Raw genomic sequence first — 63,828 nt, 5'->3', positions numbered from 1 at the left:
AAGAACACCACAGATCCTAAGATTTCACGTGAGACTGGGCACGAGACTGCTGAATACCACGAACAAACACAGGTGGAAACCAAAGAAACTGCAAAGAGTGACATTAAGATTGATGAGTGGTTCCAGGAATCTTCAAATACTAATGATCGAAACATCGAGGAAATGTTAGCGATTTACTATGAACAAAAATCAACGTTCAATAAAAGGATGTATGGAACAGAGGAGGGCTCACTTGTAAAAGATATCGACTTATTGGCTCAAAGTAAAGCAGAACAGCCGTCAGCAAGTTTGTCAGACCTTCTAGAAGAAAGGTAAGGATTTTTAATTGATTGTCACCTTAGACTGGAGTCGTTTATAATGCGTGTGATACAGTGTAATACAGTAGTATAGGTCCTATACGATAGTACAATTATTGTTGCGGGATTTAGTTTGGATAAACGATAAACTAAAATTGTTTCCTCCATTACTTTTTGCTTTATTTCTACTATGTCTGAATTAGTCGTCTAGCCTGCTAGACTATTGTCACCTTCGTTGTCAGTTTTCTATCATTCGTTTTGGAATCGTTTTGGTGGAAATTACGCTCACCGGGATGAGATTCCTCCATTGACTTTTCCAAGTGTTCCCGGGCTAACCGGCAGAAAATAGTGGAGGGTTGTTTCAAGATTTACTGAAAATTGTGTATGTCTGATTAAAGGCTCTGACGATAGTCAAAAAATTTGTTAAGGGATTTGAGAATTGTCTGTCTGCTTAAGAGACTAAGTAACTTTTTGAATTGCAAGTGGAAATCCTAATCCAGAAAGTGAGATCTAAGCCAAAACATTTTGCTTCAGTCATTAGCTCATCTTTAACAGACAAAGTGGTCAAAAGTGATCTCAAAAATAACATAGATTTAATTTTAACGAAATATTTCACATTTAGGTTTGTGATGTATAGAAATCGGATTACGGAGCTTGAGGATTGGATCGAGGGAATTGAACCAATCGTTATTAAGAAGGATGACTCACAAGGAGCCAAGGTGAGAACAGATAAAGAATGTAAACGTCAAAAGGCAATACCAATCAAAATTGGAGAGAAGGTTTATCTGAAAAAAGCTTTTCAAACCAAAAAGAAAGCTACTAAAAGTAAATCAACTAGCTCAAACTCTCAGCAGCACGACAACTGCCAGACTAATCCTGATGTAGAGGAGACTAGCCTGGAACCAGTAAAGAAGACAAAGCACAAACAAAAAACGCAAAGTCTCCAATCTAAGGTACGTCCAAACTCATCAACAAGTAGGCCTACCTCAGCGTCGGGAGTACCCAGAGAGAACAGCTTATCGCACAGCAGCAAATTCTTAATGAAGTCACACTGTTGTTTTGGTCCCGTCAAGTCAAGCTCCGTCTCATCTACTACACCAAATGAAAGTATCAATAAGAGCCTATCGGACGTCAAGTCTTCGGGATACGGAGGCAAATACGCTGCTCTACATAAAGACGATACAAAGCAAATTAGAGTCCGTGGCTCTAAGACTACGGAAGACGTCAGAAAAGACATTAAACTATTAAAAACTCTTTCGTTACCATGTCGTATTCCAATGCCTATCAAAAGCCAGTTGACATCACCTGGGCGTATCAGCTCTTCTGATAAAGTTTTTAAATGGCTTAGTGGTTGTAATACTGGAAGTAAGATTCCAGTGTTTGAGAGTCGTTTTAGACGAAACAATGCAAGTCAAGCCGGGATACACGGATTAGGATTACCTATTATGTCAGAGCAAGATGAGAGCTCATTGGTCAATCCGAACACTACACACCCTTTAAAAGTTGAAATCTCACCCTCACAAGATTCAGCATTTGAAGTGACCGACATATCTCAATCGGATCACGTGTCTGTTAAAAACAGCGAACAGTCTCTAGTGACAACCAAAAGTCCCTTACCTGGAGATATCGAAAAACACCAACTGGATGGTAAAGAGCGCCCTTTGTCAGCTATTAAACCCTCACGGATCAATGCCTTGATTACCCAAAATAGCGAAGAGACCTTGAATCGACATTTTGAATCTAAAAAGCCAACTAAAAAGTTATTGAAACCATCTCCTCTAGTTGTTGATTCGGCCAATCAAGAGGTTGTCCCAAAGAAGGATGTAAACAGTGAAGATTCAAGAGCTGATAGCCAGCTTTGCACTGTTGATGGTAATCAAAACATATCAGCCTCTGGGAAACACCTCTCAGTTGTACCAAAGAGAAAGAAAAAGACGAAACAGTCAACAAAGAGGGGAGAAGATCACCAGCTGAAAGCCACATCGTCAAACATGTCATTGAAAACTGAAAATACTTCTGTCCAGGAATCAAGTTCAACAGGAAAGAAAAAAGAAAAACGAAAAACCAGTTTGCATTATTTCAAATTTGAACTCACTGTCAGATCTTCAACAATGGGAGAACCACGGACAGGCGAGATTAGCCGTACGAAAGGCATGGATGAGTCACTCAATACCCTTACATCTTTTTCACTTCCTACACCAAAGACTCGGGCGTTTCTGAAATCTAATTGCATTAAACTCCACTCACGCAAGAAATTGATTGACTGTAAATTAGCCCCACAAAACTTAGAATTTACACCCAACGTCCCTTCACCGTGGTCTCTCCCTGAAGATCAAGAAAAAACAAAAAATGAAGCGACTTTTGGAATCGCACCAAAACCTCCGAGCCAAGAACGCACTACACGAACTCGGCATAAAACAGGTCAATCAAAAAGCATACCAACTTCCTCGGATGGTTCCCTTGAAGCCGAACAAGATCGCTTTACAACTGATTTCTCAACAAGGGAAACCAACAACGATGAAACTCTACACGAAGGTCTGCCAAGGTTATCCGAAGATAGGACCAGCTTGGTGAGCACAGATCGTCCAAAGATGATGACACAACAATGTAATCCCAACCAGCAGCAAGCTAATCATGAAGATCTTACTCACACGGTAAAATCACCAGGAATTAATACGATGCAAATAAACATACCAAGAGTTGATATACCACCTCTTGATTTTGGAGAATCTTTATCCCCGGAAAACAGCCCACGTCCACCATCAGCTTCACCTCGGGAATTTCCTATTTTCCACCCTGCGGAATGTGTCCGAAGGCCCCGCCCAACGTTCGTACCACCATTGAATCTTGATCGATTAGATGACGAGGAATCAAGTAGCAGCAGTGGTCGAAAGAAAGCAGCCTGTAGTACAAAGTCCAAAACTCCGTTTGTTGAAGGCGTATCTGAGACGGTTGCAAAACGTCGGAAAAAGAAGGAGCCCACAGACCAGACTACGATTTACCAACAAAACAATGACACCAGGAAACGAGAAACCATGAAACACGAGAATTTGCTTCAGGGTCTACAAAAGAAAACTTCTACAATTAAAATTGCAGATGCTGATAAAACCAATAGCTTAGATCATGAAGCCCAATCCAAAGCAGCCGAAGCTGCATGCTCCAGTACAAATAAGAAACAGTCAAAACTGTCAGCTGCAAGTAGATTTTTACCAAGTTTACCTCGACTAAGTTTAGGAAGCAAACGTAACAAATATTTAAAACGAGACGACGAACCGGATAGTGATACAAATGAACCAAAGCCGCCCTCAAAATCACGTGACGATAAAACCACGAAAAGACGTTCATTTCACCTTCGTCGAAAACAGTAACCATGCAATAAAAACATACGAGAATCGTAAAAATATATAAACGTACTAGAATATTTTCCAATTTTTAATATATAAATTTTAATTTCTGTTATATAATTTTTGATACTTTTTATGAAATATTTAAAAGAGAAACAAAAAAATCTTACCTTTGTATTAATTCTTAGTTTGCGATCTAATATCCCGACCATTTACGGGTGTTATTCCCTAAAAGACCTCGTAATTTTCGGTACAGCCTTCGGATGAATTTTCGCGTGATTTAGTTTTTCAAAATCCTGACCCACGAAAATCTATCTGATTTTAGTACACACTTTTTTTATAAGAATAACTTCTATAAGAATATCAGGGTGATATTTCAGAGTTAGAACAATAGGCCTATTGTTTAGAACAATAGAAAAATAAGAATAATGCTCGCCCTCAGCCAAAGCACACTATTCTTATAAAAAGACAGCGTGTATTAATTTTCGTTTAAATGTTATCGTTGTTTATCATCAGCACTCGTAAAAAAACATTATGACGTAGTCGGCTTTAATTTGAACCAAGTCGTGCTGCGTGCTTCCAATGCGACTTCTATTTCAATTTCAATTCCCTGCGGACCAACACCAATATCATACAGCACATATCCGGCCTCCTGTTCCGACACCAAAGCCTTGTTCCGTATACCGGTATAATACACCGGAACTCCCAGAGTGACGTTCCTTTTTTCAGCGGTTGGATTAAAAACCATTACTAAGGCTTTATCGTCTTCATTTTGCCAATTAACATGCATAAAAGCATCGATATTCTGCATATCCGGTCTCGTAATTCGAATTATATCACTCGTAACTAATGCTCGATATTTCTTGTAGAACGATACCCAATGTTGAACTAGCTCTTTCGTAGCATCACTATCATAGATACGGTTGCCACGGTAACAAGCTGCAACACCTGCACCTAAATACTGAGCAAAAGCGAAATTCAATTCTGCTAGATGTTGTTGAAGCGGTTCAAAAGCCGCTGCTTCTCCGCCGCCATGATAATCTTGGAGTGGCACAAACATCCAGCCAGCGGTTGGCGGTACTGAGTACACACGGTCAAAAACAGTTTGCCGACTGATACCAAGGTCCATCCAACGAGGTAGACTATATTGATTCTCATTGTAACCTAGTCCTGAAAAATGAAAAGAATGGGAACTTTACATCGTCCATAGGTTGGGTAGAATAAACGTCCCCATCCGGTTATTAATTTTCGGACCCCCCCGTTTATTAATTTTCTAGTTTTCTGTTTTTTATTCTTATTCTTTTATTCTTATTTTTATTTTTGAGTTTGCTGTGCAATTTTGTAGAGTCTGTAAAGCCCACCAACATGTTTCTTAGCAATATTTTTATTAATTGGTTTTTGACGCTTTAAAGTTCAAAATTCGATAAAAACATTTTTTTTTAAATTGATAAAAATTTTTTTTCAGCCAACCCCACCGCTTAGAGTACATATATGTAAGATTTTTGTGGTGCCATATTTTTGGAACAGAAAAGGAACTATGACTTTGTCTACCATCATAATATCCTTCCTCTCTAAGGAATGACAGAAAGACTCCTGCTAAGTAAAAGCTTTCTAAGGTACGATTCGTACCCTAATGACAAACATAACAAATGAATGCTGGCACATTGACTTCCAAGGCGTGTTATTGAGGACGATTCGTACCCTAATGACAAACATAACAAATGAATGCTGGTACATTGACTTCCAAGCCTGAAGGCCTAGACTCGAAACTCCTGGATGGGAAATGAAGCCACTTAATTTCCCATCCAGAACGCCTGCGCGTGGTTTTTACACAAACGCCGGATTGAAAGTAAAGTCTATCGCTAGATTTAAAAAAAAATGTCCTCAAAAACAAAGGAACCACTAGATAACAATCTGTCGTCATGATTGCGGCACGTTCTAGGCGCGTTCTGGATGGGAAATAAGTGGCTTCACTTTTTCTTGCCTGAGAAAGGTTAGAGATTCTACTCGAGCCTTTCGGGCTTTAAACTCAATGTGCTGGCAGCCCATTATTTAACAGTGAGGAAGTGCAAAAATAATTACCATTACGATTAGAACCACCATAGTAGTAAGAATCAGGCGAATTGATATAAAAACTTCGTCTTCGAAACTCATTATACATTTTTTCTTGAAGCATATTTTGCTTGTAAACAGAATCACCATATCCTTTGTGGTGCGCATGCGTAGTTGAATGACACGAACCACTAAAAAGTGAGAGAATGGGCTTGAAAACACAGTATATGGGGTTTAAGATTATAACATTTTAAAGGAATTTAATACCCACAACAATAGTCTCTTCGGACATAAAAAATACCCCTGGACAGCGCAATTCTCCGCATGACAAGAGAATTTTCGACCAGTTTTTGCAAACCGCCCCCCCCCCCCCCCAAAAAAAAAAGTCCTTTACATAAGTAGGGTACAGATGTTTCAGACAATATTTTCTCTCCGCGCTAACGAACACTCTTAAAGGGATAACCAGATAAAAAATGAAAATCAACCCAAAGATTCCTTCGACAGTCCTTAGCAAAACTTCTAAATTCTACTTGCTACTTGTTTTTCGAAGTCAAGATACCCGGGGGGGGGGGGGCTGGCACTCCAGGTAAGTGACCTACCGGACATGCAGCCCTTAAGGGTAGGCTTTTTGGACTTTGGAAAGTGCACTGTAGGGGTCGATTAGTGAGCAAGTGGGAAAAAATGCACTGTAAGGGTGTAAAATTTGGAAAAATACCAAATTCTGAGGTAAAATTTGAGGAATTTCAAAAGATTTTGCCCTGAAAAGGGTAGAAAAATTAGAAAAATTGCACTGTAAGGGTAGATTTTCAGCCAAATTTTTCCTGTACTGTAAGGGTCCGATTTTAGAGTTCTGGTTTTTGGCCGAACGTACGGTCATTTTCAAAATTGAGTGCCCCCCCCCCCCGGGTCAAGATATTTAGCTTTGTAATTCTTATTTCTTAGTTGTTCTGCTTAGAAATAATAGAATTTCAACTTGAGGTACGTGTGAGAAAATCTAAGATTTGAAATCGCCATATTTTATTCAGAATACGTTAATTCTTGCAAATATTTGGTGGTCTTCATCTGCGACATTTACTTTCGCGAGTTTGACAAAAAAATCTTTCGCGAGCATAGACTTTCGCGGAAGGGGTATATTTCTAGTAGAAAATTCAAGTTTCCGGTGCATGAAACCAGTGTTTTGATCGTTCAAATATACTCGAACCAGAACAGACGCTCTTTTGCATAATATCTGCACTAAATCTTACCCTTGTTATCATCAAAGAGGAGAGTTTAAGTAGATTTTCTTTTCAGATTTCTTTTCGCGAGCATAAACTTTTGCGAATTACACTCTCAAGAATTTTCAAAGATATTTACTTTCGCAAAAAGGGCTAAAATTTGCGAAAATCGCGAAAGTTTCTGCTCGCGAAAGTTTGTAAGCCTAAAGTAATCTTTGAGCTAAATTTCACTTCTTTTCGGGTTATCCCTTTAAATTCAACTCACCCTCCATAAGGGCCATCAGTCTCTACCATGGTCATATTGGTTTTAGTCATGAAATTCAACAACTTCCCGTATATTGTTTCATACCATTCAGAAGCTAAACATGCATTCCCTCCAGGGTTACCTAAGAGAAGAGCATCGATGTCTGGGAATGCGAAAGAGGACATTTGGTCATCAATAAGAACTAAGATGAGATGTTAGGGAGCGGTCATTAAGTATGGAACTTGGTAGGGTGGAAGATATTTGGGTAGGGTATGGAAATTTTACTCTTTTTTTTGGTAGGGTATGGAAAAAAGATTGTAAGTTTGGGTAGGGTATGAAATCTTTTGACAACCAATATCTCGTTGAAATACGACGAGTTGGAAAGACGTTTTCAGATAGTTTAAAAAACCTTGTTGTTCTTGTTTAACATTTCTCATAGAATATATTCATACTCTTTCATGGATTTGCACTAACTTTTAATAAAGGGAAATTTGAAAATGTTAACCCACTTTTTATGGAACGAGACAGATGATGTGAAATTTTTTGGATACAACAATTTTGTTCTTGTAGACACCACTTTTGCGTCGGTATTTCATGTACTCATAAACCTCGTTGGTAGGGTATAAAAGTTTTACCTCTTTTTTTGTCAGGGTAAGAAATTTTTTGCGAATTTTTGTCAGGGTATATAATTGAAAGTCCCCCTAAAAAATATCTTCCACCCAGGTATGTGCTATACTTAATGACCGCTCCCTTATATTGAAGTTCAGATTATAGTTGATTACCTAAAGTCGAGCAAAATAAAACATTAAACAAAAGAATATATCTCATTTTCATCGGTGAAAAAAATAATTTCAAAAGAATGCATATGTTTTTCCAAATAACTGAACGTTCTCGGGTTTTTCTCAGACAATAAATTATGTTGCCGACAAATTAAAATCTAAACTAACGAATGAATAAGAGCCAAACCTTGAGCATCAGTAGCACGCATTTCTTTCGGTAAATCACCACGATCCAAAACGATCAAATCGTAACCTCCAACCTAATACATAGATGCAGAAAAAACATTAATATCTATTTGATAGCAGGAGCAGAAAATATACCAACATTGGTCATGAATTTACAAGGAAATATAGAACGCCATGGTTAAAATTCTTAGTCTATAAGAATGCCAATGTAAAGATTCTGACATCATTGCTTCCTGGTAAAGTCGAACCCAGTCGCCTAGCGCTTTCAAGGTTGATAATAAACCGGGGTCCACTGAAAGCTTTTTCTAAAGATTGGATGGTGATTTTTTTTATCTGGATCTTAAGCTCTAGTTTAGACGGCCGACTTTCTGCCCTGCCTATTCTAATTGTTAGAGTAGGCAGAAAGTGGACACATAGTTGGCTGTTAAAATTTATGCTTGGAAAAGTTTGAATAAGTCAGAATAAGTCTCCCCCAATGAATATTGTGTAAATATCCCAGTCCCAGACAAACCTGAAGAGTCCTGATCCCTATAAATCATAGTATAGTTCATTGAGTTAATGTTTTCTAATTCATAATATACACCACTGCAATGTCTTCTGACATACATCACAGACCCAATAGGTGATTGGTTGTAAGTGACGTAAAATCAGAGATATGAATGAATAGAGATATCCTGAATAGTGAGCGTTAAGAAGCTTTCGAGAGAAAAAAAATACAAACCTACCTCCATTCCTTTACTGTTAGCGTACGCTACATCTTTACGAACACCATCCAAATAAGTTTCGTTCTCCTCCTCCATATAAAGGCCACTCCCAAAACTATAGATAATCATTTCAAACCCCACTTCAGCTAATTGGTCAACAGTCGCGCGAAACTGTTCACTTCTCGAGTCAGTCATGTGAAAAAAAATCGGATTCTCTTGAACATGAGGTGCCAAAAGCTTCAAAAGTCGATTCTTAGATAGCGATTTTCGTGTAGGATCTTCAGAGCAGTGTATAAGTTCGTTCACTTTAAATGATGTGTAACCGTCTTTCCCAACGCTTACCACTGGTACTGGCACACTATTAGAGACGTTAAGTAACGGCTGAAAAGAGCCAGCGACTTGGGCTTGAGCTGGATCTTGGAGCCAGGTTACTAAGCCACCGTAGGGTCGATTAAGATCAATATACAACCAATCATATGCATTATCAGCACCATCAGGTTTGAACGTGTATCCATCCCAGGTTGAAATTTTTGAGAATGGTTGATTGACAGCTAAAAGCTCAATCGAAACTAAAGTACACGTGACTTGGTCCCAGACCTTTTGGTCGGCTTGGACGGATACCCATTTGGACATTGCTGGTATACCATCATATATTTGGTAATGAATTGTGACAGTAATACCTAGAGTGGTGAAAACAACAAATGTTACAGCCAGCAATCATTCCTTGAAGGGAAACCCCTCACGCTCGCACTCGAAAATCTCGAAATTCTTCTCTAATTTGAAAAGAAATAGTATGTCTATTGAATATCGAATTTAAGAGAGTCTAACGCATTGCTGTATTGTTTTTTTTTAATAAGTTAAAGAATAAACCCATAGAAAAACATCTCCAAAGAAACACATATAAAGTATATCTTCTTCGTTTAGACTCTAAAATGCATACTACGATTTTGACTGTCAAAATTGAGGAAAATTGAGGAAAATAATCAGATAAGTCAACAGCTACTTTACCTTGATGTGTGGTAGGGGCGGACTGGGGCGCTTTGAAAATCACATCTACTCTAACGCCCTTGGGTGGCCAATGGATATTGGGCGGTGCACCCCTCAAAGGAGTGTAAGGAAAATCAACTTCGATCGGATGAGTCCTGTGGCCGGCATACTGGAAACTGGCAGGATCATGTCCAATCGTTTCGGAAAGTTCTGTTCGGTTCAAATAACCACGTGACATTTTTGTTATCACGTGACCAATATTATACATGACGTCATCGAGTTTGAGAACAGCTTCAGGACTTAAAGCTCGTAATAAAGACGTTGATTTCTCATGAGAGTAATAATCGATTGTTGTAAACCCAGGGCTTGTAGAAAAGGTTCTACTGATTAGCCCATTGGTCAATGTATAGCTACCATCTTCGTTTTTCAGCCAATCAGAAGGGGTAGTGATGTCATTGATAAGCCAGTCTTTTGTTCGGCAAAATACACATGGAATAAAGACCATAAGACATAAGAGTGGTAAAAGTCGCATAATTTTTCTATGAAAATCTAAACAAAAATAATTGAAAGAAAATCATAAGTTTGATAAGAGATGGCGAACAAACCTGAGTACAGGAACAGCCGAAAGAAACCGGGTTTTTTGCCACTTGCTCCAAATTAAAACAATTAAACTAATGGTAAATCCCTTGTGCTTTTGGCGTTTTTTATAAAAGGATTACGCAATGAATATTTTAAAAACCTCTTAGTTTTAATAACTATACTTTGATTTTGATGAAAGATTTCGATCAAACTGGCTAGATTAAAGCATCGAGCTACATTACAACCATTTATAACAACAACGTTCAGACAAGCTAAAAGCATGCATTGCTATTATTCCCGTGTGCAAAACTACTTACATAAACAAACAGTTTACAATTTCTAGTATCAAATTAACAGCAATGCTACAACTAGCTACAAAAACCTGTTACACCACGGTACATTTTGACGCTAAGTTTATTCAAAAATGGTAGAAAAAAGATAAAAATAGGACTTCAGAACCTTTTTTAAAAGGCGTCCAAAAATTAGCAATGAAAACATTACGTAATCATTCCAAAAAAATTACATAATCATTACAACCAATAATGATTGAAATTGATCGCAAAGAAATTGACGCGTTCAGGTTATTCTGACGCTAACATGTAATGCTTTTGGAGTCATTACCAAATATTTTCGCCGCTAAACATACCCAAACCTAAAAAACATACCTTTGATATCGCCTCACATAGACCTTAGATTCATTCTGCTTGAAGCATCAGAGACACTTTTGGGATGGATGAATTTGCGTCAGTTGTTTTGACTTTATTTCTAACGATTCTAAAATAAAATTCAGAAAATAATATAAGAAATCACCATTAGTGTTGTCAGACAATTTCACGACGCTTTTTCAAAAGAAAAACTTTTCTCTCGAGAGTTTTTGAATACAAAGAATGTTGGCAGTACAATTCAGCTACAGAGAACGAAAATTAATATCACGATATAAAATCCAAATAAAAATGGAAACGTAACAAAAGAAAATCCTATTCGGATAGAGTGGGCTTAACCTTAACGTTTAATGTGTACGTTAATGAAGAGTACTGAGGGTATTACAGTAGAAGTTTTAAAATTTTTCTGATTGAAATATAAATTATGTGAGAAATAACAATTTGAAATTAAGTTTGAAAACCATTTCGTTCCCTAAACAGTATAAATAACTACAAGAACAAAAATAACATTTTTCGACATGAAAAGTCCAAAATTAGATTCATCCAGATTCATCATATACAGTGTGTCCCAAAAAAAGCGGAAAAATCTTTTAATAAATAAAATCCTAATTATAATCATAATTTAAGCAAAATCTTATGACTTGTATACTCAATATTTCAATCCCAAAAACCTATGTTCATCTTGGGAATTGGATCTTTGGATTTATCAGAGGATTGTTATCTTATATCAATTATTCTAAGCCCAGTTTAGATATTGAGTTTTGAGGATTTTAATCCATATGAAAATTTGTCCGCTTTTTTTGGGACACTGTGAATTGCTGTTAGATGGAATCTGAGGTCTTTAAGAATGAGACTCAAGCCGATATTTCCGTATAAATTCAAATATCTTTGTAATACATCGAACCGATGGCGTTCTAAATCTAAGGTTGAAATTGAAGGGACTTTAAAAATATTATTAATCTAATCCTTAAAAATTTATTGCAAATTTATTTTGATATAATTTCCCCTCTCTGATAGCTCCAGAAAGCAGAATTCTACGTTTCCCCTCTCTTTCTTCATGCAACAATGCAGCGTCTTCAAAAATAGGCACCTAGGATTTCTGACACTAATTCACCGCCTTAGATTTAGAACGCCATGACCGAACCCCTTTTTAAATGTGAGAGCATTAGCATACAACTTCCAACAGTGCCAGACAGTTTCATGAAGTATAAAAAGAAGCATAACCCAAAAATAAACATTTCCTTGGATTTTTAAATAAAAAACAACAAGAAAATAGATTCAATGTTGTAGGAATATTTCGACGATCTTTATGTCATCATTTTCAACCACAATATCACAAACACGTGGTCGATCGAAATATTTCTACAACATCGACTCTATTTTCTTTATTTTCTTGTTATTTTTAGGTTATGCTTCTTCTTATACAGCATACAACTAACATGGAACATTCAAAGGTTTCAGTTAAATTGTCCCTAGGGACATGTTTTTTAATTGTTTCGTTTTTGGCATTTTCAAAGAAGCTAAATTTTGATTGGGGCAACTTGGAGGTCCGAAGTTTTCACAGGATGTTAGTAGTAATGATAGGACCCAAAAAAGTTCTTTTCCCAAAATTCTAGCTGTTGTAGGAGCCAGTTAGGAGCAAATTTTAGCATTTGTATGTGTTTCGGAAAATGATCTAAATCAGAGCTAAAAACCCAGGAAGTTGTCTATCTGACCAATGATTCTCGTAGAGGGATGGCAACTAAAGCAGCCTATTGTTAAAAGGCCCACATTTTCCTATTGTGGGGCCCTTTTTAGAGCACTTTTTTAGCACCTATTTCCCCATTGACAATAAGTGCCAAAACACCAAAGTAAAAGGCTTGATTGGGTATAAGACTTCCATAACTTCTTTTGAAATAGTTGAATAATCAAGTTATTAACACCAATATAACACTTGAGCTGTTAAAGGGCCCGTTTGGAGCTAAATTTAGCATCTTTCCACTAAAAATACTGTCTTAAGTCTCATGTTAAAACTCAGAGTTAAAACTCTACCCTTCCAACCTACTTTAGAGCACTTACAAATCGATTGTGGTTCAAAAACTTCCCGGTGGATTTCCCTTTTTTCTCAAATATTATGACCTTGATTGTAGTATGTTTCTAAACACCTAATTAAAAGGCTGGAGTGGGTGTAAAACCTTCATAACTTCCTTTGAAGTAGTTTAATAATCAAGTTATTAACACCAATAAAACATTTGAGCTGTTAAAGGGCCCGTTTGGAGCTAAATTTAGCATTTTCCACTGGAAATACTGCAATTTATTCTGCTTCTCTTACTAAAATTAACATTACACCTAGTCTAATTTTTGCTAAATTCAGCTCAATTCGAGACCTAGGAACATAAAATAACCTCATGAAGTTCTGTTCAATTGTGTATCAAACATTAATGATGACTTATTTGATGTTCAAAACCTTTTCAGGGTCCAGAATCGAGCAAATATTTAACATTTTCCGTTAAAATGCTAAAATACTGCTCGTTTTTGGTGGATGATCCAATCATCAAATAGCGCCTAAATGAGCTATGAAATAATTAACAATAACCTTCGGGTTTTCAATTTTTAGCCTTCAAGAACTCTAAGTCCAGTCAATGCTAAATTTTTGCTCATAAAAGGACCCTGGAATGCTTTATATCGGCCAAATTTGGTTTTTCTATCTTTTTGAATGCTTCAAGTATGCATAATATCAATATCATAGTTCTTTTGTGTTTATCTTAACTGTGCTGGTGGATTAAAAAAAAGCCACACCCAATGCTAAAAACATGCTCATAATGGGACCATACAACCATTTTTAGTGATTGCTTATGTTGGTATATTGATCTTATAAGGTATAAAAAGGCATGTGCAAAGTATTAGAGTCATAGCAGAAAAATTGAGAGAGATACAAGCCTCTAAATCCAAATGCTAAGTATTTGCTCCTACTAAAATGCTAAGTATTGGCTCAGATTTAAGCTTTAGAAAAAATTCTTTTAAATTTTTAAAGTTTATCTTTTCCACGCAACCATCATCAGGGCATAATTTCAGTTCATTCATTATATTGGAAATGAATGATGATTTCCCAAGACCCCTAAAAACGAAACAATTAAAAAACATGTCCCTAGCAACAAGTAAATAGTATGCTATTGGGTATTAAAAAATCATTGCTATAAATTGAAGATAAGAGAATGTGTTCTTTGGAATAAATAAAAAGCTATGTATTGAAAAAATTGAAACAAACTCTATATAGAATAAATTGTAAAAATTTAATGGAAAACAAAAAATGAAAACTATATTTTGAATTTTTTGAATAGAAAATGAAAGTGTTTCTCGTTTAAAAAAATTGAGTGCTGAACAACAAGCTCAATGTATCCAACAGGTACAATAATTAAATAAAAACCAACTTTAAACTGAAAGCATTAGTACCAGAAAGGCGTGTATGCTTCATAAGGATGAAATGAATGGAGACTTCCTTTTTCTCAACGCACTACTTCGTAGTTACTATCCTTAATACCCTGGACCAAGTTTCTCAATCCCAGCCAAGCAAAATCTTTGATCGGAGTTTTTTGAAAAGTGTTACCCTAATGGCGGCACTAGTCAATAGCGGTGTAAATGCATCGAGAGCTACTTTCTACTTTCCCTCAAAAACTTTTGATGATGTAGCGCCGTTAGACGTTAATTTTTAACACTGCAATGGCTTCTTTACGGGTACCAATTCAAAAAAAACTTCGATCAAAGATGGCGGATATAGCTTGGTCCAGGGATATATAATGGCCAGTGTTCGTAGCCGAATAACAACTAATAGCTATCGATCCAAGCTATCTTACCACACCACTGATTTCAGCCGATAACCGAATCAAAACCATATCAATGCTCAATATCATAACTTGAAACCACCTTGAGTATCAAGTGCGGCACCGGCACTAAAATCGTAACCGGCCGAAGAAGAGGCCGGTTGCACGGCATTGTCGATATCTAACTGGTCTTCACTGTCATGGAAATATTTTTCTATAATGTTAAAAGCTTTATCGTAAATCTCTTTATTCCTGTGTTGCTGTAAATACTCGATTTTATCCAGTCCTGAAAGAGATGGAAAATATATTCAATTAATAGAAACAGTTGAAAAGTTGACTTACTTAAAGCTTTTTTAAATAAGACTTATAGTTATAGAACTTTTCTTCAAAATTTGTTTCTTTTGAAAGGCTTAGTAGCTTTTTCTTTTCAAGACAGAAAGTTCATACAAGAAAAATTTGCCACCGCAAACTGCCATTTGAATCGAAACCCCACCCTCTCACATACAGCAACCAGGTTGCTGTTGAGCCAATTTCTTTTCAATATCTCGGATAGTAAAAACTTTATAGATAATCTAATCATGGCAAATGCTAGTCCTTGATTTTCCATTTTTTTTTAACAATCGATCGATGATCTATTAAATCGATTAAGACCGCCTGGCCTCGATAATTTTAAAATCTACAAATAAAATAACACTTGACTTACCAAAACACTCTTCGATTTGCAATGCGTAAGGGTTGACAATAGAGTTTTGTGCTTCCTTAACGATCTGTTCACCTATTCTTAAAATATTGTCTATAGCGGTCAATGAAACTATTATAATCTTTGGGTCATCAACAGAGAGTAGATCAGAAAGTGGTTTCAATGCATCTAAGGACGCCACGTATCTAGAAAAAAATGATGAAAAGGAAAAAGTCAAGACAAAGAATTCAAGAACTTTGATCAAAATTTATAAATATGAGCTATTCATGATATTTATCATGTATTGTTTTCTACAGAAACACTTGCCGGTTCACTCAATGAACAGTCGAGCTTTTCTATGGCTTAAATTTGCCACATCTTACTAGTGTTTCCATGAAAAAACATTATGTCATGAATATCATGAATTGGAGTTTTGCTTGGCTGTTCAGTCAGTGAACCGGCAAGCGATGTATAAGAATATAAAAATGATCTAATTATTCCAGAAAGAGTCCAAAATAGGGTTAGGGTTGGCTGATACATCATCGATACTTCGATCGGTTCAATTTTCGAGACTAAATCTCGCTGTAAATTCAAATCAACGTGAATTCTTTCAAAACACTGACTCGTGAATTTTAGGACATTTAATTTAAATCCCAAACAACACTAGACATAAACCATAGACACAATCGAGAAATGAAAATGCGCTGATAAATGATAAGGTCGTTTCGCTATCTGAGCATGTGAAATTAACCAGAAAAGATTGGATCCAATTATAATTGATCTACTACATTACAATTGATTCATACAATTGATTCTACTACATCTCGGTTATTTGTTAAACTTAGGTAAAATAGTCGCCCACCGTGGCTGGGCGAAGAAGAAAATTTTTCATTTTTTGAAACTTCTTAACTCCGTAAAACGCTAATTTATTGAAAAAAAGTCCGAAAAAAATTGAAGGGCCACTGTAAGTGTATTTCCAAATGACCTTGCGGTAATAGTTGAAAACGATCTTTTCTGGTCACCATCTGGCCCAATAAGATCGAACAAGTTAACTTTCCCTGAAACTTTGAAGAGAGAGGTTAAGAGATAGAGAAAATCAAGACGTTTATAAAGGTTATGTAGACTGCTGTTATCGACTAACGGATTCGTGCTCCTTATCGATACTTTACTATACTACCTGTGGTTATGTAGAGGTCTGCGATCCAGATTAAAGGTTGTGATGATAAAAGGTATTATTGTGAAAATGCAAACTACCTGATGTGTTGATTTGAACCGCCGGACGTGATATTAGCAACAACCCAAGCTGCTTCTTTCCTCGTCTTATAATCCGCGTTAGATAACGTGTTTAAAACGGATGGTACGATATTAGCATCTATTACTGCCTGTAAAGAAGAAAGGTTTTGCAAAAGTGAATTCCTCAAACAAAGCTCACGGTCATGATGGGGGGGGGGGGCTCGTTTGACGGGGTTCGTTTGACAACCCCATAACCTTTGATTGCCCAAAGTTGTTTCTATTATATCAAAAGGAAAGTGTAGCTCAATTTTTTTAATTTCCACAACCTTCCTAAATCCTCCTACTTTGTTTTAGGAAATGTTTCACGAAAGTCTTTAAGTTGAGCCTTTGAGTGTTTGATTTCTATAAAGGACTGAGCTATTTTTGTATTCTTTACTAGGAAGTAATATCAGGATCCAATTTAAAAACAAGTTCAATAAATTCAATAAATGATACACCTATACCAGACGCTTCAAGAGGAACTGGGTTCGAGCCTACAAGGGTCAAATATATGTATACGGGAGCATGGCATTGACATGACAACATCTAAACCTGGTAAATTCGAATCAATCTTATTTCATGAAGTTTTGGTACAAAGGTTGAGAGGTTTAAACAAGGTACGTTGATTGGTAATCCTTAGTGGTGCGACCGCCTATTTGAGGGGGGTAAGGGTTAATAGGTGAATTCAGACAATGACTTTTATTTTGGTTCCAGGGCGATCACAGAATGATACCTGTATTTGTTGTTTATTACCAGCCGTGATATTGGATAACGCCCAACAAGTTTCCTTTTGGATGTGTTCTTTGGGATAGTTCAGTAAGCTGATCAACGTCGGCAGCACATTGCAATTCAGTACAACCTAGAAAAATTTAATACGAAACCTTTCTGTTAAAAAACAAATTTTCTTCTTAGAAATTAAGCAAATAAAAAAGAAATAGTCTATGAGCGTTCAAGGTTGGAACATACAAATTTAACGAAAAAAATAACCAAACGTAAAAAATTCTGTCAGTTAAAAGATCCGTTGTCTGAACAAAACGACCACGGCTTTTTCCTCGACATGGTTCAATAGAGTGAAGAAAAAATCGCGCGCTGGGATAGGGATAGGGATAGGGATAAGGTAGTCTATACTAGACGTCATCCACGTTTTTTCTACGCAATTAACGTCTATTCCACTTTGCGACTGTTTCGAATGTTTCGAGCCAGGTTTTCGTTTTTTTTTGACGTCACTTTAGACTTTCGAAGCTCCTATAGTAGCAAAAAAATCAAATTTGCGTCAAATCACTTGAAAGGCTTCTATTTTTCGAAAATCATCAAAGTGGAACTCACCAAGAAACGAGATGAAAAATCCCGTTTTTTGGTGAGGTGCTCACTAAGGATAAGGGTAAGGGTAAGGAAAAAAATTCTTCGTTAAGCGATGTCACTTTTTTCCGACATCGTACATTACTGAGAAAAGTTTTTTCTCTATTGAATACGATTTTTCTAACCTGTGTTTGAAGATCATCACCAGTCACTATATTTCCAACAGCTCTTAATGCTGCTGATACCACTTTACTCCTTGGATGTCTAAAATGAAAAAATCACCGTAATGTATATTTATTCTTTGGTCTCCCATACATGTCGTTTTGTCGACGATTTGACACTTTTAAATAAAGTTATAATACCCTTTATTACAGAATTATGTAGTCATATTTTTTCAAAGGTGGCATAATAGCTATGTACTAGTTTTATTTCCTTCCGATAACAGTAGATTCTTATGTGACCTAGACTGTCATTGCATCACGCTTAAACATTATGACCATAAGCTTAACGCGCTTCCACTTAACACAACTCGGCCACCACTCCCCATTTAAAACCAATCAAAGGAAAAAAGTTTAATCTCTTTTCAAAAAAGGAAATAAAGTAAGGAAATCAACTATCTATCTAACAGAAATTAAGGTACACAAAAATTACTCTAAAAGTTCAACCAATCTTCGACAGACCCCAACATCAATGACAGCTTGAATCTTTTTATTAGGTCCATCTGACAAATAAGCAACAGCCCAACAAGTGTCTGTCAAGACGAATTTATCCTCGTGGAACAGCAATTTCGCCAGCGTTGGCAGTGAAGGCGATACCTGGCTGAACTCTGGTGGTGGACTTTTTCCTCTGCATAGATTGGACAGACACCAAACAGCATTCCGTAAAGTACTGATAGCAATATCTTGACTAAGAAGTCTAAATAATGGAATGAGAAAAAAATATTTGTCAAAAATTTTAAGCAGGAAATTTAGTGGAAAGCTAGTGAAAATTACCAGCATTGCACTATCAATTGTTAAGATTTTCAAAGCAAAGGTTTCTGTACAGTCGCTAATATATCTGAAAAAGCTTATTGAAATTCAGAAACAACACATGTTAAGCTAAAAGTTAAAAAAATTCAAACCAAAAAAGAAATCATATCACCAATTCAACGTGACAAGGAGAAAAGTAGCAAACTGATGAATCAGCACAGCAACAAAACAAACTCAAGAAAAAATGAAAAATTAAGAAAATGGCACTCTTAAATAAGCAGCCTATTACATGATCAAGAGCTTGTACAAATTTAATAATATTCCGCACGCTGTTATGTTAAAGCCATCAAGATAATTTTTGATAATTTTTGATTCGTATTTCTTAAGGACAGAAAATCTATTTTAGCACAAGAATAATTCGCAAAGGTTCGAATCAACTCACATTTTGAATGAAAGAACCTTTCGGACACAATAAAGCTTTGAAAACTGAATAGGGAACACTAGACGGTTCCCATCGTCATAAATGTAGAGTAAGATTACTGCAACCGCATGAAATAAATATCTTATTGGAAAAAAGTTTACTAAAGAAAGATATTAGTCGGAATAGCATCGAATGCAACGCCTTTTTAAAAGGCAAAAAATGTTCGTAAAAATCATTAAATTTAGTTTCAACCCCAAATCATGAATTAGGGTTTTAAAAATAACATAAGAAATACTTACTGTAACAAGGGTTCCATGATACCACATTCTAAGCAAAAGTTTCGACATTGTGGATTATCACCAGCTATATTGCCAAGAGCCCAAACAGCCTAAGAGATAATGACAGTTCCAAAATTTAAATTAAAGGCCGGGAAGGGTGAAAAAATCTTTACTCTTTTTGCACTTTCTTACTTGAAATCTTTAGCTTTTGACAGTAAATATTGGCTGTTTTTAATGGCTTTCATCCTGTTTCATCACATATAAATATGTCGGATCAGTGGGAAAACAAAATTTCCTAGTTTGTATTGTTCAAGCTATTATTCTTGACCAACTAGGTAATCAGGCTGTTCCAACGAATTGAGAGGATGCTGGGAGGGATTTTCATTCTAGAGGTATTATCATGGCTCCGAATGGGGTTCTAGGTCCCCCCAACAAATTTAGGTCCCCCCTACGATTTAGGTCCCCCCACTTTTCAGTAAGGTTCAGGTCCCAGTTGAAATATAAAGGTTCCGGTCCCTGCAAAAATTGCTTTCAAGGTTCAGGTCCCAGCAAAAAAAGCTGCTGTCATTTCTGGTAGTATTATTACTAGTTTTTTTACGTATCAACATGGGACGTCAACCAACTGAGGGAGAGAAGAAAGAATTCATGTACATCATAAAAATGCGGGGTTAAAAAAATTGGGGGTCCAAATTGAAAATTTAAATAAATGTTGCCCACCATGGTTGGGCAACGAGAAAATTTTGGAATTTTAACAGTAGAAATCTGCCATTTTACCCTACATTTTGATAGAATGTAAGAGATAATAAATTCAATAGAAAAATCCTTAACTTATTAACCAAAACAATAGTGAGGGGGTATTTTACAGTTTCCTAATTAGCCCCCCAGAACTTTAGTGTAGCCCTTCAGCTCCCCCCACTTTTTTAGGTCCCCCCTGAGTTTAAAAAATGAGACAGCTCCCACCCACTTTTAAGCCAATTTGAGATTTACACCCCCCCCAAATAAGTGGGGGGGGGGGGGCGGAGCCATGATTATTCTAACAAAATAAATAGTTTTAAAGACATTTTGAAGATGATAATTTTTTGGCCTAGCGGAAGGAACAGGTGTACCAAAATTGCGACCTTTACACATTTACCACATTACTTAAAAAGGGGCAAAAAACCATCACTTTCACAAAATTTGTTCTAAGTTCTGGCCTAAACTAGCCCTTCTCCCTTCTCACCAAATGGTTTAAAAAAAAGAAATTTTTCATATATACCTGTTCCCTGACATCTTCATGAGGTGATCGTAACAAATGGATGAAGATGGGTACTGCACCCGCTTCAACAATAACAGCTGTTTGTTCAGACGTACCCGATGCTACATTTGTCAGCGCCCATGCTGCTTCGAACTGAGAGAGAAGAACTACTTTTTTTTTAACAGTCAAGTAATTTGAGAATTAAGAGTTTTAACTGTCTTCCAATCAGTTTCACAGGATCCTTGGAATTAGTCTTCAAGTTCAGCCTAGCCCAAAGTTTGTATGAAAAAAGGCAAACATGATTATAATCAAACATTTCAACTGAAAAGCCAAATCACTTTTTAATTAGTTTAACGATTCATAACAAAGTATGCTCATCAGCCCGTTGAAGATGCATAGTTTTCATAAAGTTGTTTGAAAATTTTTCAGTTGTGAAATACAGATAAATACTACACACATCAACAAAGAAACTTCTGTCTTCAAAAAGAATAAGAACCTTATCAAAACAAAATCATACCTGTAGTATGTGGTTGTCAGTTCTTTGCAAAAGTTGAACAAGAATGGGAATTGCTCCTGCCTCGATGACTTCCATTATTGGTGGATTTGTATCTAAGTTGGGAAAAACAAAACAAAAAAATAATGCAGGATCTTTCTAATTACAGTAATTATTGTGATCTTATTATGATCTTAATCAGTTTTTAGATTTAGACTCTCTAACTGTAGAAACAACAAACTTAGTTCAACTTAGTTCAAGCATTGAGTCCACAATGGAGATGAAAGGAAGGATGATCTCGTCAATGCAGACTGATGGACCTTATCCCAGTATAGTTACTGATTCTAAGATACCCCTACCATGGCATTTATATCAGACACTGTTGACCCTGTGCGTGTGGCATGACAGAGAAATTACTTAAATACTCATGTATACAGTAAAACCTCTAATTACCGGACACTCTAAAAGGCGGACACCTCTGATTAGCGGACAATTTCATTTTCCCCGGCTGTTTCCTAGTCAAATCCTCATAAAAAAGTTTCTAAAAGGCGGACACTCAATTAGCGGACCCTCTGATTAGCGGACAAATTTTTTCGCATGAAATGGCCAAAACCCCTATTTTAGCTCTCCAATTAGCGGACATTGAATATCAAACGGGTCACAGATGTCCAAAATCGAAAAAATTTTTTAGATATTTTTATTTCAAGCACTTATTAGTCTTATATTATTCAAACTATTTCTACAAATTTCCAGTTTTCCCTTGACCCATTCAACGAATTGTATTTAAAATTTTGGTATTATATTTCTAGATTTTCTTTTATTTGTTTGAAACTAAATTGTTGCGTTTTAATAACCTTTCTCTTGTTCTTCTATGGCCTAGTGTCTGCAGATAAGTACTTTAGACCCCAATTTTGTATTTTCGACACCCTGGGATGGCCTAATTTCAAAATTGGAGCTCCGAGATCAAAAGTTTCTAAAAGGCGGACACTTCTAATTAGCGGACACTAACCCCTTTCCCCGATGGTGTCCGCTAATTAGAGGTTCCACTGTATAAAGAGTGAGTAAGTTAAGAGGACTCTTGCAAGTGCTTATTCATGTAAGTAACTTCACTACCCCATGTACAATGTCTTGCATACACCCTAATATCAGAATGTGGTAATAAATATCCCTCAAATACTTTGTTTCATTAAGAATTTCCTTTGAAATTCATTTCCATTTTGATTTGGTGCATTTTACTGATACATTTCATAACTGCTTATATAAATGTAATAAAAGATTTATTAACCCACAAGAACAATATTCAACTTCACTTTGCAGGCTTGAATATAATTCACCTTTAGTTAATAAATTGGTCAACCCAAGGTGAAAAACCGTGCAATTTCTTTTCATTATGTTATCCTTACCTTGAGACAGCAACTTTCTAAGCATGAATGTAGCTTGAACAGGATCATTTGACATCAACGAATTCAAAATGTTTGGTAACTCATTGAGGAGCTGAATCGAAAAATAGAATGGATGAATTAAAAAATAATTCAAATCATTTAAGGGGCTGGGATGATTCAATTCCAGTGAAAAATCCAACCATTTTTCTTGACTGTTAACAGCTGAACAACACAATTTTGAATTGCATTGGAAACTAGATATTGAGAAAAAAGTCTTAAAAAAATTGTACAATAGTGAACAAAAGTTTTTTTTAACTTGGCTGGACTTGAACACAAAATTCAATTCATAATAAGTAAAGCTGACACGGACTGAAGAAGACTGGGTACTTGGAATTTTGGCCAGCATTCATATGCGCCTACATTAAGTTGAACTTGCATAAGCGTACAGACTACGCTTATAACATGCAAGATATTTGAAAATTTCAACTGCCAGATTGCCTGGTAAACACTCTAATTGAATAATTAATCAAATAATTAACCTAGGAAACATTTCTTAACCTACAGAGACACCATCAAGCCCAGGACTTTCTTCCAAATCTGGTTGGACATTCCTTCGTTTTTGCAGCTGAAATGGAAAAAAATAAATCTAAGAACTATCTGATAAATGTAAATTATTACCAGGTCGACTTTAAAAAATGTTACGTCTGGTCAACTGGGTGACAAAGAAAAAAGTCATGCGGGCGGACGCCATGTTGAAAAAATAAGTAAACAAGTGATACTTTTATGGACCTACCTGGTTATGCATTTAACACATATAATTGATATCTACGTGAGCATGACCGTTAAACAATCATTCAGAACACAAATAGTGACGATCTATTAAAATTAGTCGTTTGTTTCTTATAAAAAAAACGTTTAGAGACCAAAATTTCATGCCCTTGAAATATTCTTTCATATTCAAGACTTCGTGAGCAAGAAATACATCTATCTCATCAATAAATTGAGTAATTTGCTTTGACTAAGAACATTGATGTATCCTTATTAATAGCGATTCTTATAGATAAACATGCGTTTTTTGAGCTAAAAAATTCTTTTTTTACAAAAATCTGCTTGGGCCATCTTTTACCTACTTTCATGCAAAAATTCAGAAATAAACAATGAACCAATATTTCACAAAGTTCAAAAACCCTTTTTAGCCGTTTTTTGGCCCAAATTTGCCCAAAAACATTTTTTTTCAAATATCAGTGTCCGTCACATTCAAGGGTTTATAGTTATGCATCTTTGTGTAAAAAATCATAAAGAATGAAAGAGCCAATCTCGAGAAAAGCTAATACCTAAGTAATTGATAATGTGCTTATAAAAAATATGGAATTTGGCCAGTTTTTCTATAAAAACACGCCAGGCAACCAAAATTGCATGTTTAAACACACATATTTTTCAAAAGTAAGCCCTCGTGAGCAAAAAAAACATCTATCTCATAAAAAAATTGAGTAATTTGAATAAGAACATTGATGTATGCTTATTAATAGTGATTCTTATAGATAAAGATGCGTTTTTTGAGCCAACAAAATTTTTTTGCAAAAATCTGCTTGAGCCATCTTTTACCTATGATGGTACCCTACTTTCATGCAAAAATTCAGAAAAAATTAATGATCCAATTTTTCACAAAGTACAAAAAACCCGTTTTTTAGCCGTTTTTTGGCCCAAATTTGCCCCAAAATTTTTTTATTCCAAAATCTGGCTCCGTCACATTTTGGCAACCACCATTTTACACCTTTATACCAAAAATCAAAAGATTCCTATGATTCAATCCTGATAAAAGTTGGTAACAGACGAACGGAGGGACGAACAAACATAGGTTAATTTATAGGACCTCCACCGGGGTAGGTCCAACAAGCCACATGCTGAATGGACCTACCTAACGATGAAAGTTAGATAGCAATAAGGAGAAAAATGAAAAAAATCAGTCAGAAAATATAGCATTGTGCGAAAATACATAACACATTAAATTCATTATTGATTGTTGATAGGGGGAGTCGGAAGGGGAGTAGGGAAAAAATCAGTTTTATTGACAATCGAATCATGCTTGATGGTGAGCATTGTTATCAATGTTTTTTTTGCGTGAAAAAACAAAGAAATGTAAGAAAAAAGTCCAATGAAAATGTGCAAAACCGGTTTTTCCTGGCATATTTCCGGCATTTTCGGCCGTCTTTCGAAAATTGGGCTCCGTCACATTTTAGGTATTGTCATTTTGCATCAGTGTGAAATCGAGAAATTCAAGAAATACTGTCTTTCCGGCGAAAATGAGAATTTTATGCGAAAAAGAACCAACAAACCAATAGACATAAAGTTTAAAAAGCCAAAAGCAGAAACACAATCACATAAACACAAACACCAAAAACCACTTAAAAACCCAACAAATATGTAATGCAATCTGGAGTCCCCCACTTGCGACAGGCGCAGCGGCTTTAAACATGTTTTAAGGACGTCCAACACTCAGCCTCCCCTAGATTCCATAACCCTGAACCGACCCGCAGTCCAAACAAACTGACAAACATAGAAAAATAAACAAAAACTTGCTCACAAATACAAAGAAACAAAAAAGGGGTTATTAAACAACAGACAAAACAAACAAGTTCAAAGAGACAAGAACAAGACAAACATCAAGTATAAAAAAACAAAAATTTTCAAAAAGTAGACCCAGAACCCGGTTCGACACGTAAAGTCTGAAATGCCGTGCAGATGTTCGCACGGGAAAGAACGAAAAAGAAAATCTAAAAATGAATAAGTTTATAATCAGTTATAATATTCAATACAGTATACTGTTTCTATCTTTCAAATAACACTTACAAAATAAGATTGCCACCTCATCTTTCCCACGCGAGAATGCAAGCTAATCATTTTTTGCGTGCTCAAGGGGAAAACAAAAGTGATCGATATTGTCTTTTGGGAGAACACAACAGTCATTTGAATAACTACCGTAACTTGATCTAAAGTCAACATCCCTCTTCTAATTTTGACACACTTCTTTAGAGGTAAGAATGATAGATAGGTTGGGATCACTGATAGACAAAAGATTTTTTCCTCTCTGATCGCTAAGCAAAAAAAAAAAGTTTTTATCAGCGATTCTGACCTTTCTATTATTCCTAGCTCTAAAGAAGGGTCTCAAAGTTAGAAGAGGGATGTTGACATTAGACTGTCAACTTAAAGTAATCCCTTTACTGTTTACAACACAGCAGTTACCTAGGGACAAGAACATTTATCCCATTTGTACTGGTTGAGAGAAAGTAATATAGTGGAGTAATTTAATAGGTATTCAATAGACCAGAATGCACCGTTGCATTCTCCAGACGATGTTAACCGAACTGAACCAAACGTTATCAAACCAATTTTTGTAATTGAACAATCGTATTTCATCGAACTAATCGAATGATAATTGTTCCATTACCGAACCAAATTGCATAGTAATTGAACTATACTGGAAATCACTGTTCAATTATAGTTTGATAACGATATATTGTTCGATTAAGTTCGTTTAGAGTTCAAATAGAGTTCTATTAGTTTGTAGGTCCTCAATAACGCTGTTTGTTTTACGGGGCGGGCGCCAACTACTTCTGCCCAACCCTGATGGTGCATTTGTAGCCGCCCCTGAGAACGAGTGGTGGTCGAGGTCTACGGATTGAAATCGAACACATCGAACAGTTATCAAACTCAATCGAACTTTACCGAGATTACTCGGTTCTATAACTGTTCGATTAGTTCGATTGCTCGATGGTTTGACTGACCTATAAACGACTATACTTTGAAGGAAGAACTTCAGAAAAAAACTCATTGACCAAAAGATGTATTTTGTAGTTGGGCTGATTGAGAATCCATCTCGTTAAGATGAAAAAATTTCAGCAATGTTTTTTTCAACGTTGAAAAACTCTTATTTTGATCTTACTTAAGGTAAAAAAGAGGTTGCGAGATTTGGGTTACTGGTTAGCAAGGCAAAATTCGCTAATAAGCTGGTAAATTTGTAATCCTGGAATATTGAAGTCCCCCTCCTAAACTGAAACTGACCGGTGTTTTTGTCCAGTGCCTAAAGTATTATTAAAATTATTCTGGACAAAACTTTTTGGTATTTTTGACCAGTGTGCAGTGAAGGTCATTCCCGTGGATTTTTAACATACGAGTTGCAAGTTAGTTCTCAAGTTGCGAGTTGCTATCAAATATGCGAGTTGCGAGTTGGTTTTTGCGAGTTGCAAGTTACAAGTTGCTATTTTAACCAAATAAAAGTGCGAGTTGCAACTTGAAAATTTCACGTTAAGAAATCAAAATCGCGAGTTGCAGATTAAAATCGCGAGTTGCAGATTAAAATTGCGAGTTGCAGATTAAAATTGCGAGTTGCAAATTAAAATTGCGAGTTGAAAAATCAAAAGTGCGAGTTTCATTTCAAATAAAAATTGCGAGTTGAAAAATCAAAAGTGCAAGTTGCAAATTAAAATGGCGAGTTGCAAATCAAAATCAAAATCGTTATTTCGTGTTTTAACTCAAGTTTTCTTCCTTCTTTTACATTCTAGAGTTATTTTTCGCTAGTTTTGTTATTTCGAAACTCAAAAAATATCAATAGATAGAAAAATAGATTACCAATTCAATACATGAATACATAGGGTATTTTACTAAGCTATAAATATCTATAACTTATAATATTTCTCTTTATGACAGTTATGACAGCTTGGTTGCCTCAAAGATTTGTCACTTTTCACTTAGGCGGCAATCACAAATATCTTTGTTTCGCGTCGCCCGACCAACTCCTGAAAATTGAGTAAAATTGAGTCGGAGAGTCAGTAAAATTTTTGTACTTTTTGTTTTGATGACGTTTCCTTTGCTCAAAAATTTTATTATTGCCGATTTCTAGCGCATTCGCAGAATTTTAACTTTGTTTATCATTACACGTGCCATTATGTGTCAAAGATCACAGTGTTTAAACTTCATAATCTGAAACCACGCAAAACATACACGCGAGTGGGCCTCCTGCCGCCTCAGTTAAAGCCCTTTTACCTTTTACCGCCTCACAGACCAATTTTAAGAAAACCCGAAAAATTTTCTACCGACCGACCGACCAACTCACTTTTTAGATCCAACGATGATGCGAAATGAAGATACTTGTGATTGGCGCCTTATATAAAATAATCTTGCTTGTGAAAATTGACGTTACGCACAAAAAAGCTTGCAGAGAATTTGATAGTGTCGGTGGAAGAAAAAATTCGAAAAAGAAATCCATTTTTTTACGAATCACCGCGGACGGGATATGTTTTCTACTCATTTTCTTTTGGGCATTTTTCATCTCCAAATTAAATAAAAACTCCATTTCCATGAATCACCATTTAGGAAAAGTCTACTGTGTGTGAAAACTGAAGCAAACAAAGCATTTCATTTCCCTATACATATATAGATACCTCTTTCAATTTATAATTTTACTTCATTCTCAAAGTTTTTTTAATACCGTAGGACGGGGTGAATCGGATACCCGGGGTGAATCGGATAATTTGTTTAATCGCCTCTCATACTTCACTGACGATGTCTTTTTCCATTCTCTTTCAGATCCCGTTCACTGATCAATCAAGCTATCGGAAAATATGGCTTCGAAGATTTGGAACATGTTCTTCGGAAATTGAAGAAGAAAACCTTCTGATTTTCGGACCCTTTTTTGAAATGCCGAATAAGAAATAATGAAGCGATCGTGATTGGAGATTCCTTTGGCATTGTGTTCTACGAAAGCCAGTTGTATACAATCTTTGGTTCACTAAACCAAAAACAATGTATATTCTTCGTATTTTCATTCTAAAGTTAGGGCGGAAAATTGTTCGCGTTAAAATGCGAATCGCCCATTTGCGCCCCAAGTTGAGGGCGTTGTTAAGTGATACGGAACCGAGAAATGGAAAGGAGTTAATTATTGAATAATTAAAAAATATCAACTGCCGTCATCATGTCATTTTTAATTACTGCCCCACTATCCCAAGAGGCTTGTTAGTGTTCAGAGTAGCTAGGAATAAATGTTCAAATGTTAATAGTCACTCATTGTTCATTGTTGTTCATGTGAATACAATGTCTTTTTTGTATAGTGATAATTTAAAAGTTTATGTGTTATATCATTTTCCAGAAGAAGATAGTGGGAAGGGTAAGGCTACAAACACTTTACAACAGGATAAGAACGTTTATTAAAGAAATGGACGCCTCAATCTCTCCTCCTACCTAGGAAATGCCTTTGACGAAAGGGATTTTTTCTAAAAGCTTGATAATGAGACAGGGTACAGTATGAATCAAGACATAATTTCCCGTTCGTTAATATGCTGTTCATTCTCTTGGAGGTCTCGCATTCCCTGGCTTAAATCATCTCTGACTCTGAGACAGGGGTGCAAATATTTCTGCAAGCGGAAGTTGGAAAAAGGGGCAAAAAAGTATGACACGTTGGAGCCCCTTCCTAGTGGTACAATTGGCAATAAATAATCGGCCCAGTGAGAAAATATGGCCCAGACATTTAAGAACCCAAGAAAGTTTTATTTTCTATATTCCTTACCGTTTTTTTATCCTTCATTTTCCCAAAGGGTATAAAAGTTCTCACCGGGCATTGAGAGAGACAATGTTATAAAGTACTTTCTTGCGCTAAGAAAAGAATAAAAAGTACATATTTCCAAATAAGAGCTTAAAAAGTTTGCTGCCAACTACGATATACTATGTATCTGAACATTGAATACCATATAGAATTAATACTGTCTCCTGTTTTTATGTTCATGGCGAGTCCACGCTGGTTATGAATTCTGTGCCACCGTAATACCCCTGTCTCAGTAACTCAGTGAAAATTTGAAATTGACCATCTCGGAGAAGTTATGAAACAAGTAAAACGTCACACACACCGGGTCTGTATTTGTAATCTCTTAATTCTCACTGGAGTACGGAAAAATTCACTTTTAAGCATTATTCCTAGAATTCATTAATAATTTTTTTTCGATTTTGACCGGGTTGACCTTGTTGTAGCAGAGGTGTCAAAATACCGACAGTTCTCCAAGGGCCATAACCTTAGATACAAATACTTTTGCATGCTTCGTTTTTGTATTTTTGGAATCTTCTTTAAATTCTGCGTCGATCGGTATACAATTTGTACGCACTTAAAGCAGAACCAAGGCCACCAGAGCCTCTGAAAGTCAAACTTTCGATGAAATTCGATGAGGTCAAAATTCTTAAAGTGGCTTGACAGTGAACGTGTTAGAGTTAGGTCATTCTTTGTAATTTTTTCACCGGTTTCCATCGAGACGGGATCTGTGACCGGGTCACTGATACAGGGGTTTAATTTCTCTACTCTTATTATCGGCTCAGTTATATCACACCCAGTATCGCTGCGAAACTGGAAAAAGTTAGATTTTCATGGGGCATTAGTAGAAGTCCAGTGGATACTTGAGACAGGGGTATTCTATGGACGCTCAACGTCAAAAGAACGTTCTTTTATAACGTCCGTAAAACAATGGGATATGTACAATGGGTTTTTTCGGGTGAATTTTCTATTAACCTAACCTAGCCTGTGAATGTGAAACAGAGGTGTGGGTATGCTAGTCTCTTCTGGGATTAAAAGAAATACGCACCTGCTGGGTACGATTTCTGCTTTTAAATTCAACGCTATCTATCGTAACTGCGGAATATAACGACCATATAACTAACGACCATGTGTTTGTTGACTCTATCGGTCGATGCTTCGAAGAAAATTTGATATTTTCGTAAGTTGTCCAGTTTCTCTAATGTTCTTCTTTTTTAACATTTGTTTACTTGTCCCTTTTAATTTTCTCTGGAACGAAACGCAAGCGTTAAATAAAAAAACAAACTAGGATTTAAGCTGATGTAGTCAGACCTTTCAGAGACGTTTAATTTTCTTACATTGCACTTTCTATCGTGCATTCAACCAACACTTTTCATAGCGCACACTAATCAAAATTTTATTATCAATGATACTAAACGTATTACCCAAATACATTTCCCTTAGGTATTACATTTTTATGACTCTCCATCTAATGAATAATTACTTTGTGAGAATTGCATGAATTCAAATTATAACTTCGGCAAAACGTAATTTTTGAAAAATGGTATTGCTCCACCACAAAATTCTCTATAATGTTTTGTTTATGTTCTGAATGGCGCCCCGTCAAATTCTATCCATTTCACCCCGAAACGAGTGACTCGATTTTCTTGTATTCGATTGAAGATTGTTCCTCGTAGAAGAAACTTTTGAAAATGAAATTTTCTAAACTCGCGAATTAGACCCCACTCGTCAAGTTCTGCGGTATAATTAGGTGGCAGGTCTTTCAGGAAGAGGCAATTTGCCCAAAACCTTCCAATTCTATCCGATTCACCCCGTCCTACGGTAATAAAATCACAATAATTTAAATATGATGTTCTTTTCAAAGCAAAAATCCCAAATGAAACTATTTATTATGTTATGATTGCAACATTTTCGAATATTTCGAATGCATAAAATAGACGCGTGCGAAAAAACAATCTGTAAAACTGCAAAATTCATGTAATTAAGAAAGCACAAAAACAAAATTTCATTTCAACTCTCTATTTTAATTTTTCTTTTGATTTTTCAACTCACGATTTTAATTTGCAACTAGCGATTTTAATTTTCAACTCACACTTTAGATTTTTCAACTCGCACTTTAGATTTTTCAACTCGCACTTTTAATTTTTTAACTCGCAATTTTAATCTGTAACTCGCGATTTTAATCTGCAACTTGCGATTTTGATGTCTTAACATGAAATTTTCAACTCGCAAATCGCACTTACTTTTATTTACTTAAAATAGCAACTCGTAACTCGTAACTACTCGTAACTTGCAACTCGCATATTTGATAGCAACTTGCAACTTGCAGGACCAACTCACAACTCGCAGGACCAACTCGCAACTTGCATATTATCAATTCACATCATTCCCACCTCTTTGCTCACATTCAAAATTTTGTGAAACTTGGCAACTATGCATTTTTTGAAATACACATGAATTTGTCCAAGCTGCCCGGGCAGCTTTTGAGGAATCGGTCTACTATAGATAAAAAAAAACATCTAACAGAATGTCCAATCTAAAATACAAAATTTATGGAAGTTAAATAATAAACAAACTGATTAAAAGTTCAAACCTGTTCTTCTCTTTTAGCTTTTCTGATTTGTACACCAGCTTCTTCTCTTCTCCTTCTAAGCTCTGAGTTATCAAGAGCTTTGTGCTTATACTGAGTTATCCTTGAAGACATTTTTAGAACCAGCTTTAGTGTTTATTGGCCATTTGAATTGGAGAAAAAAAATTTAGAATGCAGCCTGTCCCCTGCAGCAGAGTCATAAATTTTTTGAACTTGATGTTTGTTTCTCCACTGCGCGAGTGAGATTTAAGTTGCCGATCACAATACAGACTGAAACCCTTATTGTAGTATGTAGTGCTAGCTTAAATCGGTTTCGATTTCTCAAAGACACAAGAGACAGGGGGTTATTGCATGATTCTTTTTATCTCTGTTAGACAATAGGTAAAAAGTCAAAATTGAAAAAACAGAGTGAAAACGAAATTTCATAGTATTTTAAACCTAAACTTACTTTTTTAATTTTTCTGTAACACTTAACCACAAATTATGAACAATTAAAAGTTAAACTTTTAGGCCCTAATTAGAGTAATTATATTTTCCGGGAATTCGGTTGATTTCAAATCCAGTGAAATTTGTTTTGAAAATTCCACTGAAGTGAACACACGTAGCCTGGTAGCTTGAACAATATGGTATTAATTTTTTTTTTGACTTTTATCCTATCATTTCTGTCTTTATCAGGATTTTTCTTCTTGTGATTATTGTAATTTTACTAGTTGTTTATTCATTTTCATTAAAATGCTATATTTCTTAGTTCAATTTGGCTTTAATGAAGGGTGCTGCTGACTCCTTTCGTTTTTAGTTCGGGACGAGTACGAGTGAAAGTAGATTTTTTGTTATTCAATAGGAAAACATAAAAGACAAACCTCCAAAATGTGATCGGCTATTGCTCATTCCGACATTTTAAATTTTCCGGGGGTTTTGCTGTTTGGGATTGTTTAGGTCAGGGTTGCTAGTAACGGCTTGTCACTGTGCCGGGTGCATACTCGGCGCCTTGGGCCCCGCAGGGTTGCTTGTAACGGCTCGAATTTCAGTCAGGTTTAAAAAAGGGGTACTTTTACCCATATTGTAATAACATTACCCCCGTATTTTGCCAGTTTGGTATATATTGTTATGAATTGCGTGATTTTGCTGTGCGGCAATGGCTCAAGGGATAGAGCGCTGGCTTCCGGATCCGAAGGTCTTTCTTTGATGGTGGTTCGAATCCCACTCGGTGCGAAAATTAGACTGGTCGAAATTGATGGTCAAATGATTGACAGGTATGAACAGTGTAGACCTAAAGCTCTAAAACAGCATCTAATAACATGAAAACCAGAATATGATTCTTCAATGGGAATCAAAACTATAAAGTGCACTTACAAACATCAATTTGTCAGATCTAACAAAATTAATAACACACTGTCATCATTGACAATAAAACAAACGATTTTCTGTCAAGAGCCTTGTAAACATTCCAACAACTTCCATCGAAATGATCTATCACAGCTCATTTTAGCGCGGTCCGAGGATTGAGCCGAGAACTCTCGCATAGCGCCCGAGCTCCCGCGCGGCGCACGCCGCGGAGATGAAAAACTTCAATCTGTCAATCATTTTCTCAAGCGAAGTGTACGCGAAGTGATTCTAGCTTTACGATAGTGGGACCGCGGATCATCAATGGATAGTATTCAATTATCATTATCCCTTTATTTTCATTCCTAGAACTTTTGCAAAAAAAAGGAAAAATAGAAAAGTTGTATTTTTTACTGCCCTATTCACATACTGAATTTGAAAGATCTTCTATGTGGCGTTTTTTTGCAAACTTCGAAAAGCTGATTTTTGTCCCGCCTTTGCGGGATTTTGGCTCAAGTGCTTGAGTGCAGCATAGGGTTCAAAGTCCAAATATGCGTTTCCCGTAATTTTTGTATGAAGAGTTAGGTCTATACTGATGAAAACTCAGTCAGAAATGAGAAACTCAGAAACTCAGACAGTCAGAAAAGAGAAAGACGGGATCAGAGATAAGGATCACATTTCGGAGGTTTGTATCTTACGTTTTCCTATTCAATATCTGTATGGATGAAAATCATCTCTATTGGTCAGTTAGCCACACTAGCGTCCCGCCAAAATACGTATCAAAGATTAACGCTGCGAAAGCGCTATATCGTTTACTTGACTCTCAAGCAAAAAAATGCACCGCAAAACTTCTAAAGGGATTCATGAAAAAATAACCCGGCGCTTTTTAATGAAATTAACATTTTCAAAAACTTGAGAAATTGCCTAAAATTTGAGCCATAGATGAAAAAATTTGAGCCAAGCCAACCTTGAAAACTAATTTGAAGATCAACTTACCAAGAAAAAGATCTACGGGGGAGGCGGAACCCACCTAGATCCGCGCACTACCGGATAGGCTATCTCCCGGAAATTTTGCCGGACCTCAAACAATGACCCATTTACATGTGCGTAATTGTTTTTACTTTAGCGTATAAACAAGGCCTTAAAAATCGAAGCGCTGTCTCGGGAATTGAATGACAAATTTTGGTTGGTTGATTTTGGCTGCTGCACGTTTTATTTTGTTTCCAACTTTCAAGTTTTAATTAATATTGTCTTGCGAACTTGATTCAGGTAACTCTCATCCTTGTTGTTGAAATGTATCCTGTAGATGACTGATGTTTTTTTTTCTGAAAGCTAGATTTCCTAGTGTGACTAACTGTTGGTTAGGGTCAGGGTTGGTCAAAATAGTCAAAATAGGGTTGGGAGTAGCATTGGTAGGTAAATATAGGGCTCTAGGCCCTGGTAAGGACACCCCTCCTAGGCTAGGGGCTGGCAGTTAGTCACACTGCAGTCAGGAACAAGTGCAAATTAGGATAGCTGTCAACAATCTCTCCTACTTAGGAGAGTTGTATCCTAATTTGGAGATTTAGGTATCCTAAATAGGAGAGCAGACACTTTGACCTGAATTTTTTGGATGGAAAACTATGCAAACCTTTTCTTCATCGAAATTTGCACCACTGACCAAAATTTCAAGTAATTTCTCTGGTGCGTTCCTCAAAAATTAACATCCTTAATAATCTGCCGTACAGAGCCTAAAATTTTGCGAACACGAGCTAAAGATTTGTTTTTCTTTTTACGGAACGGCCCGCTACGGTCCGATTTTCGTGCAAAAAAAGCGTTCGCGTATGCTAATAAGCACATTTGAGTGGTGTTTCGGGCTATAGTTTTGCATTCCGCCAGCCAAACTCTATGAAGTTCAGTACACAATCTCATTTGCTTATTATTTACATCTTGGAAGTGGTAATTAGATGGCGCGGATGTCTCTGGTTGGTGAAAAATACAGTTTTTTTGGTTTTTAGTATCCTAATTAGGATGTTGATTGCTATTTTGGATACTTTTTTGTATCCAATTTAAGATACTCTCCTAAGTAGGAGAGATTGCCGAAGGTATCCTAATTTGCACTTGATCTTGACTGACTAGGAAATTAAGCTTTCAGAAAAAACAGCATTAGTCATCTACAGGATGTATTTGCAACAACAAGGATGAGAGTTACCAAAATCAAGTTCGCAAGACAATTAATTAAAACTTGAAAGTTTGAAACAAAATAAAACGTGCAGCAGCCAAAATCAACCAACCAAGATTTGTCATTCAATTCCCGAGACAGGGCTTAGATTCTTAAGGCCTTGCTTATACGCTAAAGTGAAAACAATTCCGCACATGTAAATGGGTCAGTGTTTGAGGTCCGGCAAAATTTCCGGGAAATAGCCTAACCGGCAGTGCGCGGATCTAGGTGGGTTCTGTCTCCCCCGTAGATCTTTTTCTTGGGAAGTTGATCTTCAAATTAGTTCTTAAGGTTGGCTTGGCTCAAATTCTTTCATCTATGGCTCAAATTTTAGGCAATTTTTCATAGTTTTTGAGGATGTCAATTTCATTAAAAAGCACTGGGTTATTTTTTCATGAATCCCTTTAGAAGTTTTGCGGCGCATTTTTTTGCTTGAGAGTCAAGTAAATGATATAGCGCTTTCGCAGCATTAATCTTTGATACACATTTTGGCGGGACACTAATGTGACTAACTGGCTGGGGCTAACATTTGGTATATCAATATATATGGGTCTGTCTACAGTCTACGCTATGCTATGAGTAGATTATGAATTTGAAGTTGTGCGGTGGCTTTGTGCTCTAGTGGTAGCGTACAGAGCTTGAGTTTCTGAACCAAAGATACTTTTCATGTGTGGTTTCGAATATTGACAAGTAATCCCTGAGAGAAGTTTTTATAGAAATCTGCAACAAAAACGAAAGTGGTCTCTTCTACTGATTGCTTCTCAGCGCTCCTTCGCAGCTGTTTATCAAATTTCCACCAATGAGATTGCCGCATTTCAAACAGCCCTTCTTTTTGGCACCCATGGCCTTTCAGTACCTTGCACAACGGGCGGCTGTACAATCCCACCCTTCGCATATTTGTTTCAATCCGTGATCCATGGCTTAGGTTTTTTCTCATCTTCAATTTACTGAAGAAAGCGGGAATTTGATGCGAGAGTTAGATTGTCAACAAAGTGCCGTAGAAAATCATTGAATAAAAGAAGAACTTAAAATCTTAAAATATTTTCATTTTGAAGAATAGGTGCAAAAAAGTGAAACATAGAAAAGTTTCATTTTTCATTGCATTAATCGAAATTGGGGATTTGGAAAATTTTCTATGTTTAGTTTTTTGCACAAACCCATGTAACTATGGGCAAGCACCCCGTTGCTAAGATGTTGGCTTGAAATTGAAAATGAAACCACTCAAAACAAAAGTAAAACCGGCCCGTACTTGAAATCCCGTAATCTTGATATACGAGTTTTAGTCTATACTGCCAGTATAGACCTAACTCTTAATACAAAAATTACAGGAAACAAATATTTGGACTTGATTTGTACCCTATCATGGCTTGCATCCCCCCCAGCCTGAGCGGGGGGAGCTACACCTAAAATTTGCCATATAAGAGGTGGGAGCAGCTTGTTTTTTCCAACAGGCCGGGGGAGCTCTATCTTGGGGGGGGGACCTGCATTAGTTTATGTAACTCTGGGGGCTAAACTTCCTAAATATTTTTCTTTACTGTTGGTTTTTAATTTCTCTAAACCTTTATGTTTTCATGTAAAGAGTGATTTGATCCTTAAAATGAAAAAACAAAGACATTCTATTGCATTCTCTAAAAGTTCACACACATGTAAATAGAGCTTTGTGAATGCCATAAAATTTTTCCCCTATACTGAGACCTAAAATTTTATCAGGCTGGGGGGACCTTGTTCTCAGGGGGGACCTAAATTTGGTGGGGGGGACCTAGAACCTCAGTCGGAGCCATGCCTATGCCGCACTTAAGGTAAAATCAGTTTTTTGGAGTTTGCAAAAAAAACGCCACGTAGAGAATCTTTCAAATTCAGTATGTGAATAGAGCAGTAAAAAATACAAAGTTCTAGGAATGATAATTGAATACTATATACTGATGATCCGTGGTACTATTGTAAAGTATGGTCACATTAAATTCAAAAGAAAACCGAGTTCTTTTTATTATTTTCGCTTCATGGTAAAAAGGTCTACTAAAAAATTCCTCACATGCAAAATGTTTTTTTGATTTGGGTATCTTCCCAAATATATGTTTTAACTTTAAACGTTCACTTCCACAATAATTTATGTAATTACACTTTCGGTCAGTCGGGTTCATCATATTCGCATGTTTTTAGTCACATGACTGAAGTGTCTACTAAAAGAATCCGGGGGTAAGTGACATAGTGTGCAGGGGGGTCAAGGTCCCACCTAAAATTTCAGGTCCCAGCACTTGAGAAACTCCCACCTGATAGTTGGCTTTCCAAGTCCCACCTAAAATAGGGATTTTATTTAATAAAAATTTTTTAATTACCAAATTTCGATGTGCTGACCTCCCCTTCAATTTTTACTTGTTCACGGATAGGAAATGTAAAGCAATTCAATTTAACAACAACAAACTGTGATATGAATTTAAGTTTTTAATGCAGGATTCAAAGACAAATATGTAAAAATCTAAAATTTGAAATAATTTTTCTTTCAAGATTTCCATAAGAGTCCCACCTAAAGATTTCTAGTCCCACCTCAACCTATTTCCCCCACCTGAAAGTCCAAAATTTCAGACTCCCACCTGGTTGTTTTGGACCCAAAAATCCAAAACCCCCCCCCTGCAGAGTGGGGGGGGGGTGCACACTATGTAAGTAATGAGATTATTCTTAAAGTAAAAAAGTATTTGCATTGAAAATCAATTATGTAATACATTATATTATATTTTCCTAATTAAAAAATACAAAAATTCAATTTGCATTTGCGAACAAAAGATAAAAAAAAAGATGAATTCAGTGAAAGGTTGTCCAGCCCAACCTTAATTGGTCGCCTAGCTCATCAGTTCGTCACAAACGTTGATATTCAAAAAACTTAACATCCTTACAAAAGTTGTCTTTTTGACTTTCGAAACATTTGTTTATGGCGCAATTTTTGCGTAACACAAACTTTCTCAGCCGTTTGTAATAATTATGCATAGCCAAATTTGTTTCTCTGTTGTTCTTACTGTCAAGTCAGGGTCGATGGTGACGTCACCTAAGAATAAAAAAGAAAGGATTTCATCAGCTTTAAGGCCGGTTTCCACTTGCGCGCGCTACGATCGCACTTTTGGGCTTCAATCCTTTTTGCTTGGAAAAAAGATTACGTCATAAAAATGTAGCGCGCGCTTGAAAAAAAAGTTGAACACATTTCAACTTTTTTCAACCATTACGTCAGTTCGCGCCAATGGAGTTGCTTCATTTTTCTTTTGACCAATAGCGTGGAAGCTTTTCTCGAAAAAGCGCGATCGAAGCGCGCGCAAGTGGAGACCGGCCTTTATGCATATAATTATTTGCAAGATATTCTATTCGCTACGCAATACTTCTTTTTTACTTGCGGGTAATTTTTCATCTTTGTTATTATTGAAATGAAGCACAACAAGGCACAACCAAAAATAAATGAAACTTCAGAAGGTTGAATATTTCCGGGGAGTAAACGACCTGATGGCTAGTTTCTAACTGCTTGAAGACTTTATCATCGGCAATTGAATGTTTCAATTCCATGGAGATGATAAGTTTCCTTTCCCGAGATATAAGAAAAAAAGTCTGTCTCTTTGTACATTTTGTTTCGCACATTGGTTAAAAAAGTAAGGGAAGAAAGAACAACTTTGTTTTGGAGAATGTCATTTTTCAAGGATAGAAGTTTGTCGTATAACTAATAATCTAATTTTCACCAATCTCAGATAGTTCTAGCCCGAACAACCATCTGAGATTGAAATCATTAGTTGATGTGTCCTTGATTGATTGATTGACTTCTTTAGGTTCATGTTAGAAAGATTTAACTGAAGGAGTATCCCCAAAGGTGAATTGAAGGTAGCATTGCGATACATCCTTGAAGGAAAACTTTTAGTTCCGATGTTGTTGGTATTAGGGTCATTTGGTCAGTTTGAAGTCCTACAATTAAATACATTATTTGAAGGTTTTAAAATCCAATGGTCAAATGTCTTCTTGTCGATGCAATCAGTGCCAATTTGTAGCTCTCTGGTAAGCCAATAACTTGGCGAATGTTCTTTCGAGTTGTCCAAAAGTCTATCAATATCTTTCTTGATGTCATAATTCAAAACAACCTAGGCTCGGCTTGGAGAATTGGAGCCGAAGTTAATGCTCGTCAATTGTAGATGGTGTCCTAACCGAACCGTTTGAATACAATAGTGGTGTAAAACAAGGGTGCAAGCTAGCGCCCACCTTGTATGGCATTTACGCTGCTGTACTTCTCTTGCTCGCTTACGCAACCATTAGTCATAAATTCAGCGTAAAAATCAGATTTAGTTATGACGGTGATCTCGTTTAATAGAATGCTTATAATAACATGGCTAAACGAATGGGGCTTTTGATCAATATAAAGAAAACCGAGACAATGTCCATTGGTTCAGATTGGTCCGGAAGAGGAATTTTTCATTGGCGGTACACCAATCAAAAGTGTGAAACATTTCAAATACCTTGGAAGCATTGTTACCAACGATTGTTCAATGAGCACAGAGCTCATCACACGTATACAAGCTTTGTCTTCTGCTTATGGCAGGCTTTGTGAATGTGTTTTCGACTTGCATGACCTTACAATATCAACAAAACTGAAAGTGTATGCTCAGCTTTTAACACATATTCTCACATATGGTTCTGAAAGCTGGACACTATATCGACACCACATCAATCAGCTTCCCACAGTCCAACAATGGCATTTGAGAAAGATTCTCCAAATAAAATGGAGTGACTTTGTAAGCAATGAAAAAGTACTAAGAAGAGCAGATGTTGACGATATAGAAATAACACTCATTAAAAATCGTTGGCTTGCTCATGTGTCAAGAATGACGACAATTTCCCGTTAAAGCTCTTATGTATGGTAAGCTTGACAAAGGCACTCGTTCTGTTGGTCTACCGAAACTACGATATAAAGATACGTGCAAAAGTGTTCTTAAATCTGGAAGAATCTTAGGCCAATGGCAGGATCTGGTTGTTGATCGTCAACTATGGAGACGAACCATTGTAAAAGTCTGTCAAAATGTGAATGCAAATCGAATTGCGATCTATGAAAGACGAAAAGAGCACCGAGCTCGAAAGAAAGTTATAAGTGGAAATTTAGGTTAAAATAAAATTTGTATTTCTAGTGTATTGCCCGTGTCAGGTATTATTATTATTGTTATTATAATTTTTATTTTATTTTATAGTAATATATTTTGCAGGTCTATTGACCTATTTGAAACAGAGCTTTTGATTTTACATTTTATAAAGTTTTTCCTCCCATTATTTTATCAAACGCTCTTTGAAGACTTGGAAGGATGATGCTTCAACAATATCTTCTTCTAGATCATTCCAAGGTAAAAAAGAGAGATGCTTTGGTAGCCTCTCATACCGTCATTAGCAAAGTTCCTTTGAAGCTCGTAATCATGCTGACGTCTTGGTCGTGTCCGAGGAGTAAATTTCTCTGATCTTATAGACTCGTCATTAATGTGGAGGTTCTTGAAAACTTCCACCATATCACCAACTTGCCGTCTGGTCTTTAGGCTAGGTAGATTGATGATTCGTAGCCGATCTTCATATGAGTAGTTTCTATAGCAACTAACTAGCCTTGTAGCTCTTCGTTGGACGCCCTCGATTGCATTGATATGTTTGATTAGCCTTGGAGACCATACAATATGTGCATATTCCAAATGGAAACATATCTGGTGAGAGAAATTCGAAGCTCCTGCTAATCAAGCCAACAATAAAGTTAGCTTTCTTGATTTTACTGAATATATGGGCTTCAAAGGTCAGGTCACTATCGATTATCACTCCTAGATCTTTTTCTTGGTCAACATGTTAGAACAGATCCTGCTATGGTATAGGGATGGGCATATTTGATGTTCCAAAATTTACCCAGTGTTAAAATATGACACTTGTTCGGATGAAATTCTAAAAGCCAGTCCTTTGACCATTTTTCCATGGCATCAATGTCTTCCTGTAGCCTGAGTGCATCTTCGTCGTTGTTTATTTCTTCCACCAGTTTTGTATCGTCAGCAAACAGGAGCATTTCTGCTTTTGTAGCCTCTGGTAAATCATTGATGTACAAAAGAAAAAGTAGTGGACTAAGTACACTTCCTTGTGGAACTCCACTCATAACATCTTCTCGACAATGTTCCGTTTACCTTTACATATTGATAACGGTCAATAAGAAAAGACTGCATCCAGTTGAGCTCCGATCCTCTGACTCCATAAGCATTCAGCTTTTTCAGCAGTCTGCGGTGTGGTACGGTGTCAAAGCCTTCGCGAAGTCAAAATAAATCACGTCAACTACTTTATTGTTTGAGATCGAATCCGCACATTTATCAAGGTATGTAAGTATTGTGTTACCGTTGATCTCTTTGGCATGAACCCGTGTTGTTTACTAGATAATAGTTTTTCACCTACCAGATGTTTCATGATTTGGTCCCCTCATTTCCATCAGTCTGCAAGCGTCTGCAATTATTATTATTCCTTCAAAATTACAGGAACTGAATTTTCTGTAAATAGAAAATAATATTTTCCTTTGAAAATACGGATGAATAGAAATATTTCAGGAAATTGCCTCTGAACAGGACAAATAGTAAATCACTAAGGGTCAGTGAATCTTACTATTATGTAGTAAAGACTGTGAAAATAAAAGCAGTCTTTCTTTTATAACATATTTTGAAATTGACATTAAATTTTTTAAAGTTTCAGACGGGGGATACGGTGCAGATTTAGCTCTGATCTTCCAGCTGAACAATCTTCGTTCATAACTTAACTTATTGCTACTATTTATGTTGCTTTTACAGACTTTTTATGATAATGAGAATAAGTGATAAGTAAATCTATAATTCAGCAATTTAAAAACATGGGAGATTTAGCAAAGAAATACAACCTGAAAAGTCCAGGTAAGGTTTTTCTTTTATTAATTCTGATATCACTCTGCTGTAGTGTTACTTAGTCAGTGATTAGAATCTAGTTAATTAACAATTAATCTCATATGTCTAATAAAAACACCATTAGATTTTTCTTCCATGGACTTTATTAGGACCCCTCGTTTATTAAATTTAAGATTTATCATCACAATAAAAGTCTCTTAATTTTCACTAGAAAGCTTGATCTATATTTGCCTTGTTTAAGAGTTTTCAGAAGTACAATATCCAACCCCCTGGCAACTAGATCAACACATCAACCCGTTTTATTATCTGAAAATCTTTATTCCAAACCCGCATTATAAATTAGAAACATGCTCAAGTATTATAAAGACCAATTTTTCCATCGTGTTACTAGTGTTAACTCGACCTTATTTAATTATGTTTAGCTGTGAAGCGGTTAATGAGAGAAGCTGCTGAACTTAGTGAACCTACTGACCAATACTTTGCTCAACCTCTGGATGTAAGTTAGATTTTATTGGCCTAGTTTTCAAATATATTGAGTCTTTCTGAAAAAATCCGTTCATAGTGGTGGAGTACATATTATTTTTCCAATGATATTTCAAGATTTTTCAAATATTTGGACTGACAAAAAATGTAAATATAAGAAGCTTTTGATTAAAACACCAATAAACTTATTATGAATCTAACCTCTAGATTCAGTTATTATAAATTTGAACAAATTTTAGCTAAAGGTTTTTTAAACAAAATAATATTTTCAAGGTATGCCAATATTTTTTGTTTCGAGCAAATTTAAAATTTCAGACCTTTGTTTTCACAGGATAATCTTTTTGAATGGCATTTCACTGTTAGAGGACCGCCCGATACAGAATTTGATGATGGGCGGTATCATGGTAGAATTACATTACCGCCCGAGTATCCAATGAAACCACCGAGCATCATCTTACTAACTGTAAGCATATAGTCCGGTCTCAAAGCCTTTATCTTTGTATAGTTTTGCGTTTAGTTTTGACCATGTGATTAACTAATGAACAGAATATAATTGATTTCCAAGGGAATGATATGCAAAATGATTTTCCACACTATTCCTTTATCATTGCGGTTATTTTGTTGTAGCCAAATGGGAGATTTGAGATTGGAAAGAAAATCTGTCTGAGTATGTCAGCGCATCATCCTGAAACATGGCAGCCATCTTGGAGTAGTAAGTTTTTTCATTAACTTGCATGGTTATTTTGGTTATTAAGTCTTTTCAAATTAACTGTCAATGAAATTACAAAAATAAATAACTTCTAGGATAGCATTCGAATAAGATTTTATGCTTGTTGAAAAGATAATCTCGATAGTGATTTTGGGCCATTCTATTAAATTTCCGTACACGGGGGTAGACGAACCTTTTCAAGTCAAAAAACATTTCTTGGAAATGTATGGATACCAACTAGAAAATGTCAAAATTTGCAAAGAAACCCTTGGAGAATTTCTTTTCATACCTTGAAGTGATGGTAAACAAACCAAAATCAGTCTTTTACCCCCTGGAAATTTTAAAATAATTTTTTATCCCCTGGAAAAATGAAAATAACACCCTTTTAGACCCCCTGGAAATTCTGCTTCAATCCCCTGGAAATGTTCGTCCATGCCCCTGTATGGGTATAAGATGGAATGGCTCATTACGATGTAAAAGATCATTTTCCCTTTGAAATTAATATTCCACTTCTTAATTACAGTTCGTACAGTATTACTCGCTTTGATTGGTTTCATGCCAACACCCGGCGGTGGAGCCATCGGCGCTCTAGATCATACGCCAGAGGAACGGAAAGTCATGGCTAAAAGGTATGATGATTCTTAATTTTTTATATTTTGTCTTTTTATACATTATTGCAGGTTTTTCCTTCAAAATTGAAAATAATTTCATAGGCGGTTTTAAACCATGTCAAACTTATCAGTTGAAGAGATTTGTAATTGTAATTTCATTGTCTTTTAACGAGCGTTGCGCCCCTTCGTATGTTTCCGACGTACTTGCTCTATTGTCTTAAATCCGCCAGCGAGTTTGGCGGTTTTGATCCTTCAAAATCTGTCAAAGGTAGCTAAATCGATAAAATACTAAACTTTACAGTAAATCGAACATTCAGTAAAGACACAAAAACTATTTTCATCGGGTGTAGGATTGATTTTCAAAAGAATTTAACTAACTCGTACATATTTTAGATCGAAAACCTGGACTTGCGAGGCTTGTGGGAGCAATAACGAAGCATCACTTTTAGAAAGTAAGAAAGTGTAGGATTGATTTTCAAAAAGATTTGACTAACTCGTACATATTTTAGATCGAAAACCTGGACTTGCGAGGCTTGTGGGAGCAATAACGAAGCATCACTTTTAGAAAGTAAGATTTTCATTTTTCCGATTCGTCACAAATTGCCCTTTTTAATACTGATAATGATAACCTTAGAGAACTAATTTTCGCGGAACTTGTTTTCGCGGTGCGAAGATACTAAATTAGTGCATTTTGTGGAACTAATTATCGTGTTTGACACCCACTTTTTGCCGAAATTCTTTCATATTCCTAGGGGTTTTTGAGAATTTTTAGTATAATTATATGGTTGATTACATTTAGCTTAGATTTGTAAAGGACGAGCGGGGCGATAAATCCGTAATAGCTCCGCTTTTTTGTAATCGCCCTGATGTAAACAAAAATTTCTAACAAAATATCGTACGAAATTTTTAAGCCAATCAAAATAAGAGTGTCAGTCGAATGTTTTTTTATAGTTTCGAATGTTTATATAAGTTTCGAAAAGAATAGCGATTAAGCGTTCTTCAATTCTTTTTTTGACCATATAATTAACGCGGAATAACATGGTATTCTCGGGTGATTTTGGATTAATAACCCCTCGTTTCATTGAAAACACTTCAAAATAGCCCTCACTACGTTCGTGCTATTTTGAAATGCTTTCAATGAACCTCGGGGTTATTAATCCCAAATCACCCTCTCAACCATGTTATTACTAGTACAAATTACATTTCGCAGAAATAATTTTCGTGGTAGACACAATAAAACGCGAAAATTAGTTCTGCGAAAATTAGTTCCCTTGATTTCTGCATGGTCGGGGTACACAAAAAATTACTATGAGAAAAACATTGGCTTTACAAGATACATATACTGTAAGAAATCAAATACAAGAAGTAACCACTCAACTGTTCCTTTAAATTGGACAAATTTTTCGTGAAATTAAATTTTACATTTTCACGGATCTTTTAAAGGTTTTAGTTTTATGTCTTATATCAGGCCGGTGTCTCCTATTATTATATTGTGTTCCATTTGGTGCTAAATAAACAAACAATAATTTTTCTTTTCCTCTTTCTGACCAATTTTGCTCCACATCCATGTCAATGAGGCCCCCAGCGGTAACTCTGATCACGATATCACGCAAATCTTTGCCTCCAATGACGATCAATCAAATCAGCAAAAAATTGAATAATCACGCATCCCTTTGAAAAAGTCTAAATCACGTATAACGGCTCAAAAACTTTCGAAATCACGAACACGTTTTGATCCCTGACCACGCAATCACGAAAAAAAAATTTCCAAATCACGTAATCACGCTACAAAAAAGTCCCTATCACGTTATCACGCAAACCGCTGGGGGGGGGGGGGTGGCTCGTCAATTCTATGTCAAAAAGCTTGTAAACGATATCACTCTTATCTAAAAACAAAATCTTTAAAAGGGCGTTCTATTTACGAAAACTACACTCTTTTTCTTTCTTTTTTCTTCAGGAGATCCAACGAAAGAAAAGGAAGAAACTGAAGAAGTAAAAGAACTTGCTTCTCAAATCAATTTCAAGGTAACAGAAAAAATTTCCATACACGTGTTTTTTATATAAGAATATTCATATGGACTTGAAAGAAAGAGATAGATGAACATACAGATGAACAGAACATGTCCTAAAGTCTGTCTCGAAATAATTTGAAGCTGGAGACAAAAATGGCTGTAACTTTTGATAGAGTTCGAATCAAGTTGCGATTAAGTGCTTGTTAAAATGATATTCGTGAGTGGAATATTATCAAGTAAAAAAATTGAGAAAAAAAAGGAAAATGAAAATGAAAAATGAAGAAGAAAAAAATCAACTTTTTGTAGAAATGTGGTATAATTACCATTTTCACAGGAGTGACTCTTCAATCTTAGATCATCATCAATGTGAAAAATTTTTTCACAAATATTCATTCAATCAAAAGATATCAAACAAAGTTTATTGCTGGTTGATCGACAAAAGGCTGTTTTTTTTGTCGTTTTTTACCAGTTTTTACTATTTTATAGAGTCAACCAGCAATAAACTTTCTTTGATATCTTTTGATTGAATGAATATTTTTGAAAAAATCACTCCTGTGAAAATGGTAATTATACCACATTTCTACAAAAAGTTGATTTTTTTCTTCTTCATTTTTCATTTTCATTTTCCTTTTTTTTCTCAATTTTTTTACTTGATAATATTCCACTCACGAATATCATTTTAACAAGCACTTAATCGCAACTTGATTCGAACTCTATCAAAAGTTACAGCCATTTTTGTCTCCAGCTGCAAATTATTTCGAGACAGACTTTAGGTAGCGTCATCTCTTCCTTCGTATCGAGCGTAAAACTCATACTCTTCGGGATATGCGCACTGCCAATCAATTGTCTTTTAAACATTCTTTTTATTGTAAATCTCTATTGATAAACTTCTTTTGTTTGAAACTTCTATTGTTTAATTTATTAATATGCGAATTCCCGGTGGGGGTCAATAGTGGCCGCCCATAACAGTGCCTATAGACCAAGAGTAAGGCCAAGAAGGCTGGAGCTGTTGGATAAGTTGGAGTTTTTACAAGCTCTTACTTGATTTGGTTGGTCGTTAAGCTATCATAAAACAATTTTGTTGCTTTTTCTAAAGATCGCGTCATCTCTATTACTTTAAATGACCAATTAGTGAAGTATCTTATAAAAATTTCAGCTCATCCCGAGCTGTCTATTGTGTAGGCTAAACAGGCCCTATCCATGACAGCATTCACTATCCAAGGATAGCGAAATTACTACGCTCATTTGGCCCTTCCAGCTCGAGTTGCTGGACGCTGTATCGTAACTATACTACCGGGTGTCTCTGAAAAAACTTCTCCCTGTTTGATTCAAGATTGCGAAAAAGTGAAAAAATATATTAGCTTGATTTTTTCGAAATCGTTTAGAGGAGGGTTTAACTTAAATTTTGGTATATCAAACTTTAAAATTGCTTCATTAGACCAAAAGTTATGACAAAAAGAGTAAAAAAGCTTTTTTCAAAAAGAGCGAAAAAAGACGAAAAAACAGGGTATCAAATCTTTTGTTAGAGAAAAAGACACTCAAACTTTCTCTTCTCCACTCAAATAGACTCGCTAAGCTTTGGAAACTTTTGGAAACATTTTGATAAAAGTTTGTTGCTTGTTTAAACTTCTTGCTCATTAATGAATCCAAAAGGAGCTCTTAATTGGCAATAAAAATCATTAAAAACGAATAATAAAACAAAAAAGATGTACAAAAGTAAAACTTTACTGTCAATAAAGTACAGTGTTTTCTTGTCTAATTTAATACCCTGTTTTTTCGTCTTTTTTCGCTCTTTTTGAAAACAATTTTTTTACTCTTTTTGTCATAACTTTTGATCTAATGAAGCAATTTTAAAGTTTGATATACCAAAATTTAGGTTAAACCCTCCTCTAAACGATTTCGAAAAAATCAAGCTAATATATTTTTTCACTTCTTCTCAATTTTGAATCAAACAGGGGGAAGTTTTTTCAGAGACACCCGGTAGAACGACTCGAAAGTACAGCGTATCCTCAGTATAGAAACCACACCACAAAGCCAGGCATATCACAGCACCGTGTGTGAATCATTATTTACTTGTAAAATGTTATTTATCTCATAATAATTCTCAAAACTTTCACAAAAATGCCATGATGCTCCTTGAAGTATGCATTACATGTTGAATTTAGGTTGAATTTGGATCCTACTACCGTTGAGAAGAATATTTTAAGATGGTTTTCCCTCAAAAAGTTTAGAATATTGGGAGATTACACGTTTTTTTTTTTAGAAACTAGTTTTACCAAGCAGTCTCAATGTTTCCTAAGAAATCGGCCTTTTTAGCCTTAAATGTTTCTAACATGTTTCTGAGCCTCATGTTTCTTAAAAGTGTGTTTCTTAAAAAAAGAAAAACGTGTATATATTATAATTATTCCAAATTTGTGTTTCTTAGGGGGAAGATAAAAGTAAACAGTCAGCCGCAACACCAACTCAATCTCAAACAACGACAACGACGTCACAATCTGCCATAAATAACTCACAACAACAAGCAGCTGCTGCACAGATGTCTCAAATGTATGCTAACTACAACCAATTCTATGGTATGCAACAACAACAACAAAACCCTATGTTTGCCAACCAACAATTCCAACAACCGTCTCAGCAACAAACACCGTCTTCTCAACCCACAACGACCGAAACTACAACAACTCAATCGTCAGCTCAACCGAATACAGGCTCTACTGAAACAACGACAAACGAAAATACTGATACGACGAACTTACGACAACGCCGACAAGGTGCCGACAGTAGCCGCTCTTCTTCTCCGGCAACGACGCCGACACCAACACATAATCAAACACAAGGACAATCAAAGTTAGAAACTGTTTCGTTTTATATGTTATGGATTGTATTAGTACCACTGGTACTCTTGATATTGAGACGTTTAGGAATGGAGAATTCGGGTATGGGAAAACATTAATAAAAAAAAAGGAGATGAACGGTTATTCCAGAAAATAATATTACCTCCTTTGCTGAAAAGGATATATTTTTTGATGGTTAAACCCTCTGTGTTTTCGTCGAAATTTCAGAGGTATCTCTTAGTTTCTTCAAAATTTTAGAGATTTTTCTTAGACATGTAACGAAATCCGCCTAGATTTTAAAGGATTTTCGGCTACCTCTCCCTCATGGACGGAAAAAACAATCTCCTCAACATGCAAGGGGAAGAACAATTTTTTGCTAAGAGGTTTTGATTGTGATAATTGCCAATATTTAACAGCGTTTCATTCTTAAAAAATGATTTGTCTGAGATATTAAAAACGAATGATAAGATGTCAAGAAGATGAAAATACCTTAAAAGGGGGTCTGACACTTGAAGGGCTAACATTCTTTCGTATTTTTTTGTACGTTGTACGAAAAAATACGATTCATAGTAGACAAAAGACTTGGCTATGGAAGCTGCTCGGAAAGCTAATATATTTTTTAACAGTATTTTCGTGGGCGTTCTTTGAAGTCTTAAGTTTATAAGGAATACTTTAGGCGTACAAACTCTCGCGAGCAGAAACTTTCGCGATTTTCACGTATTTTGGCCCTTTTGCGAAAGCAAATGTCTTTAAAAATTCTAGGAAGGGCCATTTGCGAAAGTTTATACTCGCGAAAAATTCTTGACAAAATAGAAAATCTTTAAAACTTCAAGCTTTGAATAAAATGTAACTTTTATGGCACTTTTTAGCCTTAAAGACTAATAAGTCAAAGGAAAAATGTTTTCAAGCCAATCCAAGAAGTATTTGTCCCTCTAAGCCATTTTGTCATGTGAAAATTCTCAATTTTACGTCTTGATTCGCGAAAGTTTATGCTCGCGAAAGTTTGTACGCCTAAAGTATAACGCCGTTACTATGTGAATAAATAATACGCTGCAATTCTTTTGGGTAATGGGCTCTTCCAGAAGATGTCCGTACATGGGGTGGATGATAAAGTGTCCGGGGGTAGTGAAAAATCTACAAAATTTGTCTTGTCCGGGGGGTAAACTTGCTCTGTTTGGCGGTAATTTTGCTCTGTTTGAGGGTAAATTTGATTGTCCATGGGGTCAACTGATGCTTCTCCGAGGGGTTAGACCTGCTGTTCGGGGGTATAATTTCTATTGACCTTATCAGAGTTTTTGATTTTTCTAAAAATGCGATGCATTGTGGGATTGTTTTGAGTGTATTACAATAGAATTCCCTTGAGGAATTCCTAAGAGATTTCTATTGTAATACACTCGAAACAACCCCACAATGCATCGCTTTTTTAGAAAAATCAAAAACTCCGATAAGATTTATTCTAAAGGAGACTTGGGGCGAAAATAACAAATTGTAGTGTTTCCGGAATGCCGGTGAGGGAAAAAGCTCTCATGTGGCCGGCCGGTAATGAATTATTTTTTGCTATTTTTGATAACTTATGATCATTGAAAAATAACTTTAAAGATAACTTTTATGTACAAATAGTATGAATTAAGCCCTGAATACCAATGTATCAACTATGCTAACGAACAAAACTTGATTTACAAGCGGGAATATCTAACCAAACGACATTTGATAGCTTGAACGGTCAAATTGATTTTCTATATAATGGACCATGAACCCATAGTCTGTGGCCGGGTCAGAATTTTTTTTTTCACCCGGCTGGTTTCCGGAAACACTACATTTTTTTTTATTTTCGACTGACAATTCAATTTTTCTAAATACCCTGGGTCTCAGTAAAGCCCAAATGAAGTTCGAGTGATTTTAACATGATCTTTAAGCAGATTCCAATCTCCGTGCATGGCACATGTCACTCTAAAGACCATGGCTCCGTAAGAAAATTTACCTAGTATCTTTTTCATTCAGATTTGGGTTGAATATGAAATGAGTTTTTGAGCGCACTGATTGGCTAAATATCCCTTTGTATTTGCCATATCCCTTTGTATTTGCCATATCCATTTAAAACACTAAAAAATTTTGATTGTGATAATTGCCAATATTTAACAGCGTTTCATTCTTAAAAAATGATTTGTCTGAGATATTAAAAACGAATGATAAGATGTCAAGAAGATGAAAATACCTTAAAAGGGGGTCTGACACTTGAAGGGCTAACATTCTTTCGTATTTTTTTGTACGTTGTACGAAAAAATACGATTCATAGTAGACAAAAGACTTGGCTATGGAAGCTGCTCGGAAAGCTAATATATTTTTTAACAGTATTTTCGTGGGCGTTCTTTGAAGTCTTAAGTTTATAAGGAATACTTTAGGCGTACAAACTCTCGCGAGCAGAAACTTTCGCGATTTTCACGTATTTTGGCCCTTTTTGCGAAAGCAAATGTCTTTAAAAATTCTAGGAAGGGCCATTTGCGAAAGTTTATACTCGCGAAAAATTCTTGACAAAATAGAAAATCTTTAAAACTTCAAGCTTTGAATAAAATGTAACTTTTATGGCACTTTTTAGCCTTAAAGACTAATAAGTCAAAGGAAAAATGTTTCAAGCCAATCCAAGAAGTATTTGTCCCTCTAAGCCATTTTGTCATGTGAAAATTCTCAATTTTACGTCTTGATTCGCGAAAGTTTATGCTCGCGAAAGTTTGTACGCCTAAAGTATAACGCCGTTACTATGTGAATAAATAATACGCTGCAATTCTTTTGGGTAATGGGCTCTTCCAGAAGATGTCCGTACATGGGGTGGATGATAAAGTGTCCGGGGGTAGTGAAAAATCTACAAAATTTGTCTTGTCCGGGGGGTAAACTTGCTCTGTTTGGCGGTAATTTTGCTCTGTTTGAGGGTAAATTTGATTGTCCATGGGGTCAACTGATGCTTCTCCGAGGGGTTAGACCTGCTGTTCGGGGGGGGGGGTCAGAAGTCACAACATCCGGGGGGGGGGTAAATTTTCAAAAAATGCTATATCCTCCAACCCCCCCACCATATTAAAAATTTTTCTGGAAAGCCCAATAGTAAGAAACTTGGGTAATAGTTTCTTCAGCGAATTATTTTTCTGGTAAGGCTATCTATGTAATGTATAGTAACTTTTTTATTGGTAATTATTAGTTTGTTATTTAGTATTATTTGTACACAATTTCTATGACCAATATATCCTATACAATCAATTTTCTTTTTCATGCCTAAATCAAATCAAATACCGTAAGTTGGTCTAATGTCGACATCCCTCATCCAATTTCGACACCCTTCTTTAGAGTTTGGAAAACTAAGAAGGTCGGGATTACTGATTGAAACTATGTTTCTTTGCTTACGGTCTAAGAGAAAAAAAAATATTATTCCTCTCCAAAGAAGGGTTTTCGGAGATGGATGAGGGGTGTCGATATAAGACCAACTTACGATTTTTAATCAAAATATATTGGAATTTTAGTCTCAAAGCCCCGCTCGGCTTCTGGGTCCCAACTCCGGCCGTTCATGATTCCGGAGGTTTGCGGTACTGTGGATTATACCGTTTGAAAAACCATGAATTTTTAATAAAAATAATCTAGTTTTAGCTGGTCTCCGTATGGTGACATTTATTTTGTCATAATGTTTGAATTAGTTGGTATGGTTACACCTCTTATGAATTCCTTGTGATTTATTGAATTTAGCTTTATTTCATTATTTATGAAATTCAAGAGGTAGTAATTTTCTCACAAAATGGGCCAGCGAAAATTTGTAAATAATTTTGTGAAGAAAAATCAGATTATAAACGACACTATGAGATATTTATGTATCAATTTGTTTTTTTGTATAGTGTACATTGGTACATTAATATTGTCAGTACTTGGAAGTAACTCCCCATTTACACCTGCTGTTAGATATCATGGTCCACACCAAAATGCATCGTTGAACTATAGTTATATCAATATCAAATACTTGAAAAACCAGAAATTAAACGTCGTACCATTCGCTGTTTTCAATCTACTAAACCGTACTTCCTGTGTTAAAGAATGCGTTAAAACCCATGGTGTTTGTAAAAGTTTGAACGTCAAAAAGATAAATGGTGGATTTAATTGCGAAATCCTGGATACTGATAAATATAGTGAAGTGGATGGAGCACTGATCGCTGATTCGGAGACGACACATTACGTCATAGCCGTAAGTTGAATACAGAGTATCTGATTATGTCACTAATTATAGTCCGTTCACGATCATCTGGATAATGAATATTTGTTGTTTTTGATAGTTAAAAGCAAAGTTTTTATTTAAAAGCGATCATAATTGTATAATTGTACAACGTGTACTTAGCTCAAGGCTAAAAACTGTAATATAAACATTGCACTACTATAAAACCCAATTTGGGCTCAGGGTTGAGTTGCTAAGGACTTTCCGAATTTTAGCCCAAAAAATTACTTATGGATTTTAAGCCAAAAATGTCTAGAAACTTCAAAAAATCTTGTCCAAATGATCTCTAATTATGTACTCGAACCATCGGTACGTCGGTCAAATAATGCCTAAAAATGCTTCTTAACTATTAATTATTTTTCCATAGAACCAATGCTTTAAAAATCCATGTGATGGAGGGTGCAGTAGATGCAAACCAATCTACCATAACAACTCTTTCCACTGCGGTAAGTTATTTTCCATTTTCCATCAACCTTTAAAATTTGTGATTTCAAACATTTACTTAGGCCCCTCCACTTAGGACCGCAGATTTATAAAGCCCGAATGGCTAGACAGAGTAACTTGGCTGAAAAGTGTGGCGTGGTCGATAGGAAATTCTACCTAGGTCACGTGACTTTACAACAGAAAATCAACATCGCATGATTTTTGCATGATTTTTGCACTATTCACTTTTTTGCTTGGCTAACCCTTAGGAAACTGTGCGTAGGGCTCTTAAACTGTTGATCGTCCAGGCTATCTCTACATCTGACTTACAGCTGCTGCAGACATGATTTGTTTTCTTTTCAAAATCACTTTCAGGTTCTAATGTGAAATAAACAGAGGGCTTCCGAATGTACTCTTAGGTTCCAAATAAACGCCCCCCCCCGCTTGTTAATCTTTCGAGAATTTTCCAATTCCCCCGGACCTTATCAGGACCCCCCGTTTATAAATTCTTAGGAATATTTTCAACTGTCAAAGAGAAGGCCCCTTATTTCGCTCTAAAAAGCTTGATTTTAGCTTATACTTACCTTATTTTTTCCAACCCCCCAGCAATTAGCCCCCCCGTTTATTTGGAACCAGTATGCGGTTGTATTTTGCTTTTTTTTTCTAGAACAAATTTATTGCTCCTGTAAAGAAGTAACATCAAAACGCCTTCCATCCGGTTACTACAATTTAAAATTTGGAAATATTTCCGCCAAAGGATTCTGTGATACTCAAACTGACGGAGGTATAATTTCTATTGACCTTATCAGAGTTTTTGATTTTTCTAAAAAAGCGATGCATTGTGGGATTGTTTTGAGTGTATTACAATAGAATTCCCTTGAGGAATTCCTAAGAGATTTCTATTGTAATACACTCGAAACAATCCCACAATGCATCGCTTTTTTAGAAAAATCAAAAACTCCGATAAGGTTTATTCTAAAGGAGACTTGGGGCGAAAATAACAAATTGTAGTGTTTCCGGAATGCCGGTGAGGGAAAAAGCTCTCATGTGGCCGGCCGGTAATGAATTATTTTTTGCTATTTTTGATAACTTATGATCATTGAAAAAGAACTTTAAAGATAACTTTTTATGTACAAATAGTATGAATTAAGCCCTGAATACCAATGTATCAACTATGCTAACGAACAAAACTTGATTTACAAGCGGGAATATCTAACCAAACGACATTTGATAGCTTGAACGGTCAAATTGATTTTCTATATAATGGACCATGAACCCATAGTCTGTGGCCGGGACAGAATTTTTTTTTCACCCGGCTGGTTTCCGGAAACACTACATTTTTTTTTATTTTCGACTGACAATTCAATTTTTCTGAATACCTCAGGGTCTCAGTAAAGCCCCAATGAAGTTCGAGTGATTTTAACATGATCTCTAAGCAGATTCTAATCTCCGCGCATGGCACATGTCACTCTAAAGGCCATGGCTCCGTAAGAAAATTTACCTAGTATCTTTTTCATTCAGATTTGGGTTGAATATGAAATGAGTTTTTGAGCGCACTGATTGGCTAAATATCCCTTTGTATTTGCCATATCCCTTTAAAACAGAGCGTGGTATGCGCAGAATGGAAGATTTGTTTTTAGATTAATTTTAACCGAGCTTTATTGAGCTTTCCCCAATCTTTTGAATTGAGCTATTTCAAATTATTCTCGAAACCTAATTGAACTACCGGGTGACCCGGAAAAAACTATAAGATTTCGTTGGCTTATATTCATCTCATAAATGAACCCTCTCCCCTATTGTTCAGTAATCCAATGATCTTATTTTAACATCCCGCCAATAAACTTTTTAAAACAAATTTAATGAAATTTAAAGATCTCTCATATAAAACTTAAATACAAATCAAGCTAACCAAGTTTCTAAAACTCAAAAGCAAACGGGGATTTTACTCTCACACGGGAATTTTATACATGACGAGCATCCCCTATATGAAAACATCAGAGGGGATGCTAGACGATGTTATCGTTCGTTACAGTGATAGTAAAGGCGGGAAAATATGGCGGTATGGCGTTTCGGCGGTACGGAAAAAAATTCGGCGGGAGAGTTTCGAAGAAACTGAAAATTTACCGACTGTTAACTCTTTTCGGCAAAAAAAAAAATCGTTTGCGAGTTTTCTTCGGTTTTGGGCTTATTTCTTAGATAGTGATTTGTCTTAGATTATAGCATAGTCTAACTCAACCTTTGTTATCTAGGAAACTGGCTGATGATTGGTAACTACAGTATCTTTGAAGATGATGTATCGACCAATATTACATACGGTAATGTTGATCAATTTGCACAGCTCCAAACCGGAGACTTTCTCCTCGACAAAACACATTTGGCTGAAATCAATGCTTACCAACCGATAAATGAAATTTGGTTTTACTGCTATCGACCAATCCACGGCCGTACAGTCAGTCTCGTGACCTCTCTTCTACCAATTGGGATCGAGTATCGGGATAGTCTCGTTATGATGAACTCGTGGATAAATAATGCCTATGGAACTGATTTTCCTACAGCGTTTAGAGCTCTATCAGAAGATAATTCGAAGTTATCAGTTGAGGCAACAAAATCGAAAGGAGATTTATATAACCATGCATTTTATCTTCCCTTTATGTATCACTTTGTTATAACAAGACAGCGAAACAATTGCGACGACTACGTTAACATGAAAATAGGAAACTGGAGGTTATACATTCGATAAAAAGAACGTTGACAGGATCAAAACCCCTGGGGAAGTATCAAAGACCAAGGTAAAGTCTTAGAAAAGCTCAAAAACCTTTTTAAGAATTCTTTTGTTTAATTTGATTGGGTTAACGGTTAAATCGAACGGTTAATTCGAAAATGTTGAGAAAAAAAAGAGACACGGGCATAATAAAAGTATGTCCTCACAGTCACAAATAGAATCTCAGGGAAAGCAGGGCGAAGCAAAGCTAAGATTCTCAGATAAATCTTATCGGCATTTATTATTGTTTTTTGGTTATTTTTGCTCTTTTGTAAGATTAATATCCCTGTGCCACAGACCCACTGGGACCCCATCCCCACCTGGAAAATTTGGCTAAAGTTTCGTACCCGGCGGAAAAATTACCCTTCAATTTCAGCCCAATTGGAAAATTTCATTTCATTTCATCCCCATTTGCAAGGAAAAAAATTCAACTCCAAAATCATCCCACTGAATTGTTCGACTTAGAAACAATAGAATTTCTACCCCTATTGAGATCATTTTGATAGACATTCTCATCCCAAAGGTGAAGAATTCTCACAGGGGTGTGAGGCAGGGGTGTATCTCTATATAAATGTGTCTATTAACTTTATATTTTGCCTTATTTTTAATCATTTGTAAAATGTTTGAAGAATTTCTAAATTCTAAAATATAACTTTACTAATCTCGTAACACTAGACATAATCCATTGAGCTATATTCAGCCAGCACGAACCTCTAAAAAGGTACTGTGTCACCCCCCTGTGTCATATCACCCACCTCTATAAGTAAAAAAAGAATTATTTTTAAAACATATTTTCTTTGTTAAATGAAACGGTAATTAAAATTCAATTATTTACAAATCACAATAATGTCACAATGAAACACAAAATAAAATATTTTTTGAATGTACTAATAGGGGAATATTAGACTAGAGTCAAGCTCAACAGGGTCTTCTTTCCCCGCTGATTTTGCCAAGCCCGTTCCCTTGGCTATGGTTTCGCTAGACGTCCAAAATTCACGAACATCGAAATTTCCTTTCTCAAAGGGTCGCGATTTTCGAGGTTCGAAATTCCTGAGTTAGAAAAACCGAGTTAGAAAACCGAGTTAGCAAAAAAAATTATTAGTTATGGCGTCATCAAACGAAAACTTTGACGTAACATCCAAAATTTCTTGCTCGATTTTTGATTTCCCTAACTCAATTTTTTTTTTGTCAAAATAAGCTAACTCGATTTTTTTTGTCAAATAAGAATTTTCGAGTTAGCCAAGTTATACAAAAAAGTGTTGTGTATCTACGAAAACTAAACAAAAGCACACTGTTTTTATGTAACACGTTGTGGTTTATTTTGCATAGCTGCACTTATTGCTCCCGAAGGGAGCCTATGTTGCTTCACGAGGCTGGGGATCGAGCTGGCGAAAAATTGTTCAAGAAAAAACGGGACGATGTAACCTAGTGACCGCATCTATAAAAGATTGCCGTGTGGTGAGCTTTTAAGCTAGCTCGACCGCGCGAACAGATATTTTGCGTTTTTGGCGCTCCACAAAGTCATAGCTTGGAATACAACAACACCGCGTGAACAGAAATTTAGCGTCTTTAGCGCTCCAAAGTCATAGCTTGGAATACAACAAAAGGTCGTGGCTTCTTCGTAAAGACGAAAGACAGATCTGGACTTATTTCGTACTTTCCAGTCTCTTGTTCGTAGTTTTTCTGACTTTCTGGTTCTGTGTGAGTTATTTACTATGTTTTCTAACTTACTGATTGACTTACCGACAGATCGCCACCGGTGGGATTCGAACCCACTAAATGCAAAGTTCCGATGTTTTGAAGCCCAATGCCTTATCCACTGCGCCACGGATTCATGCCGAAAGAGCGTTTCTGACGGCTATTTATATTGTACAAACTACAGACCAGACTGTATTAAGAGAAAATCACAAAAGAGTGCTTTTTTCGAGCTCCAACCCTAACCCTAACTGATAATAACCAAATTCCTAGCCAATCTAATACGTAACCACACCCAAACCACACCCATACCCAACCCTACCAGGTCGCCTGCAGGTCCTGACACTATTCCCGCATGCCGGATCCGAAAAATAGGTACATGTCTTTCGCTATTACGAAGAAGCCTTCACCACAACAAAAAGCAATGAAGCAACTTGGGACCAGTTGGTTTCAGAAAGTAGAAGGTATAATCCCACAGACTGTCCTGCAACTTTGATAGTAAGTATAATACTATTTTATCAAAAGTAATGTTTCAGATAGGATGTTTGATTGAAAATTATTTTACAGAATTTCTTTTTGCTTTGTATCTTTGTTGTTGGTGTATATTATATTCAGGCATCATCAGTTAGACATTAGACTAATGATTAGATACTTGTTACTTTTGGGTAATTATTATCAGAAATTGGAAAAAACTTTGCATACCACCATTAACGAACCTTCTGTTTATCTCCAGGCGATGTCAATTGAGGGATGGTGAAATTGACGCCCATGTGTGATCGCCCAATTGTTTAAGTGCGTCTCGCAGACCACGCGAACCACGCGTTCAGTCCGGGGTAAGTCTCAAAAAGTAATGTTAAAATCCTCGGACACGCAACAAGAAAATCCCTGGAGTCCGGGGAATCGGCAGGGTCGTTCGAACATAATTCACCAGAATCTTTTAGTTTCGTTACTGTTCGATTTGGTTGCGGTAATCTAACACCTATTATCGTTTGATAATGTTAGATTGGTGTTTGAGAGAAACTTTACATTGCCTCCAAACTGCTGACTGCAGACCTTTCTTGGTCTGCACTTTGTCCAAGCTAAAATGTAAATTAAATGTTTTTGACTTTTGAATTTTTACAATTTTATTACCAGAAAGCTCATACTATTTGGAGGCGATACCAGTTTCCCTCAGTGATTACTCTTTTTCACGGTAATCAAACAGTCTGATTGACATCACCTGGATATTTATTACAAATTATCTATTGACAGTTTCTTCTTCTCTATCTGTCTATTCCTATTTCAGCTTTATGGTTTTGCCTTCCAGCCTTCGTTCATTCACGACAAATACCATATTAACCATTAAAGTAGTTTTACACGTTGGATGTACCGTCAACTGCTTTAAAGCCAGATTGACATTATATGTTTTTACGAGCTCTGAATCGCTGCTTCAAATACGCTGAGTTTGCACAAAGATAGCAGTTGTTCAACCAATCATCAAACTTCATTTTAACATAACATTTTAATGACAAGAGAGTTCTGACTTCAAAATGTTGAACAAGAATTGGTATGAATTGTCTGCGTTTTTAATGGAGCTGTGCAATGTTTGTGCAATGGGACACCAAAACAGCAACCATTTTAACCGAACCTCCACAGAATCATCTTTTTTGTACTGTCCAAGAAACATGGATCTGTTTGTTGTTGAAGAGGATGTGACGATAGAGAGAAAAAGCTGACCCGAAAGCAGTATGCCCCATGTTATCTCAAGTAATCCCATTTTAGAGCAGTTGACAGTACACAAACTTGACATTAACACTCCTTTTGTTGGAGAAATTCCTGAAGGATATTTCATGTTGTGTTCCTGTTGTTTGGTTGTATTTTGAATCATTTTGGTTTTGGAATGCTTCTGTATCCACTGTATTCTTTACAAAACAATATTACATTACGATATAGACAACAACTTAGCTGAAAATTATATCTTTGTCAAAATATAGTCTTGGAAATTATAAATTCATGTTTTGATATGTTTGTTATTTCTATTTTTGTTATTGTTGTTTCAAAGAAAATGTATTTGAGAAGAAAGTCATTCTAAATATTTCCTGAAGATTATTCAAAGTCCCTGCCTATAAAACATGAAAAGCTTTGTAATTCAAGCTTTATAATGTATCTATTAAAGGGGGCATGTTTAGTGCAAGCTATGGCTGAGAAAAATTGAATGCTTTGCAATATCACTGTATTTCTGACAAAAATAAACACGGCATTTCGCCTTTTCTGAATTTCAATCAATCACTGTCAAATGCCTGTCATCGGGAGCATCATAGCGAAAGCTACTTGCTAGTTTACTATAATATTATACAGAATCAACACAGACCCGTCTAATTTTTGTAGACACACTTCAGGATCTTACTTTTGAATTTTAGCATGCTATATTTCAGGATTCCAGTGTCATAGAAATAAACACTATAACTTTACTTTAAGCAAAAAATGAGATTGGACCGTTCTATTGATTTTTTTCGTCCCTTTCTCTCTTGCTTTGAAAAAAAGTACAGCGTCTTTCTTTTGTATTAATTTTGGACGAAATCTCCCTTTTTGGGGAAAATTCCACTTATAAAAAGACACTCCCCTGTTGGAAACATTTTTTCCCGTCATCTTTATTGGAACAAATTCACCATATTCAGAAGTACGGAACTGTGCAGCTATGCAAAATCCGGGGGGGGGGTACTTAGGCAAAAATGGATGATGGTAATGTGCGGACGGTAAGGGTCGGATTTTTACCTTTCAAAGTCTCTCTAAGGGTCGGAAAAATCAGAAAGTTTTAAATTAGTCTCTCTAAGGGTCGGAAAATTCAGGATTTTTAGGGAATTTTTTGATTTCCAGAGAAAATATTGCAATAAAGTCTCTCTAAGGGTATGACTTTTTTCAAAAATCGAAAAAAGTCTCTCTAAGCAGGCCAGTATCGCACAAATTTCTACTAAATAGGGAGATATGTAAATTAACTAAAATCTACACAATGATGTAGAAATTCGAGAGCTCTAATATCTACTACAATGCGTAGAAATAGTAATCAAGTATTAATCTACTCATTCTGTAGATTTTTAATTTGTGGATAACCTGCGAGCGTTTCTCACAACTACCCGCCTAGAAACCGCCTAGCCTTTCATTAAGGAAAAAAGTAATTTTATAGGTTATCATAGCACAAGCTAGCTGGATTAGGAGAGAGTTATATCGGATCACCCAAAGTTACCTTCATTTTTTTATTTTTCATTTTTTTATTTTTTTATCCACGGATCGCTGATAGTCACCTTTCCGGGGGTTTTGTTGTTTGGAATTGATTAACTAACAGTTAGGTAGGGTCAGGGTTGCTAGTAACGGCTTGTCACTGTGCCGGGTGCATACTCGGCGCCTTGGGCCCCGCAGGGTTGCTAGTAACGGCTCGAATTTCAGTCAGGTTTAAAAAAGGGGTACTTTTTCCTAGCTGGAGGGAAAGGCTGAAGCAACATGCTGGAACTGAACTTTGTTTCATAGTTACGAAACGATAATATGGATGATGATAGATAAGATAACTGTTTGTTGTGCAGAGTTATCAAAGATAGCCATAAATGTCTATAATTATTGGGAAAGTGATAGAATAGCCACCTGATTAAGCTTTTGCTGTTGGGGCTGTCATTCAAACATGGTTTCCTTATTGTTCTCTGATCTGTTTCAGTCTTACCTTTTCCTTTTGGGTTGGGGTTTTGAATTCAGACAGCCAGAGACTTTGACAGCTCTGACTTATGTTATGTTAAATTAGTTTGTAAATTTTTTTCATGAAATTTAAAAATCATTCCTCCTGGATGGAGTGTGCGATCGAACATGCAAGTGTCTCTCTCTTGGATATAATATAAAATAAAGACAAAGGTAAGACTGAGAAAAATAAGAAACATTGTTTGAACACTACCATAGGGTGATACATTTTTTGCAACACCGGTACTGCCATACTTTTCACTCTTGTCTTATCTTTCCTTTGACTTTGTTTAATATATAAAATGGTCAACATAAATTGAGAGTTCTTAATGGTATCTTTTATTTTGTCAAAACATACCGTAACTTGGTCTAATGTCGACACCCTTCCTCTAATTCCGACACCCTTTTTATCAGCTAAATTTTATAGAAAAGTTGAAACTGTTTTTCTTCTTTGCTTAGTGGTCAGAAGAGCAGGAATAATCATTTTTCAACCTTTTCTCGATCAGTGATTCAAGCTTTCATATTATTCCTTTCTCTAAAGAAGGGTGTCAGAATAAGACGTGGACGAGGGATGTCCTAAATCCGACAGCCCTGCCTAATTCCGATGGGGTCTTTCAAAGATACAAACTAAAATGAAAACAAACCTTTTGCTGCAACGCAACGAAGATACCAAAGTGTCAACTAAACTGAGAGATTTAATACTGTACATTGTCATTGAACCCATTAAATCAAATAACATTTGTTAACATTTTGAACACAAACAACGAATTCGGAATAAAACCGTGAGAGGTCCTACTGTTGTCATTTATGACGTTGTGCATATTGCAATAAAAAGATATGTTTTGTTATAAGAAGCAATTATTGTTATTTGGTTCAATTGGTTCAGTGTATCAAATCTCTCAGTTTCGTTGACACTTTGGTATCTTTGTTGAGTCACAGCGAAAGTTTTGTTTTTACTTTAGTTTGTATCTTTGAAAGACCCAATCGGATTTAGGCAGTGGTGTCGGATTTAGGACCTCTCACGGAAGGTAGTTTTTTTACAACTCACACTTTTTTTATCACATTAATTGACATCTTGACATTTAAGTCATCTTAAGATGTCTTGTTCTTGCAATAGTTTATCGTTCAACTTGGAGAGGGAATGTTTGTAAACATAGAATTTTTTTCATAACAGTTATTTGGGGGGGGGCAGAATTAGGCAGGGCTGTCGGATTTAGGACCACTCACGGTATCAGACCAACTTACGGTAATAAAAAATGTAGATCAGATTACTTAAAAAAAATAATATTAAAAGAAATTTCTGGCGTCTGAGGTGATCCGGAATAGGACACAAACTTAACTTAACCTATTGTAACTACCAAATAATCTTGTTTTCTTTTAAAACAAAAAGTTTTTATTGACAATATCACCAGAAAAACGTTGAGTTCTTACTTTTGGTTTAAAAATTCAATATTCACAAGATCTTGAAAGTTCGGCAAAATGGCATATCATGGTGGCCATGCTCCTGGAATATCCTGGAATTTCATTTTTCTGGATATTCAATTGAATTTCAAGTATTTTTCTAGAATGTCCTGGAATCTCCTGGAATGTTTAAAACTACTGGATAATTTTTTTATATTGTACATTCTAATAAAATTCTAAACAATTAAATATTGAGTATCAACCATTACAGTCAATTTCGCCATAGTGGGCAACACCCCCTCCAACCCCCACCTGAAAAAGGTCACCCCCACCTACATAGGGTTATCCCACCTGAAATCTCATATCAGCCCAACCCCCACCTTTTTCAGCAACCCCCACCTAAATTTGTAAAATCTTCGAACCCCCACCTGAAAATTCAGTTTATATCCTTTTTTCCTTTAGGAAACATATGTCATAGGTAATGGATGA

At 36.0% G+C, this 63,828-nt stretch overlaps 4 protein-coding genes and 1 long non-coding RNA gene across 6 annotated transcripts; 3 read left to right on the top strand and 2 right to left on the bottom strand.

Moving 5' to 3' along the window:
• Window positions 1–3,692: 3,692 nt before the first annotated feature.
• On the bottom strand, window positions 3,693–11,155 carry LOC136814251 (uncharacterized). Of its 2 annotated transcripts, none has more exons than XM_067070767.1 (7): window positions 11,051–11,155; window positions 9,828–10,355; window positions 8,841–9,499; window positions 8,117–8,189; window positions 7,172–7,292; window positions 5,723–5,883; window positions 3,693–4,810 (listed from the first exon to the last, which is right to left on the bottom strand). In XM_067070767.1, the coding sequence occupies exons 2-7, from the start codon at window positions 10,336–10,338 to the stop codon at window positions 4,173–4,175; spliced, it is 2,163 nt and encodes a 720-aa protein (XP_066926868.1). In that variant the 5' UTR covers window positions 10,339–10,355; window positions 11,051–11,155; the 3' UTR covers window positions 3,693–4,172. The 2 variants fall into 2 exon arrangements, with proteins under 2 accessions (XP_066926868.1, XP_066926869.1); XM_067070768.1 differs by having other exon boundaries at window positions 9,828–10,345.
• A 3,072-nt stretch (window positions 11,156–14,227) lies between these two features.
• Window positions 14,228–32,282, bottom strand: LOC136814255 (importin subunit alpha-6-like). The gene is made up of 12 exons (XM_067070771.1): window positions 32,041–32,282; window positions 23,436–23,498; window positions 22,895–22,985; window positions 21,516–21,607; window positions 21,020–21,151; window positions 19,786–19,874; window positions 18,749–19,012; window positions 18,283–18,361; window positions 17,532–17,657; window positions 16,781–16,908; window positions 15,551–15,732; window positions 14,228–15,133 (listed from the first exon to the last, which is right to left on the bottom strand). Exons 1-12 carry the CDS (start codon window positions 32,149–32,151, stop codon window positions 14,934–14,936), a joined length of 1,557 nt encoding a protein of 518 aa, XP_066926872.1. The 5' UTR covers window positions 32,152–32,282; the 3' UTR covers window positions 14,228–14,933.
• Window positions 32,283–42,370: 10,088 nt separating this feature from the next.
• Window positions 42,371–49,712, top strand: LOC136814163 (ubiquitin-conjugating enzyme E2 J1-like). Its single transcript, XM_067070677.1, has 9 exons — window positions 42,371–42,471; window positions 42,885–42,958; window positions 43,277–43,408; window positions 43,573–43,657; window positions 44,178–44,283; window positions 44,659–44,727; window positions 44,775–44,833; window positions 46,223–46,290; window positions 48,703–49,712. Exons 1-9 carry the CDS (start codon window positions 42,432–42,434, stop codon window positions 49,228–49,230), a joined length of 1,161 nt encoding a protein of 386 aa, XP_066926778.1. The 5' UTR covers window positions 42,371–42,431; the 3' UTR covers window positions 49,231–49,712.
• Window positions 49,713–52,837: 3,125 nt separating this feature from the next.
• Window positions 52,838–57,120, top strand: LOC136814250 (uncharacterized). Its single transcript, XM_067070766.1, has 4 exons — window positions 52,838–53,330; window positions 53,725–53,803; window positions 54,448–54,564; window positions 56,030–57,120. Exons 1-4 carry the CDS (start codon window positions 52,890–52,892, stop codon window positions 56,518–56,520), a joined length of 1,128 nt encoding a protein of 375 aa, XP_066926867.1. The 5' UTR covers window positions 52,838–52,889; the 3' UTR covers window positions 56,521–57,120.
• Window positions 57,121–58,653: 1,533 nt separating this feature from the next.
• On the top strand, window positions 58,654–60,136 carry LOC136814249 (uncharacterized). Its single transcript, XR_010847614.1, has 2 exons — window positions 58,654–58,734; window positions 58,970–60,136. It is a non-coding gene; the product is annotated as an uncharacterized lncRNA (long non-coding RNA).
• Window positions 60,137–63,828: the final 3,692 nt, after the last annotated feature.

This window comes from Clytia hemisphaerica, unplaced genomic scaffold, assembly GCF_902728285.1.
Source record: "Clytia hemisphaerica strain Z4C2 unplaced genomic scaffold, Clytia hemisphaerica genome assembly, whole genome shotgun sequence".
Classification (NCBI taxonomy): Eukaryota; Metazoa; Cnidaria; class Hydrozoa; order Leptothecata; family Clytiidae; genus Clytia; species Clytia hemisphaerica.
Note: the sequence above shows the minus strand (reverse complement) of the source record. Positions and strands in the feature narration are given on the sequence as shown.

Bases quoted from the DNA above. Each gene is read 5' to 3' on its own strand.
- LOC136814251 (XM_067070767.1), bottom strand. From the start codon at position 10,338: ATGCGACTTTTACCACTCTTATGTCTTATGGTCTTTATTCCATGTGTA. The intron at 8,190-8,840 runs GTAGGTTTGTAT...TCTATGTATTAG, and splicing joins CTAACAGTAAAGGAATGGAG to GTTGGAGGTTACGATTTGAT. The intron at 4,811-5,722 runs GTAATTATTTTT...TTCATTTTTCAG, and splicing joins TGGTGGTTCTAATCGTAATG to GACTAGGTTACAATGAGAAT.
- LOC136814255 (XM_067070771.1), bottom strand. From the start codon at position 32,151: ATGTCTTCAAGGATAACTCAGTATAAGCACAAAGCTCTTGATAACTCA. The intron at 17,658-18,282 runs GTTAGAAAAATC...AAATTTTTCTAG, and splicing joins GTGATGATCTTCAAACACAG to GTTGTACTGAATTGCAATGT. The intron at 16,909-17,531 runs GTATCATTCTGT...TCTTCTTTACAG, and splicing joins GTAATAAACAACAAATACAG to GCAGTAATAGATGCTAATAT.
- LOC136814250 (XM_067070766.1), top strand. From the start codon at position 52,890: ATGGGCCAGCGAAAATTTGTAAATAATTTTGTGAAGAAAAATCAGATT. The intron at 53,331-53,724 runs GTAAGTTGAATA...ATTTTTCCATAG, and splicing joins CGACACATTACGTCATAGCC to AACCAATGCTTTAAAAATCC. The intron at 53,804-54,447 runs GTAAGTTATTTT...TTTTTTTTCTAG, and splicing joins TAACAACTCTTTCCACTGCG to AACAAATTTATTGCTCCTGT.
- LOC136814163 (XM_067070677.1), top strand. From the start codon at position 42,432: ATGGGAGATTTAGCAAAGAAATACAACCTGAAAAGTCCAG. The intron at 44,834-46,222 runs GTAAGATTTTCA...TTTTTTCTTCAG, and splicing joins CGAAGCATCACTTTTAGAAA to GAGATCCAACGAAAGAAAAG. The intron at 46,291-48,702 runs GTAACAGAAAAA...TGTGTTTCTTAG, and splicing joins CTTCTCAAATCAATTTCAAG to GGGGAAGATAAAAGTAAACA.